Source organism: Zonotrichia leucophrys, unplaced genomic scaffold (genome assembly GCF_028769735.1).
Source record: "Zonotrichia leucophrys gambelii isolate GWCS_2022_RI unplaced genomic scaffold, RI_Zleu_2.0 Scaffold_142_116074, whole genome shotgun sequence".
In the NCBI taxonomy this organism is placed as follows: domain Eukaryota; kingdom Metazoa; phylum Chordata; class Aves; order Passeriformes; family Passerellidae; genus Zonotrichia; species Zonotrichia leucophrys.
The window spans coordinates 37,567-108,174 of NW_026992347.1; the positions used below are offsets into that span (position 1 = coordinate 37,567).

A 70,608-nucleotide genomic window follows, 5' to 3' on the forward strand; every position below is an offset into this window, starting at 1 on the left:
GACAAGGCTGGGTGGGACAAGGTGGGACTTGGGGTTCGCAGGAGTGGTGGGCTTAGGGGTTTGGGAATGCGGGCATGGGTGTCCAGGGCAATGGGGGGGTCCATTGGGAATTGGGGTTTCTGGGAATAGGGCTCCTGATGAGGTGATGTCACTGGTGATGCGGGTGCCATGAGAATAGAGCTCCCCACGGCTGGGGGGACTCAGGGATGGGAGTCCCAGGGCAACGTGGACTCCAGGAATTTGGGGTCATGGGATGGGGATGCTGGGGGAATGGGGGATCCAGTGGAATGGGGGGTCCCAGGATAATCAAGGTGCTGGGGGAAGGATCTTTTCAGGGGATGGAATGAATGGCAGAGGGTTTAATGGGAATGAGGTGCTGGGCCAGGGAGATCCAGGGGAATATCAGTAATGGGGTAGGGGCTGGAGAGAGTAGGGGGACATCAGGAATGGGGGTCCCATGTTTCAATTCCCAGGGAAATGAGGGTGCCAGGGTTGAGCAGTGGCTGGGTGGGCCCTTGGGTGGGCACCTTTCCTAGGTGGCTGAGATTTTTGAGTGACCCAGAGTCCAGCACAGTCCCCACAATGTGCCAGCAGCTTGGGGGTCATCCCAGGTGGATTCCAATGTGCTCTGGATAAGTGTCCCCCCAGTCCCCAATGACTTTTCCCTCTCTTTTTTTCCATTTCCATCATTTCTATCCTCAATTTCACAAGTTTATTCTTTGACTATCCTGGGGAGCATCTGAGCAGGGAAAGGGGCGGGGGAAGCCCAGGGTGGGGGAAGCAGGGGTGAGGAGTTGGCAGGGAGGGCTGGGGAGGCTGCAGGGGATGCAGGTGTTCAGCTCTCCCCCCACAAAGCTTTCACTTCCTCTCTCCTGCAGAGAAGGAAGAGGCCCTTTGACAGGTTTGTCACAAAGTGGGGGGAAGCAGGTTCTCTCCTGGGGGGGCACATCCAGAGGGCTCCTGACCTGGGGGGATCCTGTCCCAGGGGGGAGACATGCTGCCAAGCCACAGGTCCTGTCCTATAGCTTGGCTGCTCCTGGAGGGTCCACACTTCTCCATTCTTGCTTGTCCCCTGCAGGATCTGAGCCAGCAAGAGCAGCTTGGGAATGGAGCCCCGGGCAGGAAGGAGCTCCCAGACTCCTTCTCCTTGAAGCCAGTGGCCATCCAAGGGTGGGGCCCAGCCATGGCCCAGCCCCACTGCACAGGGATGGCCATTGCCCAGCCCTGCTCTGCCCAGCCCCAGGTGGCAGCCAGCACCTGAGGGTCCCCATTGCCCCCTTGGATTTGATTCTGGCAGCTTTAGAGCTGCTGCAGAGGTGAGAATTCTGTGGGTGGAAAAAGGCCTGCCTGTGGTTTGCTGAGCCCTGCAAGAAGCACAAAGGGAGCCCAAGCGGTGGCTCTGCGAGGGCCTTTGATCGTTTTCAGAGCAGGGCTGGCTGGAAACTCCCCCTGTGGGGGCAGCTATGGGGGAACCAGTCTGGAAATGCAGCAATTGATCATTTTTTGCCTTTGCCCAATGGACTGAGAGAGTCCCAGACTGGTGTGCAAATCCACAACAATCTGCTCCACAGCCTCACCTGGACCCTCCTCCTCCTCCCTGCCTTGCTGTGGATGGACAGTGGCCGGATGCCCCGAACCCACCACAGCCGCTCTCTCACTGCCCTCCGCACCTGGATGGGGAGAGAAAATTGAGCAAAGGGTTCCTGAGTTGAGACAAGGACCAGGAGAGATCACTCATCAAATCCTGTCACAGATAAAACCACCTTGGAATTAGAGATATGAATTGAATTTATTGCTGCCAAAATCAGAGCAGGATAAGGATAAGTCAAATAAACCCTTCCATACACCTTCCCCCTGTTATGAAGGAGTATGTAGTCATTTGCTTTCACTATTATATTGGTTTTTCCAAATAATTTTGATATAATACAGGTTGTAGTCACTTTTTAACTGGTTTTGATGCACTACAGTTTTTCAGCCTTTTTACTCTAATCCTTGTGTAGAATATAGAATATATATTTTAGTTTGATAAATATATTATAGTTTATGGTCTCTCAAAATATCAAGATAGAGACAATGTGCTGTGCATTACAACATTAATTGTTGCAGAAGTAGCTAATGCCTTTATTTGTGTAACAAAGTGACAATGGTGAGAATAACTCAGTTAATTTAAAATAGCTGAATGAAATAGCTAATGTTGATTTAATATTCCGGTGAAGTATCTCAACTGTATGAGAAGAACACATTGAAAAGTAGCAAGTGAAAAAGCATCAAAAGAAAAAATTCAAAGAGGAATTTACCACTGACCCTTCAGTTATCAAGAACTGTCAAACAGCAGAACAGGGGGCCCTTGTGAGGACATAAAATATTTAAATTTAATCTGCAGTATGGCATGTACTTTATGAAAATGAATCAAAAGTCAAACCAAGCAAAAGAATTCCCAGAACATGTAAACTGGAAAGAATATTTGAATATGTATAACCCACTTGAGCATGTATTTCACCATTACAATGAAAAGGTATGTAAGGAGAATTGTTGTAGTTAACAGTGTGCCTCTGGCAGTCGCCAAGCACATATCATGCTGTTTATTGTCCCTTTTATTCCTTAATAAACATTTTTAAATTTTAAAGAACTAGCCTTTTTTCTCACACAGTTTGACCAAAACCAGAATTTTGGGTACAATAAGAGGGAAAAACATTTTGCGCTTCCCCAGAACTGGGAGGGGGAATGAAGAACCCTGTGGCCTGCTGTGAGGAAGGAGAAGAGACCCCTGAGGGGAATCAATGCCCCCCAATGCCCCCAGTGTCACAGCACGTCATTGTAGTCACAGGGGTCCCACTGTCCCTCCTGGGATCCCGACAGCTCCACGTTGGTCACTTGTCGATCCCAAAGTGGGGCAGGGCTGGGGGACACCCATGACAGCCCTGAGACAGACACCGGTGGTGCAGACCTGGGTGGGGGTGACACTCATGGGTGATGTGTCCCTGCCCCCCTCATACTGGGTCCTTGAAAACTCAGTGCCCCTGACGTGGGCATTGAGTGCAGCCCCCTCCTCTGGGGGGGTCCTGTGGGGATAAGGGGGGTGCTGGTGGTGTCTGGGGAGATGGGAAAGGGGAGTCCCAGCCAGAGCCCCCCACTCACCTCTCCTGGAGCTTCCTGGCAGCTGCAATGGGAAGGGGAGGGGGTGACTATGGGGACACCGGGACCCCTGAACCTTCCTGGGACCTCGGCAGCTCCAATCACACTCGGGACCCCCAAATCCCCACTGCAGCCCCGATTCCCAATGGATCCCTGATTCCCCCCAGACACTCTGATCACCTCTGAACCTCCCAGAACTTCTGCACCAACACAGGGTCGATAACAGCCCCAGTGCCCCGAACCCTCTGGGTCCCCAGAACCCCAAGCCTGGCAGGGATGGGAGAAGGAACAGGAGGGTCCTGCCGACATTCACAGCCATATCTGGGGACAGAGGGGAACACATTTGGGTCACCCTAAACCATGGGGGTCCTGAACACCCCAACAACCCTGTGTGACTTCACCAGTGACCCAGCGTGAGCCAAGAGTCACCTCCAGGGCCAGCTCAGGGCTGAGTGCATGGAACACGCAGTGCCCATCCTGTCCCAGCTGGTTGGTGGCCACGCACTGGTAGGTGCCCGAATGTCCCGCACTGATGTCCCTGAGCTCCAGGAGGGGACCCCGGGCCACCTCCTGCCCGTTGTGCAGCCAGGTGAAGGTGACAGGGGCTGAGCCAACCTGCACTTTTCAGCGCAGGGTCACGTTGTCACCTGTGTGCACCTGGTGTGCCAGGGGACCAGGGGTGATGGTGGCATTGGTCACTGGCACTGTGGGGACAGAGATAGGGCTGACGTCACAGGGAGGGGCTGGCAGATGGTGTGGAGGGATAGGGACAGGGGAGATGAGTGTGATGGGGGATGTTGGGGATGGGGTCACACCAGGAAGGAATGAGAAGACACAGGGTAGAGGCGGAGGGACCCAAGAAAGGTGTTTGGGGGGGTCATGGACGTGTCCAGGCAGGGGACCCGAGCAGGCTGTGGGGGCTCCCCGTGCCATCCGCGCACTCACTGTGCACCGTGATGTGGAGCCAGGCGCTGCTCTCTGCACAGCTCCCCCCTCGGAGCGCACCTGGCAGCTGTAATTCCCCGAGTGGGAGACCCCCACGGCGGGCACCAGCAGCTGCGGGGACCCCTGCAGGTCCCCCGCCACCCACCCATCCTGGTAGAACACGTGCAGGAGGGGGACTCGGGGCCGCAGGGGGCTGGGGGTGCTGAGGCAGCTGAGAGTCAGGGGGGACCCCACAGTAAGATAAGAGGGACCCTCCAGCACTGGGACCGAGAAGAGCTATGGGAAGGAGAGGGGAGGGAGATTTGTGAGCCTGAATCCCTGGGGAGGGGCTGTGAGGGTGTCAGGGTGGCAGCTGTGGGGTGGTCACCGTGCACTGTCACTGTCACTGTATCTGAGAGCGCCCACGGTGCCACCTCAGAGTCCACCTGGTCCCTCCAGCTGTAACGGCCACTGTGGTTCAGCTGCAGAGGGGACAGGGACAGCTCTGTCCCACTGAGGGACCTCTCCACCTCCTTGTCCCCATGGCAGAATCGCACCCCGGTGACCGACATGTTCTCCCAGCGCCGGCAGCGCAGTGTCACCGTGTCCCCCTCCAGCAGCTCCTGCACCGGCACCTGCAGCACCAACCGAGCTGCGGGACATGGAAGTCTTAGGACACCTGGTGCATTCCATTTTCACAAAGAACCCACGACTTGGAACATATCCATTGCACCAAGGGTTCCTGAATCCAGAACTGGGGTCTATTTGCTCTGAGATGCTCTGGGATGTCCCCGTGTGCCGGGGACAAGCTCTGGTCACACCAGGAGGTGACCCATGGAGCCCACCCAGAGCCCTCGGGGTCCCTGCAGGTGCCAGGCTGGAGACACCCAAATCCCCCTCACCATTTGAGACTGTCATGGGGGGGCTGAGCCCGGTGCCGGGTCTGTCACACATGTAGGTGCCACTCTCAGTGACAGTGAACTGATCGCGTCTCTCCTGCCTCCAGCGTCGCCCGTCCTTGTACCAGATGGTGGCTGTCCCAAAGCCCTGGCAGGTCAGTGTCACCCGGTCCCACAGCGCCGCCGGCCTCCAGGGGGGCTCCACCAGGAGCTGGGTGGTCTGGGCACCTGTGGGTGACAGGGGACACCAGCCTGCCAGGGCCAGTGTGGGGCTGGGGACAGCGGGGTGGGGCCATGGCATCCCCCGAGGACTCATCAGCAAGGCTGAGGGTCTGCGCTGGAAGGGAAAAGGGGCAGGGCTGGGTGAGGGTGGCATCACAGGACATTGGCAGGGAGGGAGTGGGTGTAGGGGCCGTCCATGAATTGTCATAGTGTGGCAAGGACCCCTTGGGGATAGAGACACACCGGCTAGTCCTTGGCAGTTAGCATATGGGGACACAATGGACACCCAGAAATGGAAACTCAGCAGTGGTTGCAATGGTCATCCCCAGCAGCCCCATGATAGTTCCCCAAATCCCTGTCCCCACATTATTGTCTCCTCTCCTGTCCCCACAGCCCTGGTCACCTCATGCTCTGCCTCTGCGGCCTTTCAGGACCTCAGGGAACCTGCAGTCCCCCTGTGCCCCCTCCCCTCCCTATCCCTGGGGTGTCAGGCCCATGCCCGGGGCACTCACCCCACAGGAGCAGCGCCACCTTCCCGGCCATTCCGGTGTCCCCAGCCATGTGCACTGGCTGTCACTCGCTGCTGTGGCTACCGTTCCCCTGACTGGCGGCTCTTCGGATAAAGGGAAAGAAAGCGAAGTCACATCTCGTCTCCAAGTGTAGGTTGCCCTTGCAGGGGGCAGGGTGGGGACCTTGTGGGACATGAGGGTGATGGTGGGACATGGTGGGGCCAGAATTTGGAGTCTAAGGTGGTGTAGGGAGCCAGGGATGGGTGTCCAGAGGAATGGGGTGCCCAGGAATGGGGTCCCATGGGAATGGGGGTCCCAGTGGATGGATGGACTCAGACTTGGGGATCAGCGTGCCAGAAAAATGTGGTCTCCAGAGATTTGTGATCATGGGATGGGGGCCAAGGGGTGGGGGTGAGAGGGGAAAGGGGAACCATGTGAGAGGGGGGTCCTTGGGGAATCAATGTCCCCAAGGGAATGGGGCTCCCAGGGACTGGAATTACCAGGATGGGGTTCTTTGGGGTTGGAGATTGTGAGGAATTGCAGTCCAGGGAAGGCGTCTTAGGGAAGGAGGGACAAAAGGAAATCAGATTCCCATGACTGGGGTCCCAAATGAATAGGAGTGCCAGGAATGGGCAGTGGCTGGGTGGGGGCATGGGGGTCACAGCTCCTTCTCTGGGTGCCTCAGATTTTGGGGTGACCCGTGGCCAAGTGCTGCCCCCTTGGGATGCTCATTTCCTGTGCAGGTATCTCATGGGGGTCCTGGGTAGCTCTGCTTCTGTGCCCTCCCCTGCCCTTGATTGCGCGTGGGCGTACACGGCTCTGGAATCTGGCTATCTGGTGAGAGGTGAAGGCCGGTGCTCTTGCGCAGCTGAAGCTAGCTCTCCTCGGCGTCTTGGCCTCGGGCTGAGCTGGGTGATAGCTCGGAGCAGCGTGGTGTGAGACGAATTAGGAGGCGACTACTTCCTGGGGGTAAACTGTCGGTTTATTACAGAAGGACTAACAAGGAGGGGAACTTCATAGCAAATGGCCCCGAGCAGGGGGCGGGAGAGGGTTTTAAGGGAAAAGGGGGGAAGAAGGCAGGGAAACCCAGCTAACCAATAGTAATACATATTTGGAGGTACGAAACATAACTGATATACTAAAGTAACCAACTATTATAAATCATAGGAGGGGCTCTGGGGCTACAGCCAACCATAACTCCCAGAGAAAAGAAAATTCTCGAAACCTGGGAGGAGAAAAGGAGTGATTGACTGGGCCCAAGGAGGAGACAACTTTCACTTATAAGAGAAACCAGGGGAGGAGCAGTTTCATTTCGGCAACTAAGAACAGCGAGGTTTCTATGGCAACCTAACTGACAGGGTAGCAGCAGGAAGTCCTGGGAAAGGAAGAAACCATTTAATACAGAAAATGGGAGAGCAACTAACAAACTTAAGAACACACCACAGCACTTGATTTTTTCTTTCTTTGTTTCTATTTTTTCCTTATTTTCCTCACTTTTATGCCATGTCTCCTCAACCCCAGTACCTGGCTCAGATATCCCAGGAATCACCTGAGCAGGGAATGCTATGAACAAAAATTCGGTTAATATTTTTTTTGTGAGAAAAAGTTACAAAACGGCAGCCAGATCACTGTCCCGGCCAAAGTTCTGCGTGTTTTGTTATTGTAATCACGGGTCATTGTAGTTAATGGTTGTTTTTGTATTAGTAAAAGCCCTGGCTAGGGCGAGGTAATGGCCCTTCCGGGAGGCTAAGGAGTACTTTTCCCAGAATTGTGAAGACACCTGAGAGGGTGGGGGGGGTTATGCAAAGTGACTCCAGGACCAGCATGCTTTTTGGGACCCCGACTCCAAACGTACAGAGAAAACCCCAAAAACAACGAGCCAATTAAGAGCTGAGAGACTGAAGTGATGTCTGGACATGAGGAGCCGAGTGCTGAGCCTGCAGAGACACTGGAAACCTTCGTTGATCCTCACCCTGTGTTCGAGAGCTCCTGGGCCAGGTCTCGGAGGAAGTGAGACACAGACCAAAACAACATCGGACAGGGACACCACGCCCTAAAGGCTCCCACGAGGACCGGATCCCTGAGCTCTGCCCCTAGCGGAGTCGCCCTGGGAGGCACGACAGGGGACTGCAGCCCTGCCGAGCTGCCCAATCCTGAGCTGATCACTTTTAATAAAGGCATTAAAAAGGAGAAGAAGTCTCCTGGCCCTGTTTATTTCAGGGAACGCATTGGAAGGAGCCAGGGGAGGGGGATAATTGGGAGTAAGGAGAGCAGGGAAGGATGGGGAGGCTGTGGGGGATGGAGGTGTTGGGCTGCGCCCCCACGACACTTTCACTTTCTTTTTCCTGGACAAAAAGGAAGAGGCCATTTGTGCTGAGAGTCAGATGGCAAAGGGAGGCAGTGTCTGTCCTGGGAGGGCACATCCAGGAGGGTCCTGCCCTGTGAGGTCCCTGTTGTGGGGATGACCTGGGGGAAAACAGTCCAGGGAGTGACACATCCTGGCATGGGGGGTCCTGGGGGTGGCAGTTCCAGGAATGTCCCTGCACATTCCTGGCCGGGTGCCTGTCCCAGGGATGGCACATCCTGGAGACCCCTGTCAGTGCAAGGATGGGGCCCAGCCATGGCCCAGCCCCCCTGCACAGGGATGGCCATTGCCCAGCCCTGCTCTGGCCAGCCCCAGGTGGCAGCCAGCACCTGAGGGTCCCCCCTGCCCCCTTGGCTTTGATTCTGGCAGCTTTAGAGCTGCTGCAGAGGTGAGAATTCTGTGGGGGAAAACGGCCTGCCTGTGGTTTGCTGAGCCCTGCAAGAAGCACAAAACCCAAAGGGAGCCCAAGCAGTGGCTCTGTGAGGGCCTTTGATGGTTTTCAGAGCAGCCCTGGCTGGAAACTCCCCATGCAAGGGCAGTTGTGGAGGAACCAGTTCGAAAATGCGACAATGGATCATTTTGTCCCTCTCAGCAAGCGACTGAGAGAGCTCGAGAACAACTGCAAATTCCGCACCAATCTGCTCAACAACCTGACCTGGACCCTCCTTCTTAAACAAAACCTGCAGCCCTTTGGTACCTCCAAGAAAGAATGTTTGGGTTCTGGATGTGCACAGCAGAAGAGAGGGAAAAGTGTGACAATATGGAGCAGGGGCTGCACACGAGGGGCTGGGGAACAGGGGTGTCACAGCAGGAGCAGTGAGTTCCCAAGCAGGAGATTTCAGGGCAGGCTGGAGTAGATTTACCAGGGAATCAGACCCTGAGGCACACCCTGGGTCACCCCCAGCCCGAGGGTCCCATTCACCCAGGACGGTGACATTCAGGACGTCACTCTCGGCAACGCTGTCCCCATTGCTGACCCGGCACCGGTACTGGCCGCTGTCATTCTCCCCAACACCACCAGGCAGGGGCTGGTGCCCAGCGGTGCCCCAAGCCCTCCCGGTGCCAGAAGTACAGGGCACCTGTCCCCGCGGCCACCGCACAGCTCAGCAGCTGGCGGTGCCCGAGTGCCACCTGTACCCCGGGGGGCTACGCCCACAGTGACATCCCGGAGAGAGCAACCCCTGCGGGATGGCGGGAAAGCAGGGGACAGTGAGGGACCCGGGCGTGTCGAGGAGGGGCAGGAGGATACCAATGAGGGAGAGGAGCCACAGAGATGGAGGGGACTTGGAAACAGGGAGATAGAGGGTTCAGAGAAGGGACACCTCGAGAGGGAGGGGGGCGACACTAGGGAGGGTACAGGGATACAGGGAGGGGATGGTGTGACCTGGTGTGGGGACCTCAGAGAGGGGTGGGGGGATGCAAGGAGGAGTGAAGGGACCCGGTGAGAGATGGGGAGACACGGGCCAGGAATGGAAGACCTGGGGAGGGACCCGGGGCAGGAACGGCAGGACACAGAACAGGTGTCGGGAAGGATGGGGGTACAGATGTAGGACTGGGGAACCTGGGGAAAGACCTGAGAAAGAATGGGAGAGCCAGGGAGGGGTCCAGGAAAGGTTGGGGGCCACAGGGAAGTGTCAAGGAGGGCTGGGAGATCCCTGGGCAGTGCTGGGGTTGCCAAGGAGGCTGTGGGGGCTCCCCATACCCATCCCACGCTCAGCAGTGAGCACCATGATGCAGAGCACCCCCCTCAGAGTGCACCTGGCAGCTGTAATTCCCTGAGTGGGAGACCCCCACGGCAGGCACCAGCAGCTGCAGGGACCCCTGTGGGCCCCCCACTACCTGCCCATCGAGGTAGAACACGTGCAGGAGGGGGGCTAGGGGCCGCAGGGGCCTGGGGGTGCTGAGGCACCTGAGAGTCGGGGGGACCCCTCAGTGGGCTCAGGGGGACCCTCCAGCGCCAGCACCGAGAAGAGCTCTGGGAAGGAGAGGGGAGGTGAGGACTGTGACTCTGAGTCTGCTGGGAAGTGGCTTTGGGGGTGTCAGGAGATTGGAGTTCCAGCCGTGGGGGTGCTCAGCTTGCACTGTCACTGTCACTGACACCGACTGTGCCCACAATGACATTTCAGCATCCAGCCAGCCCCTGCAGCTGTAGCGGCCACAGTGGTGTAGCTGCAGAGGGGACAGGGACGGCTCGGCCCCATAGTGGGCCCTCCCCACCTCCTCGTCCTCATGGCAGAATCGCACTTCGGTTCCACCAGCCCCGGCAGTGCAGTGTCACTGTGTCCCCCTCCAGCAGCTCCCGTGCCGGTACCTGCAGCATCAGCCAGTCTGGGTGACATGGGTGTCCTGTCACACTGGGGGTCCCATTTTCATGGGGATTCCCCCACTGGGTCTCACCCAGCGCACCAGGGGTCCCCAATTCCAACACTGGGATCCCCCCAGTCTGGGATGTCCCCAGAGCAGGGGACAGGCTCTGATCACACAGGAGGTGACCCATGGAGTGGAGTCTACCCAGAGCCCTTGGGTTTCCGTGAGTGCCAGCCTGGGGAGACCCAAAGTCCGCTCACTGTCTGGGACTCTCAATGGTGGGCTGCACCTGGTGCCGGGTCTGTCACACATGTAGGTGCTTTTCACGTTCACAGTGAAGTGGTCAGATCCCTCCTGCCCCAAGCGCTGCCCTTCCTTGCACCAGATGGTGTCACCGATGGTCCCCAAGCCCTGGCAGGTCAGTGTCACCCGGTCCCACAGCACTGCCGGCTTCCAGGGAGGCTCCACCAGGAGCAGGTACTCTGGGCACCTGCGGGTGACAGGGGACACCAGCCTGCCAGGGCCAGAGTGGGGCTGGGGAAAGCAGATCCTGTGGGAAAGTGTCTCTGGGTGGTCCCCAAAAGATTTGGAGAGGCAGGGGGACATGTCTGTGTCACAGCCACCAGTGCACTACATCTGTGTGGCACAGACACCTTGGGACCAGGGACACTGAGGCCACCCTGGGCTGAGGCAGAACATGGGGACATGGGTAGACATCCTGGGCATGAGGACACAGCAGACACAGCCCATGCTGGCCCAGGTCACCCCCACCAGCTCCATGATCCCATCCCCATGAGCCCATCCCCATGGCCACATCTTCATCGTTCCTGTCCTGTTCTGTCCCTGCATCCCTGTTCCTTTGTCCCTATGCCCAGAGCTACCTGAGCCCAATGATGCCAGTCCCCACATTCCTGTCCCCACATCCCCATCCCCAAATTCCTGCCCCAGTTTCTGTCCCCAAAGCCACCCTACATCCCCAGTCCCACCCAGGTCCACTGTAGATAACATGGACTGGCACTGCTGGCTTTGGGGACATCAGGGGACCCCACAGTACCCCTGTGTCCCCTCCCCTCCCCATCCCCAGGGTGTCAGGCCCGTGCCCAGGGCACTCACCCCACAGCAGCGCCACCTTCCCAGCCATCCTGGTGTCCCCAGCCGTGTGCACTGGCTGTCACTTGCTGCTGGGGGTGGCTGTCCCCTGGGTGGTGGCTCTTTTGGTAAAGGGGAAGGAAGCGAGGTGACGTCTCATCCTCATGTGTAGGTGGCACCTGGTGGAGGCAGGGTGGCCACAAGCTGGGGACAGGCTGTGGGCAGGGTGGGGACTGGACAAGCTGGGTGTGACACAGTGGGACATAGGGTTCCCAGGAATTAGGGGCTCAGAGGGTTTAGGGATGTGGGGATGGGTGTCTAAGTGTATTGGGAATCTCAGGGCTGGGGTCCCTGGGAATGAGGGTGCTGAGGAGGGGGAGTCACTGGGAATGGGGTTCCCCACTGCTGAGGTGAGACAGAGTAGGGATCCGTCTCCTGAATTAGGTGAAGTGTCTGACAACAGTGAAAAGTCAAACGGCCAAAGCTGAAGGAAAAACTCGCATGCCGAGACAGCAAGGAGACAGAGAAAGAAAAACAGAAAAGACCACGAGGACAATTTGCCCCGACCTAGAAATTCCTTTGATAAAGAAGAACTGGTGCTAAGTGTCATGCAAGATGAATATGTATGAACTTATTGTGAAACTGTATGCATATGCATTTGGAAGGGGGATAAAAGGAGGTCTGAAATCTTCAGGGGTACGCATGCCCTTTTGGGGAGGCTTGCGTCAGTCCGGCGTGCGTCGTAATAAAAGCATACCGGGCTTTACAACTTTTACAAGTTGTGAGGTTTCTTCTTTTCTCCGCAAAACATTTTGGCGAGCCAAGCCAGGAGTTCTCTGTCCCCGCGGGGGCAGGGGGGATAGACGGACCTCCAAGGCGCGCCCCAGGATTTTTTCCTGGTGGGGCTCCGCTTGTCTCAACTTGCCACCTGCGAGGACAGACAACAACCCACTGGCCTGCGGAGGAAGATGGTATGTACTATGGGGCCCCAGGGGGGAGGAAGGAGAGAAAGGGAGTAAATCACCCAGAGACGTCTGGGTTCATGGGTTCAGCTGATAGAGCAGCTGTATTAGAGATGGGGTTCAGCTGATAGAGCAGCTGTATTAGAGACGGGCTTCATCGTTCTGATAGAGCAGACCGCTAGCGGCTTTGGGGGTAAGACGGGTGAACCCGTGTATGTGTGTATTGGGGATTCATAGTTCTGATAGAGCAGAACTGGTGAGCCCGTGTGTGTTTTGTTTGTGTGTGTGTGTGATGTCCGGACACTGTGTTGCTGTATGGTTAATGTGTAGGGCCAGTGCACTGTGTTTGTGATCGTGCAGGTGATAAGTGTATGGTGTATAAAAGAGAGTAAATATACAGTGCCCTACAGTGAGGGGGGGGTCAGTACTCCCCGTGTTTGAAGCAGCCGAGTGAGGCCTGAGGCACCGGCTGCAGCAGGCTGCGGGGGCAGGGAGAGAAGTGCCCTGCGGAGAAGCGAGTGGAGGAATGTCAGTGATGGTATTTATCGTGTTTGAATGTAGTGATTTGTGTAGATTTGGTACATTTTAACCATGAGTATGAGCTCAGAGAGTTCCTTTGCCTTGGACGTTTGGACTTGATCTCTAGACTGTGCGCTGTTATTTTGATTGTGTCCAGGAAAATTGATTTGAGTAAATGCTGAATTATGGTATGCTGTGTTGTGTCGAGGAAAGTGAGCACTTTGAGAAATATGCCCTTTCCCAGTGATTTTGTGTGGTGATTTTCTTCCGCTGCATTGTGGTAATTTGATTCTCAGATTGTATAGTGGTGTTTGTGGAGATTTTAAGATTTTGTTGCAACAAGAGTAGCATTTTACATAGGAGAACTATAGTACGGTGATTTATGTTTAACTTCGATAAAGTGAGTTAAAGGAATTCCAAGAATTCTCCCCCTCATAGTAATTCAAGCCTTGGCTCTAGTGAATTTGAGATAAAGCGGGGGGGGGGAGAGTGCGTGTGTCTGTGGGCATATCAGAGTTTCGGCTGTGACTAGCACAGCCTTTTTGCAAAGCAGCAAAACAAGTGTAAGTAGACACAGTGCTTAATTAGATTGTGCAAGAAGAGAACTAGAAAAGACTGATATTTTGTAAAACAGAGTTTATATAGAAGGGATGAATGAGATGAATTAGTTAATGAGACTTATGAGATTTATGAGACTTCGGCTGGTACTGCAGTAAGTCTTTACTGGAAACAATCCGCTGAAAGGATTTAAACTTCTCTGTAACAAACAGAATAGCCTGCCTTTGTGAGCAATTTCAGGGAGCCTTTGGTACATCAAGAGGCTAGCACGCTGTGTGAGGTGACAGTAGCTGTGCCCTGGGCACAAGGACAGCTCTGGCTGCCCTGTCTCCCCAGGGAACACGGGAATGGCCTGTGGGCAAAAGCTGGATGTGCAGGTATTATTGCAGTGCGGTGTTTATGAGAAACACTGGTATTGCTGTTTTGCTGTTCCAATAAGTGTCAGGGTGCACGCCCCGAGTGTAAATTAGAGGTTTCTGGTCAAACGGATTCAGAACCCAAGGTCTTAGAGCTTGTGTGTGGGAATCACATCTGATACCTGCCACCTGGAGCTGTGTGTATAGGAGGAAAACTGAGAAACTACTGTGAAGGTCTGTAAAAAGGTTTGAATGGAAGCGGGATAGGGCAAGGAGAAATAAATAATGAGAACTGACCAGAGCAAACAGGTTCCTAAATTAGCCCCTTTTGGGAGGGGCTCATTGGGAGGAGGTTGCCAGTAAAAGCAGCTCAGAAAATAAAAAGATTTATAGTGCTTCATTGCTGTTAGTACTGTTTTATAATAGGAAGATAAATGGGATAGTTTTTGTATGCTGAAATGTCTTTTGTTTTAAGAAATCACCCAGACTGACAAAGAGACTGTGAGATCAGACCGCTCTCTGGTCTTGGCCCTTGAAAAGGAAAACAAGGCAAAGAGAAAGCAAATCAAATGTGTTGTTCAGCATGCAGCATAAGATAGCAACGTATGAAATCAGGCAAGGATTATCACGCTGAAATGCGAAGCAATCACAGTTCGCAAAATGAGTACATATGATTTGTTAAAGGCTTCCTCCCAAGGTAAGGGAGGAGGGGTAAAGGTGACCTTCCCAAAAGGGAAGAATTTTTGTCGGCACAAGGGTCATGTGTTCAGTTTTAAATAAAGCTTTAGTACCTGTGGAGAATGTTTATGTTGTAGTGTGGGGAATGAACAACTGGCCAGTCTGAGAAGGCATAATTTTGCAAACCTTTAAAGTAACATGTGTACTATGTGTACCTAAAAGTTTTTGTACAATTCGCTCAATTTGCTAAACATTCTCAAATGAGAAAGGTTACTCTGGAGGCAAATAATATAAAGACGTTAGGCTTAATATTAACAGACATTGAAATTAAGAAAGACATTAGTAAGGAGATATTAGAATAAGTAAATAAGTGTTTTCAAGGGTATGGGCCTCTGCTGCACCAGGGAGAGTGAAAGATGCTCCCCCATGGGATGCTCCCCCATCAAGCTTAATGAAAGAACACAACCAGTGAGAACTGAGTAGTACCCTCAAAAGGAAGGTAAGGAAGGAATCAGTCCAATAACTGATAGTACTGGATTAAGGGCTGTCAATAAGATAACACAGAATTTGTACCCTGTGGTAGCAAATCCATAGACCTTACTAACTTGTTTAACACCTGAGCTAACCTGGTTCACTGTTTTAGGCCTAAGAGATGCCTTCTTTTGCCTCCCTATCCACGAAGACAGCCAGAACATTTTTGCATTCAAACACAAGCTCACATAGTCCATGTGCCTGAAGGCTTCAAAAATTCCCCACTCCGACTGGAGAACAGCTTGCAAAGACCCAGAGTCCCAGGAAGCTCCACAAGAGGAAAGGAGGCTGTTGCAGTACATAGATGATCTTCTAGTAGCCACTCAGACGAGAGAAGCGAGAGAAGCCTGGACGGTAAGCCTTTTGAATTTCCTAGGACTCCAAGGACGCAGAGTCTCAAAGAAAAAGGCACAGGTAGTGAAACAGAAGGTAATCTACCTGGAGTAAGAAGTGAGTGCTGAGCAGCAGACTTTAAGGCAGGGAAGCCCAATGCCAAACCCTGAACCCCAGACAACGAAAGAACTCCAAACCTTCTTAGGCACGGCAGGGTGGTGCCAGGTGTGGGTTCATAATTATGGACTGTTCGCCAGACCCCTCTATGCTCTTATTGCCAATGGGAACTGAGATCTCCAGTGGACAAGAGACACCACACGGGCCTTTCACCAGCTAGAGAGTCCCCCTCATGTCGGCTCCAGCTTTGAAACTTCCAGATGTAAGTAAAGCACTCTTTCTATTTTTCCATGCAAGGAATTGCCCTGGGAATATTGGCTCAAGACTTGGGTCCATACCGGAGGGCAGTTGCTTACTTCTCTAAGCAACTAGATGCAACAGCTGAAGGATGGCCAGGTTGCCTCAGAGCTGTAGCAGCAGTTATGCTGAACATTCAAGAGGCACACAAGTTTACCCTGGGACAAAAATGACTGTGCTAGTGTCCCACACAGTGTCCGCAGTAAGTAAAGGGTGGCCACTGGCTTTCACCAGAGAGGTTTCTGAAATACCAGGCCATCATGGTAGAGCAAGATGATGTAGAGATAGTGGTGACTAATATTGTCAACCCAGCTTCTTTTCTCAGTGGAATCAAGGAGAAGCAGTACACCACGATTGCCTAGAGACCATTGAAGCTGCGTACTCCAGCCGCCCAGACTTAAAGGACACTCTTTGGATGATGCCGAGACCTGGTTCACTGACAAGAAAGCGACATTGCAAAATTCACAGTGACTACCTGCAGAGAGGTAATAGAGTCTGGACCCTTACCAACAGGTACCTCTGCACAGGATGCTGAGATAAATGCATGGACCCATGCCTTAGAAACAGCAAAAGACATTCAGAGTTGTGCATGCACATGGAACCATCTGGAAGGAGAGGGGACTGCTGACCTCACAGGGAAAGAAGAGACAATCCAGCTGCTGGAAGCAGTTCAGCTACCTGGAAAAGCATATTAAGGCACACCAGAGAGTGAGCTTAAAATTGGAGGAAAGAAATGAGCTGGCGGATGGAGAGGCAAAGAAAGCAGCAAAGGGTGAGGTTCAGATTTTCCTCGAAGGTAAGCCATAATACAATAATACTAATCAAAAGAGATGTACAACTGCAAGGGGTGGGCTACCATTGAAAGAGAGCTAGTAATCCCTTCCCATTTTCGTGGTTACTAGTGAAGGAAGGACACTAGAAAACACACTAGGGCCTAAGTACCTAAAGCCTTTTATAGAGTGTGGCTCCTTTCTCGAAATGACCAAGGCTGCGAGTGATACAGAGTGCATTGAAATGAAGTGTTGACTTTGAAGTAGTAATTCCCACAGGCTTTCTAGAACACATCTGATTGAAACAATCGTTGTATCGTTGTCAGGAATTTATATGCCACTATCACTCAGGTGAGCTGCTAATGTGATCCTTGCCTCCAGACTAACCTCAAAATACCCCCTGGGCCAAAACTCGGTCAGACTGGGAGAGGCCATGGGCCTGTACAGCAGTGGCAAATCAACTTTTCAGAACTCCCAAGGAAAGGGGGGTATCAGTATTTACTGGTATTAATAGATACATTTTCAGGGTGGCCAGAAACATTCCCCACCAGAACTGTCAAAGCTCAAGAGGTGACCAGATCATTTTTACAAGAGATAATACCACGCTTCAGAGTTCCAGCCACAATATCCTCAGATAAAGAATCACCTTTCATTTCCAAATAGTGCAACAGATTAGTAGCCATCTAGGCATAGATTAGGAACTTCACACCCCATACTGCCCCCAATCAAGTGGCCAGGTGGAGAGAATGAATCATTTGATTAAGCAGCAAATCATAAGACTGGGGCAAGAAGCTCTTCCACTAGCACTATTGCAAATTCAAACTAAACCTTTTGAGCTAAAGGAATGCTGAATCCTTTTGGAATGCCTTATAGAAGACCATATAGAATACAAGGGTAATGTCCAGAATGTCCACTTACATGGTGGCATTAAGCAAACGGCTCAGAGAAATTGAGAAACATGTGGCTGGAACTCGGAGCAGGGAGTTAGATAGCCTGGGGTTGATGTATATGTTAAGTATCTTACAGAGAAGACTTAGGAACCACAGTGGGAGAGACCACTGCAAGTACCTCTCACCACCTTCACTGCAATCAAAATCAAGGAGCAGAATGCCTGCATCCATCACTCTCGGGTGAAGAAGGCCCAGAAACCCCTTCAGGAGTGACACCAGGAGACAATGAACTGAGACTAAAACTTACTCGGGCAAAATGAGTATATTGCGGTCGGGAGTAGTTCATACTTTAGTGTACAGAATTGTTTTGTATGGAATTATAACTGAAGTTTTAGAACTAGAGAGTACTTCTACCCAAAGCAATGCTGAATAGCCTTGGTCCCTGGCATTTAATCAGTATACTGGATCCATGAGTAAACCTTCTGAGATAAAAGATTTAAACATATCTACTGTAGTAATCCATGAGAATCAGGTATGTGAGGAGTAAGAATAGCAAGAACGAGAACTGTGAACACTTCAAGGAATCTGAGGAGAAGAAATCAAAATAAAGTGCTGGGTCATCAATAGGATGGCTTATGAGAGACCAGATGTAATTAGTGTCTGAACCTGCCCTGGTGTATATGAACACCAGGAAGTCTGTGATAACCTAAGCGAATCAGACTGTTGGTGTAATTTCACCCTGATACAGCCTGTAGAAGTGACCTGCCTTTGAGCTCGAGTTACTGTCAGACTTTCATTTGAATTCAAAGTGGACACTGCACTTTTTACCACAGTGGGGCCTTATACACCCCATACTAGTTCAGACTCTACCCAAACTCCAAACTTGAACCTAACGTAGTAAGGGACTGAACAACAGCTATTATTCAATCCAGAATGGTCTCTCAAACGTGTGGAGTTGATAATGCAAATTAACATCTCAAAAATCCAACCAGCCTGCTCCTCCTTCCTAAATACTTCCTTTGAGGGCTGGAAACATGGTCACAAAAACAGGCATATCTCAGGAGCAGAACAAGAAAGGAAGGAGCCAGCTCTCCTGGTGCCTAAAACCAGGAACACCAAGAATTCAGTTTCCTTAGGTCATTTTCCAAGCTGGTTGGCTGAACCCCCAGGCAATGGCTGGTAAAGGGTGCTGAACTGCAGGTGGTAAATTAACCCAAGCAAGGAAGGTGATTTTCCTTATTTATAGCTGTCCCTTTTCCTACTGAGATTTGGATCAGTGACTGTCCCAGTCTGAGGCGTTGGATTCTGCTTAGAAGAAGTAAAGAGTAGAGGAGAGACCCTCTCAGAGCTCAGCAGCAGGCTGTAGGATTTTGAGCATCACTTTTGTGCTGAGTGTTTCAAGTAGCAGAAACCTGATCCCAGTTTCTTCTGAGGCACTGCAATGAATTTAGGCTTTTCTCTCAAGATTTCCCCTCCATTATCTTCTGCCCTGAACACAGTCCACAGCTTGATCTTAGCTACGGGCAAGGTGGGTGAGGTTTTGTACACCAGGAGAGACATTCCTGCTTGCCACACATCTGAGAAATCAGGTGCTTTGGAGGAAGAGGGAGAGGTTAGATTCCCTGAGGTCTCTACATTTCAGAATAAACATCTGCCTCAAGTATGACCTAAACCTCTGTCAGATGCACTTGTGAAGTGTGTCTGAATTTGTAGTACGAGCCCAGCACATCCCTCTGGCAGGGAGGGATGATCATGGACAGAAAGCAGTTCCTGTTCCCCATAACAAACATCTAACTGGCATATTAGGGACAAGATTATGAGTTTTAAATGGAATTGATTCAGAAATACTGATGAATAAACTGGCTGCTGCAGCAGGTAGCCTAACAAAATTGAAGCAGCCTTTGTAGTAATCTCTATTGGCATTAGGAACTAGCCAGTGACAGATTTCAAAAGTACTGCCAAAGTAAGGAAGTATGAAGAGGCCGGGGACCAAGACCACAAGTTGATAGTAGAAGCACTTAGTATAGTTCAAGATAATGTGTCTTTAGCTTTCAGTTGTATACAAGCACAGTTATGGATACAAGCAACAGCAGCTCTGATCATATAGGAAATGGGTGAAGGTAATTTTCCAGCTGAAATTCGGAAAATTGAGTGAGATAATGCAATTGATTTTGAAAGGGAGTTTCAATCCTGGTGGACTATGGTGAATTTCACCTATGATCCTGTTTCTAATGTGGCCACTGCCTTTGTGCTTACCATATGTAATGCCACTGTTTATGTTATCCATCCCATCATTGCCCTAAGATTAAACCATGAAGAAACAATACTCTATCCTTCAGAGCATAGAGTGTGGGCACGAAAAGATGAATGAAAAGTGGCAGACAGTAAACTTAGAATCCTGCATTACTAGAGAACAAATGAGATTCATTTGTGGAAGCAATACTGCTAATGCCCAGGATGTGTTTGGACACTGAACAGGGTATTTGCCACTTTGAAATTCATCCAGTCACTGACCAGAAAACTGTGCTCGTATATACTGGAAAAGGGCGTATGTTTGAGAACTGCTTGTGCTGCTGTACAAATTGATAGCAATTATGTTATTCTGTTTAGTAGAAACCATTCTAATCTCTGTATTTGTAATTTTGTTAAGATTATTGGGTGTGATTTTTCGTATTTGGTACCAGTAACATCCCACCAGCTGATTACAGCCAATTACACAGTGTATCACAGACTACCACCAACACCTATTGGGGCAAACCTTACATTGGTAAAGCAATTAATTAAGCACCAAGACCTATTAGAAGTCTTGAAAGGAATCCAAGAAAGTGGAAAGAAAACCTTAATTACTGTCCAACATGATACAAAGGAGATAACCAGAGTTCTACAAAGAATAAAATAAAATATAGATCATCAGTGGTGAGATGTGATCTTTGGGTGGTCACCAACTGCAAATGGAATCTTTAATAAGTTGTGCCACCCTATTCTAGTTTTACTAATATTAGTTGGGATAAGCTTAGGATTATCTATTACATTGTTAATTTGGAACTGGAGAATACTACAACGAATGGCTGTACTAACATCTTTATCAAACGTACATAGTGAAGTATTAAAAGACACTTATTGTCATGAGAGTTTCCATTAAGTAAAAGAATTTACTTATTTCCTAGGAAAGGTGGGAATGAGACAGAGTAGGGATCCGTCCTGAATTAGGTGAAGTGTCTGACAACGGTGAAAAGTCAAACGGCCAAAGCTGAAGGAAAAACTCGCATGCCGAGACAGCAAGGAGACAGAGAAAGAAAAACAGAAAAGACCACGAGGACAATTTGCCCCGACCTAGAAATTCCTTTGATAAAGAAGAACTGGTGCTAAGTGTCATGCAAGATGAATATGTATGAACTTATTGTGAAACTGTATGCATATGCATTTGGAAGGGGGATAAAAGGAGGTCTGAAATCTTCAGGGGTACACATGCCCTTTTGGGGAGGCTTGCGTCCGGCGCGCGTCGTAATAAAAGCATACCGGGCTTCACAACTTTTACAAGTTGTGAGGTTTCTTCTTTTCTCCGCAAAACAGAGGGGACTCAGGGATGGGAGTGCCAGAGGAACCTGGACTCCAGGGATTTGGGGTCATGGGATGGGGAAGCTGTGGGAATGGGGGATCCTGTGAGAATGGGGGTCCTGTGAAAATCAAGGTCCTGTGGGAAGGGAATTTTAGGGACGGAATGAGTGGGAGAGGGTTCTTTGGGAATGAGGGCTCCTGGGCCATGGAGAACCTGGGGAATATGAGTACTGGGATACGGCTTCCAGAGAGGGGGAGACATAAGAAATGGGGTACCCATGATTTGATTTTCAGGGGAATGGAGGTGCCAGGGATAGGCAGTGGCTATGTGGGACCACAGGTCCCAGCTCCTTCCCTGGGTGCCTCAGATTTTTGGGTGATCCAGCACAGCCCCCACAACGTACCAGCAGCCTGGGCATCACCCCAGACTGATTCTGAGGGGCTCTGGGTCTATGGACCTGCTGCAGAGGTGAGAATTCTGTGGAGGAAAAATGCCTGCCTGTGGTTTGCTCAGCCATGCAAGAAGCACAAACTCCAAAGGGAGCCCAAGCCGTGGCTCAGCGAGGGCCTTTGATGGTTTTCAGATCAGGGCTGGCTGGAAACCCCCCCCGGCAGGGGCAGCTGTGAGGGAACCAGCCTGGAAATGCAGCAATTGTTCATTTCTTCCTCTTCGTAAGGGACCAAGAGAACCACAAAACAACGACACAACCCAAAACATTCTGGTCAGCAACCTGATCTGGACTCTCCTTCTTAAACAAAACCTGCAGCCTTAGGGAGCCTCATGGAAAGAATGTTTGGGTTCTGGCCCTGTCTGCCAGATAAGAGGGAAAAGTGTTGAAATACCAAGCAGGGGCTCTGCCCACAGCTGTGCTGGGGCTGTGGTGACTGACCCTGTCTGGATTCCAGGTGTTCCCAAAGCTGCTCCATCCCTGTCCTCCCCACCTGAGTGAAAGCCTGAGGGATTGCAGGAATTGGGGTGTAAAGCCACCACAGGTGCTGCTGTGGACCCGAGATGAGTCTGGGGTCAGGCGCTGCCTTCCTTCCATTCAGGACCATGCAGAGAGGTCGCTGGTGTTGAGCAGGGCGTGTGCCTGGCCCCGGGACACTGCTACGCTGCCAGTGGGCACTGGGATCCAACCTGCTGCCTTGGCGGCTTCTGCCCGCTGACGGTGGTATGCCAGGAGCGATTGGTGCCTGTGAGTTTGCAAAAGGAGCGATTTCCCCTCCTCCCTCCCGTCCGAGGCCGCCATGGCCCCTGAGGGGATGGAGCTGGACCGGGACGCCCCCTGCTGGCCGGGAGTGCTCCCTGCAGCGCCCCCTGCTGGCCGCGGTTATAACTGCCACAAAAACCTACAGTGCTGAGCAGGAGGGAACGTTCTGGGTTTGTGCTCTTTGTTCTGTTCTGCTTTATAAATTTCCTAGTAAAGAGCTGATATTCCTTTTCCTACACTGTTGACTGGTATCCCCATAATCTTTGAAAGTAAAAAAGAGTTTTAGGGATGGGTCTTTTTATTCCAGCTCGGTTCCTACTTTCCTTGGCAGATAGTTCTCATTTTAATGAGTTGCCAACTCCTGGGTTTCAGCATGGATGGGACAGACACCCTAAGAGGAGACACGGTCAGGCACTTGGCCACCTCCTGCTCTGCCTTTTAAGCCAATTGGGCCACCAAGGGCCCTCTCCCCAGGTGGCACTTCTGGTCACGCGGCCGCTAAGGAGCTGCCTTTGGCAGAGCATCACACTGTCCCCAGTGTGCCATGGCTGACAGACTGATGGACAGATGGAACCCTATCTCACCAAAAGCAAGCCTGACCCATCTCTTCCACACATAGGTGTTCGAAAATGCCTCCAGACATGAAGCTTTTCCTGTCTCTGACACCCCACCCTGTGCCATGGCCTGATCCTGACTGTCCTGGAAAAAAGGGAGGCTCTGAAATTCCCACAGGGCCTTTGTGTCATCCTCGTGCGGGGAACACAGCAGTTGAGGGGGTTGGGACAGGGGACAAGAGAATCCAGAGCCTTCTGAAGGCCACTTTGTCCCTCAGAGCAAGGAAGGTCCAGGGCCCTGCCAGGTTCCTCTGGTGGAGTAAACATGCTGGGATAATATCTGGGGTTTGTTCCTTTTTGGTGGCTTTCCCTGGAAATCGTTCCTTGTGTGACAATTTGGACTCTGAAACTTGTTGCTGTTGCTGTTGGTTTTATTCTCTCTCATTGCTGTTTCAGGAAATTGTTCTTCTCTCAGTCCTTTGGAATATTTGTGCCTCCACGGGGAGGGAGAGGCACAGTTTTTACTGGCAGCAAACACACGAGTGGGTGGCCATAGGTGGGGACCCCCAGTGTCCCCCAGTTCCCCCAGTGTCACAGCACATTCCCGTAGATGTCACCAGGTTCCCGCGATCGCCCCTGGGGTCTCTGCAGCTCCGCATAGGTCACCTGGGGATCCTGGAGGGTGGTGGCACAGGGGGACTCTGTGAGAGACACGGGCTGTGGGATCTGGGTGGGGTGACACTCGTGGGTGACGTGTCCCTCTGCGTGTGTCCCACCCGTACTCACCCCCTGCCCTCTTGGTGACCACGACGTGGGTGTACAGCACTTCCACCTCCTCTGGGGGGGTTGGGGGATCTGGAGGGGTCCTGAGGGAATAAAGGGGATGTGGGGGAGGGAATGGGAGGTTTTGGGGGATGGGTTGAAAGGGGACAGTGTGGTTTGAGCCCCCACCTACCTTTCCTGGTGGTTCCTGGCAGCTGCAGAGGAAAGAGGAGAGGGGTGACTGTGGGTGCTAGGGCCCTGAACCCCCTGAATGATTCCTGAACCTCCACTGGGCCCTTAATTTCCCACAGGACCCGCAAGCATCTCTGAAGGCCCCCAGAATTCATGAACCTCCCCAGTGCTCCTGACCAACTCAGCCTCAAGCCAGGCAGGGACAGAGATCCCTGGAATGCTCCCAGGGCCCCTGAAAGTACCCCCAAAATCCCTGTAGGGCCCTCCAGCACCTTCCAAACCCTATAGGTACTCCAGCCAACGTTACAATTCCAGGGCTGTGGTTGCTTCCCTATCGCTCCCCAATTCTGGGGGCCTCTAAATTTCCCTGGGACCCCCTTCCCGTCATTTTCACCCACCCACACTGTGCCACCGGTGCCAGGCCACAATGACACCCACTAGCAGGAGCAGGAACAAAAGGGCCCCACCAACCCCTGTGGCCACTGCAAGAAACAGAGCGGAAACATCAGGATCATCCATCTTACAGGGGGCCTGGCACTCCCTGGTGACCGTGTGGGACCCCACCTGTGACCCAGGGGGAGTGTCCTGGTTTAGGGCAAATTTGTTAAAGAATCTGCAAAGGAGGGCCCCTCCAGAAAGCAAAACCCACACGGCCCCTCCCCCCAACCGGTTCGGGTAAAAATTCCTTGGAGAGAGGTGGAAAGAACCTGTTTATTTGACTGGCCCAGCATCCCCCAGTACAGAAAATGAACAATACCCGATGACACCGCTCTGAGAAAGATGACAAAATCAGAAAGTCTCTTTCGGGGGTGGTTGCTCTGTTCTCAGTCCCTCCAGCGCTGGGGCAGCTGCTGCAGCCAAACCTTCAGTGTTCCCGGGTCCCAGTCCGGAGCAGGTTTGAGATGGTCACAGAAACAGGAGAGGAGAAACAGTCCAGGAAGGAATGTGGACTGTTTAGCTAGAACTAGCTAATAAGCAGAGGCAAAAGCAGAGCAGAAGCAAGAGCAGAAAAGGGAGCAAGCAAAGCAGCAAGCTGAAGCAAGAAGTGAAGAACAGCCCTATGTACTACTGCTCGTCTGTGTGTCCCTGATAAGAGAAACCCAAACAAAATTTCCACTCTTCAGAGCCGGTCTTAAAGGCACAGAACACATGAATGGGATACAAGCATCATAACGTCACTCCAGGACATTCCACCCCTTCTCCCCATATCATTCTTACCCCACAATCAGATCTCCCTGAGGTACACATCGTGTTGTTCCATCTCTTTGCATTATCCACCACGTGCAACCTGGTCCCTGAGCAAAGACACCCCCATGAATGGGTTTGTCTGTACTCGAGTCAGAATTGATCCACACAGTCTTCCTTAACAAACCTCTGATATGTACCACTGGGACTTTGTCTCCTTCTATTACATTCAGGGACTCAGACTGGGCAGGACCTGCTCGGTTGGTGGAACCTCGGGTGTTAATTAACCAGGTGGCTTTTGCCAGATGCTGCTCCCAGTTCTTGAAAGATCCCCCACCCAAAGCTTTCAACTGGTTTTTTAGTAGTCCATTTTACCTCTCTACTTTTCCTGCAGCTGGTGCATGGTAGGGGATATGGTACACCCACTCAATGCCATGTTCCCTAGCTCAGGTGTTGATAAGACTGTTCTTGAAATGAGTCCCGTTGTCTGACTCGATCCTCTCAGGGGTGCCATGTCTCCACAGAACTTGCTTTTCCAGGCCCAGGATGGTGTTCCGGGCTGTAGCATGAGACACAGGGTAGGTTTCCAGCCATCCAGTTGTGGCTTCCACCATGGTCAGCACGTAGCGCTTGCCCTGGCGTGACTGGGGCAGTGTGATGTAGTCAATCTGCCAGGCCTCCCCATACTTGTACTTGGACCACCGCCCACCATACCACAGGGGCTTCACTCGCTTGGCCTGCTTGATGGCAGCACACGTCTCAGTCATGGATAACCTGAGAAATACTGTCCATGGTTAGATCCACCCCTCGGTCTTGTGCCCATTTATAGGTGGCATCTCTGCCCTGGTGGCCTGAGGCATCATGGGCCCATCCAGCTAGGAATAACTCTCCCTTATGTTCCCAATCTAGATCTATTTTGGACACCCCTATCTTTGCAGCTTGGTCTACCTGCTCATTGTTTTGGTGCTCCTCATTGGCCCTACTCTTGGGTAGATGGGCATCTACATGGCGGACTTTCACAGGTAGCCTCCCTACCCTGGTAGCAATGTCTTTTCACTCATCAGCAGCCCAAATTGGTTTCCCTCTACGTTGCCAGTTAGTCTTTTTCCACCTCTCTAGCCATCCCCACAGAGCATTGGCTACTATCCATGAATCAGTGTAGAGGTAGAGCTTTGGCCACTTCTCTCTCTCAGCAATGTCTAGGGCCAGTTGAACAGCTTTGAGTTCCGCTAGTTGGCTTGATCCACCTTCTCCTTCGGTAGCTTGTGCAACCTGTCGTGTGGGGCTCCATACGGCTGCTTTCCACTTCCGGTTCATCCCTACGATGCGACAGGAACCGTCAGTGAAAAGAGCCTAGCGTATTTCCTCTGGGAGGTGTTGGTTATAGGGAGGAGCCTCTTCAGCACGTGTCACTGGTTCTTGTTCCTCTTCATCTGTGACACCAAAATTCTCACTTTCGGGCCAATTTGTAATGACCTCCAAAATCCCAGGGCGATTCAGTTTACCTATATGGGCGCGCTGAGTGATGAGAGCAATCCACTTGCTCCATGTAGCACCGGAGGCATGGTGAGTGGAAGGAACCTTGCCTTTGAACATCCACCCCAGCACTGGTAGTTGGGGTGCCAGGAGGAGTTGTGCTTCAGTGCCTATTACCTCCAAAGCAGCCTGGACTCCTTCACAGGCAGCCAGGATTTCTTTCTCTGTTAGAGTATAGTTGGCTTCAGACCCTCTGTAGCTTCGACTCCAAAATCCCAGTGGTCGACCCCAAGTCTCCTCAGGCACCTTCTGCCAAAGGCTCCAAGAAAAGCCATGGTTCTCGGCTGCAGAGTAGAGCATGTTCTTTACCTCTGGTCCTGACCTGACTGGGCCAAGGGCTACTGCATGAGCAATCTCCTGCTTGATCTGGACAAAGGCCTGTTGCTGCTCAGGGCCTCACTGGAAATTGTTCTTCTTGCGGGTGATCAGGTAAAGAGGGCTCACGATCTGACTGTACTCAGGAATATGCATCCTCCAAATACCTATTGCACCCAAGAAAGCTTGTGTCTCTTTCTTATTGGTGGGTGGAGACATTGCTGTGATCTTGTTGATGACATCTGTAGGAATCTGACACCATCCATCTTGCCACTTCACTCCCAGGAACTGAATCTCACGAGCTGGTCCCTTTACTTTACTCTTTTTAATGGCAAAACCAGCTCCCAGGAGGATCTGGATGATTTCCTTCCCTTTCTCAAACACTTCTGCAGCTGTGTTCCCCCACACAATGATGTCATCAATATACTGCAGATGTTCTGGAGCCTCTCCCCTTTTCCAGTGCAGCCTGGATCAGTCCATGGCAGATGGTGGGGCTGTGCTTCCACCCCTGGGGCAGTCGGTTCCAGGTGTACTGCACTCCCCTCCATGTGAAGGCAAACTGAGGCCTGCATTCTGCTGCCAGAGGAATGGAGAAAAATGCATTGGCAATGTCTATAGTGGCATACCACTTTGCTGCCTTGGACTCAAGCTCATACTGGAGCTCTAATATGTCCGGCACAGCAGCACTCAGTGGTGGAGTCACTTCATTCAGTGCACGATAGTCCAGTCAATCTCCATTCTCCTTCAGATTTTCGCACAGGCCAAATGGGGCTGTTGAAGGGTGAGTGGGTCTTGCTGACCACCCCTTGGCTCTCCAGCTCTCGGATCATCTTATGGATGGGGATCACAGCATCTCGAGTGGTCCTATACTGTCGTCGATGCACTATGGAAGTGGCAATTGGCACTCGTTGCTCTTCTCCCGTCAGGCATCCTACTGCAGATGGGTTCTCAGACAACCCAGGCAAAGTGTTCAATTGCTGGATGCCCTCTGTCTCTACAGCAGCTATTCCAAATGCCCATCTGAGTCCTTTTGGGTCTTTAAAGTACCCACTTTGAAGGTAGTCTATGCCCAAAATACATGGGGCCTCTGGGCCAGTCACAATAGGATGCTTCTTCCACTCATTTCCCATTAGGCTCACATCAGCTTCAACCAAAGTGAAATCCTGGAATCCCCCTGTCACACCGGCAATAGAAGCAGACTCTGTCCCTACATATCTTGATGGGATTAATGTGCATTGCTCACCAGTATCGACCAAAGCTTTGTACTCTTGTGGTTCCGATGTGCTAAGCCAACGAATCCACACAGACCAGAAAACATGATTTTCCCTGGCCTCTACCTGGCTAGAGGCCAGGCCCCTCTAAGCCTGGTTATCCGTCTTTCCCTGGGTGTATGTTTTGGATGTTCCTTCGAGGGGATCAGACATGTCATCATCATCATACCTGGCCATTCGGCTACGGGCAACTGGAGCTGCTTTCCTCCTGGTGGCTTCCTTCAGTTCACGCACCCGTCATGCCAGAACAGCAGTAGGTTTCCTATCCCACCTTCTCATGTTTTCCCCACAATCACGCAGGTAAAACCACAGCTCAGCTCGTGGGGTGTATCTTCTCTCACCATCTGGGAAACGTCAGCCTTGGATACCGGAACCTTGGATCTGTACTGCTGAAATTTGGAGAAGGTCTTCTTTAATCTCCTCTCTAAGCTTCTTATGGTTCTCCTCTATCTTATCCTCTAAGTTCTGCAGACGTGTTTCTACTGCTCCGATTCTGGCATGTGTCGGGCCATGTACAGCATCGGCATATGCTTGGAACTTCCTTGCCATGTCAAGCACAGTCTCACCCCTTTCATCCCTCTTCATGATGGCTAAGGCAGAAGCATATTCTTGTGGCCCAAGTCGTACGAGTTTTCGCCACATCACAGACGTGCATGGTACTAAGTCTGGGTTCCTGGTTGTTACATCATCTGAGAAGATGATCTCTGCCACGGCCACTTCTCTCAGGCATTGGATCCCTTGCTCTATTGTCTTCCACTGAGTTTGCTGCATATAGAGATCGTCTGCACACAGGTATCTTTCTGCTACACTTCTTAGGACCCGTTCCCAGAGTCTGTGAGAGCTAGCCCCCGTCATCATTCCTTGGTCTATGACAGGATCCTGTGACAGGGATCCCAAATGCCTGGCTTCAGTGCCATCCAGAATTGTAGCCTCGCCTGCAGCATCCAGAGATGGACCAGCCAACTAATTATGGATTCATCAGACCTTCGAGTGTAATCCTTCTGTAGGCCATGAAGGTCCTTCAGGGAAAAGGACTCAATATTGGCATCTGATCTTGCACCTGCTGCTTTGACTCCTGATTTTACGTCAGGAGGCACTGAGGTTCCTTCTCCTTCATCATCATCATCATCATCGTCCGCTGGTCGATTGGTCTTGTCCTTGCATTTCCCACTTCTAGTGCTGGTAGCAACAGCCATGGGTTTAGATGCTGGCTTCGAGCCTGGAGTGTTAGCTGCAGCCTGAGTCACCGGTACAGTTGCTGATTTATCTCCCTGCCCCCCTGCCTCTGTCTGCTGCCCGACACTATCTAGCAGTGTGCTATAAGCATATGCCAGGGCCCAGCTCACTGCAATGACCTTCCTCTCCTTAGGCTCATCCTGGTACTTCTCTTTCAGATATTTCCCCACCTCAGCTGCGTTCTGAATTTGTTCATGGGGAAAATCACACACTATAGGGTCAGAGAATTCCTTCAGGATTTGGCCCATATCCTCCCATTTCCCACACCACTTAGGATTTTCCACCATGGGGTTTACTCCTGAGTCAGGGATCTCATCAGCCCATCTAGAAATCTCAGCCCTCATTCTAGAGAAGCAGCAGGCTGTATAGAGGAAGGTTACCAGATTGAATACCAGGGAGATGGTTTCTTTAACATTGAGGGGAAACTGAACATCCTTCACTAGTGATGCAACTGATTCGTAGGAGAAGGAGGAAAGCAGAGGCTGAAAAACCTCATTCCCTCCTGCTCCTCCTGTGACAAACTGGATGCATAACCATATCCATGAATCATTCCTACCTGGAGCAGACCCTAACATGTTTATAAACTTCTTGCCCATTATTGCCACCAAGCCCAGCAGGATAGCTACTCTGGTCACTGCCCCTCTGATGTAAAAACTATGTATTAGGGGCAATACTAAAGCTATTTCTGGATAAGAAAATAAACCTAGGGACCAGAGAGGTATTAAAATCTCAAAAAATTCTAGGGACCAGAAATGCATGCAAACCTTCACCCCAACAGACATTGTGAATGCAAAAAGCATGGCTATTAGCTGATTTAAATGAACACAGAGTAATAGCAACCAGAATGCAGTCAAAACAGGGTTTTTCCACTCTCTCGCACCACGTTTGGGCGCCAAATAATTTGTCCTGGTTTAAGGCAAATTTGTTAAAGAACCTGCAAAGGAGGGCCCCTCCAGAAAGCGAAATCCACACGGCCCCTCCCCCCAACCAGTTCGGGTAAAAATTCCTTGGAGAGAGGTGGAAAGAACCTGTTTATTTGACTGGCCCAGCATCCCCCAGCACACAAAATTAACACTACCAGATGACACTGCTCTGAGAAAGATGACAAAATCAGAAAGTCTCTTTCAGGGGTGGTTGTTCTGTTCTCAGTCCCTCCAGCGCTGGGGCAGCTGCTGCAGCCGAGCGGTGTTCCCGGGTCCCAGTCCGGAGCAGGTTTGAGATGGTCACAGAAACAGGAGAGGAAAAACAGTCCAGGAAGGAATGTGGACTGTTTAGCTAGAACTAGCTAATAAGCAGAGGCAAAAGCAGAGCAGAAGCAAGAGCAGAAAAGGGAGCAAGCAAAGCAGCAAGCTGAAGCAAGAAGTGAAGAACAGCCCTATGTACTACTGCTCGTCTGTGTGTCCCTGATAGGAGAAACCCAAACAAAACTTCCACACTTCAGAGCTGGTCTTAAAGGCACAGAAGAGATGAATGGGGATACAAGCATCATAACGTCACCCCAGGACATTTTAATACCTTTCTTAAAGCTTGGCTGTTTTGAATTCAAAGATGGAAAATGATAGAATATAGGAGACACATGTAAGTCAGGTAAAGGATGCAGAAAGTTTAAGATATAAATGGCTTTGTCTAATCTCACTTGAGGCGATTCCCTTTGCATTCCCCATTTTTGTTTTTGTACCTAGCACTTCAACACACCATGATCACGTCCAATAATTGCGTGGCCTGTTGAGGCATGAGCAATACCAGTGGAATGATCAACACCCCAGGCACAAAAAACCACCTGGAATTTCTTTGAAACATATGCCGGGCCGTTATCCATCTTTACATGTGATGGAACGACTAAGATGGAAAATGTGTGGCAAAAATGATGAATAACATCCCGAGATGTTTCACCTGCCAACGTTGAGGCAACCATGGCATAAGAAAAGGTGTCAATTGTAACATGAACATATTTTGACAGCCAAATTCAGGCATTTTTGTAACATCTGTTTGCCATTCTTGCAAAGAGAGTAATCCTCTAGGATTAGTACTGTAATATTGTGAAACATGAGATGTACGACGATGAGGGCAAGAAGAAATAATTGACTTTGCTTCACTATGTGATAATTTAAATTGCTGCTGTAGTGCCTGAGCACCCTGATGAAAAATTTGGTGAGATAGAACAGCTTGCTATAACACATTAGGCACCATTTTTACTGCTGAGGCAGCCACAAGGGAATCCACATAGGCATTACCTTCAACAAACAATCCAGGTAGCAATTTATGGCTACAAATATGCATAATAAAATAAGAATGCTTTTAATTATGAATAACAGTCCACAATTTCAACAACATAACAAATAATGGTTTCTCCTTTACATTATACAACACAGCTTGATCCAACTGTATTACTAAATTAGCATCATGAACAGAATCAGTAACTATATTTACGGAACTAGGAAATAAGGTAAAGGCTAAGAGTATGGCACAAAGTTCAATTAATTGAGGAGACTCTTGTTGAACCATTACTTCATATTCCTAGTGGTCATCTATCTTCCAGGCTACAGCAGCTTTTCTAGTTCTTCCTGATCCATCTGTAAAAACTGTCACGGCTTCCCCTGGCACAGAAGAGCAAAGTTGTTTGCCCTGAAAAGGAATCCTCTTAGTGAAATTCAAAATAGGATGAGAAGGTGTGCTGGTTTGACGGGGAAATGGGAATTCTGGGATGCTGTAGTCAAACCAATGGGTGGTCAGATTTTAATATTGGCACCTGATGTAGCCAGTGAGGTTTGGACACACCTCTGAGAACACACAGGAGTTAAAAACCAGAGCTGCGGTCCTGGGAAGCTCTCTTGAGACTTTGAGGGAAAGAAGTCAGATCTCCCTCTCTCGTCCAGCTGCTGCTGCTGGGCGGGGGAGAGGCAGCCATGTGGTAGGCCTGGGCCTGGACAGAGATGGGGGGGTGAAGGTACCCTTGAGGATGGAAGGGTGGAGGAGCACCAAGAGACATCGGGCAGCCATTCCCCCTCCCGCAGGAGAGAGAGGGAGAGCCGCAGCTGAATTTGATAGCGGCCAGCCCAGAAGGAGAAGAGGGGGGAGCGCGGCGAGAAGGCACCCAGCAGGGCAGTGTGGGAGTTCTGGAGCTCTAAGACAAGCAGAGACTGAAATTTTTAACCTTTTTCTTACATGATTGAGACCTTGCAAATGCTGATCCTCCTGAAGCTGAATGAGAAGAGAGATAAGAGATGAGATAACAAGGAATTAGCCATGAAGAAAGTAGAGAAGACCCTTGAGTGAGGGGAGAGATGATAGAGTAGCCTTTTGGCTGGACATTTCTTGTGTAGCCATAGACTGAACCATTTTTCTTTTTCCTGTGACACAGAGACTGCATTTAGGGGGAGGCAGTTCCTCAGAACCAGGAGGGTTCAGTGTGGGTACCCCTCAGCCTCAGGGGGTGGAAAAACTAGAGGGGACAGATGTCCTGAAGGAAAGATTGTGCCTTTTTTAGAGTGAAACAAGGCATCCTTGAAAGACAACTCTAGAAGCAGCTCTGGTCCATGCACAGTAGTGAAAGCACTAAGCATAGAAGGAAGGTGTCACAATAGCAAAGAACTTTCCGAGCAGTGCTGAGTGACATAGAAGCACACGAAGTTTCAATGTGTTTCCAGGAGAAGCCTATAGTGCAAGAAGGACTTCTCTCCTCTTCATGAACTGAATATTGAGTATTCTAAAGAGTGGTGCCAGATTGACACCAGAGAGAAGGTATTCTCATAGAGGCACTAGCATTGTGCCAGAGTCTAACCATGACAGAAGGTAAATGATATACTATTTGACCTGTAAAGGAAGATAAAGCAGATTGTAGCTCATGATTGTTTTGAAAACACCACTCAAAATACCATTGTTGTACTGGTATGACAATAGTTACAGGATCACGGCTAAGGTGTCATGGCAGCGTCTGCGACCTTTGATAATGATGTCTGCAAAAAGCTTATACAGACCTGGAGCTGTTTTTCAGGACCTGAAAGATAAAAATATCCACTCCAAAATATGCAATTTTTCTTCCCTTTTATCATTCTGTTGACACAACAATCTGCATGATGTTTCATCATCTCTCAAAATAAAGAATTGCACACCAACAGAAACATCTATCCTTGTAACAAGTCCAGATGTCAAGGCCAATTCAACTTCTACAGCCTTTTTTGCTGCAGTGGTCAAATGTCTCTCATCGGTAGAGGAAGTTATCCCTGATAGTAAGTCATAGAGAGGTTGTAGTTGGTGATTAGTTATCCCCAAGTATGGCCTAAGTCAACCTATTGCAACAACCAATTTCTGTACATCAGCAGCGGTTTTAATTTCAATGTCCAATTTTACAGGTTAAGGCACAATTTGTGTATTGGTGACTATCAACCCCAAATATTTCCAAGGCATCTGTCTTTGAACTTCCTCTGGGGCGATAACCAAACCAACTAGAGTGTACACATTGTCCAGCAGTTTGAGGGCATTGGGTCTTCACATGCCCTAATTCTTCACAAGCAGAATATCTGGGTGAGGACTTCATGACTTTGCCAAAGCAGCCATTTTATGCTCAACCGAACCAACCTTTGAGCAAGCAACTACAAGATCAGACAGCAAGGGATCTCCCGGTAAAGAATCAATATTTCCTCTGCAATCATAGTTCATATTTTCCTGTGCTAGCTGTCTGCATAAAATTTACCTCAACTTATCATCTACTTACTTCTGAAGGGCTGCAGCAACCCTCTCCAAAAACTGCAGAAAAAGTTCCTTCACCCCTTGCTGGATGGTAATATACCTTGGTTTAGGAGCTGCCATCTCCATTGTTTTAAGTAAGGCACTCATACCCAGCTGCTGGGCCTGTGCCAGAACCAGGGGGTCCCATCTTGCCTGCAAATCCAGATTAGAGAATGGTCCATTGCCCAGCAAGGCATCAACTCCCACAGCATGACGTGGATCGTGCGGAGGTAACTGCATATTGTCCTATGCTACTCTTTCAACCATTTGTTTCCAGGTAGCTTGAGACACTTGAAACACACCATACTGCACTGGCTGAAACAGAATCCTAGCCAGGTGAAAAATATCATAAGGGGCGAGTACATCAGCGTATGGAACGTGAATCACTTGCATCACCTGTGAAGAGTTAACACCATACTGATCTACTTTTGACTGAAAGTCCTGTACAACCCTCCATGCAAAAACCTGATGACTGTCTTGTTGTCCTGAATTAGGAGCAGCTTTGGAAACAGGAAAAGCCACAGGGCCACCAGAAGCAGCAGCAGCAGCAGCCATCTCCATCCTTTTAGGTGGACTTATTTTCTCTAACAAATTCCAATCTCCCACTTCAGCTGCTTTCATTCTCACATGCTCCCAAAATTGTAAAGAGTGTAGAGGAGTCACAGCCACCTGGCAGGGAGGCAGAGCCCAAGAAACAGCTGGCCTGGATCTGCTACGAGGTCTAACAAATTCCTGCGTCTTTTTAGGTGTACTTTTAACTGGCAGTTCATTGTCAGAACTATTACTAGACAAAGAAGGATGCAATGGTAAAGATTGCATTTTTCAACCAGTTCAGGAGGGAGGAGGGGGACAGATAGCGCACCAGGGGATTGAGCAGAGGCAGATGACTCGAAGGAGGGCAGAGAAGGGGTGGGTGGCTCAAGGGAAAGCAGGGGCTGGAGCAGCTGACCGAGGGAAGGGTGAGGGGGGAGCAGATGGCCCAGGGGGAGACAAAAGGGCCAATGACCCAGCCTGTTTTTCACTTCACTTCTGTAACTTCATTTTCGCTTACTGCTGTGCAGACGTAAGATACTTTGGTTTTGTACTCAGTTCAATTAACGGCTGAGCAGGCAAACTATACACAGGTTTAATGTGGTCTTCTGGAGATAAATACCAAGAAACAGTCTTAGCCTGCCGCTTGATTCTCACAATAGCAAACCCTGGGGGAACCTCCACTGCAGCTGCAGCAGCCTCCTCAGGGGGAGATACATTGACAGGCTCAGCCTCATCTTCCACCTGTTCCTCTACTTCAGTTTCTTGCTTTAATTCCTGCTCCTCCAGTTCCTCCTCCCTATCTTGTTCTGCTTTGCATTCCTTCAATGCCTCATACAACAGTCTCTAGGTAGTAGCCAAATCGACAACCGTCTTATTCCCCTTAGATATCACTTCCCATAGTCTCTTCCAAACCTTTTCCCATGCCCAGACACTGAAGGCATTGTCAGCATCAGCTTCAAAGTCCTGTGATTTACACCATATCAGTAAGCTACAAAGAGCATAATCAGAAGCTTGAACATTTTTCCTTTTCAATAAAGTTTTCCACGTGGACAAAATAGTCCTTTCCTTGTTTGATAAATTATGTCCCATTATTTTTCCCGATTATTCACCTCGAATCAGATGTCTGAATTAGGTCTGGACCTCTGCAGCATCCTTGTTGCCTTCACTCATTTTTAGGGTACGCTTCAACTTTTTTCTCTCTTTTTTCTTTCCGTTTTTTACAGTCCAGTTGCAATCATAGGGGGCGGGCACCAGATGTGGCTATAGACTGCGACACAGAGAAAAACGCCACAACTCCATCAGAAGGGTGTGAAAGAGAGATTTATTGGAGCAACGTGTTGCTTTTATAGTTTATTAAGATATTTACATTTACTTAAGAGACACATTCAGTGCCCATAGGTCATAAGAGAGAAACAAAGTTCTCAGTGGGTGACCAAGGAGCTACATCATTCTGTGAGCCCGCTAGAGTCTGTATCTCTTGTCTTTCTCTCCTTCATCATGTCTCCATGATGACAACCATTGTGTCTTCCTCAAGAGAGATATAGGAGTTTCCTTATAATCAGGAAGACTTTGCTGGTTCACAAGAACAGCAGAGAATGTCTTTCCTACACTAAACTATAAAATATTTTTCCCATTAAAATATATTTTCTACACTGAGATTAGGGTAAAAAGGCTGACAATTTTTAGTGTATCAAAAACAGTTAAAAAGTGACTAGAAAGTGTATTATATCAAAATAATTTGCCAAAACCAATAAAATAGTGAAAGCCAATGACTACATAGTCCTTCATAACAGAGAAAAGGTGTATTAGAGGATTTATTTGACTTCTTCTTATCCTGCTCTGATTTTCTCAGCAATAAATTCAATTCATATCTCTAAATCATAAGCAGTTTTACCCGTGACAGGATTTGATGAGTGATCTCTCCTGGTCCTTGTCTCAACCCAGGAACCCGTTGCTCAATTTTCTCTCCCCATCCAGGTGTGGAGAGCAGTGAGACAGCGGCTGTGGTGCGTTCAGGGCATCCGGCCACTGTCCATCCATGGAATGGCAGGGAGGAGGAGGAGGGTCCAGATCAGGTTGTTGAGCAGATCTTTTTGGGGTTTGCAGTTATTCTTGGGCTCTCTCAGTGTCTTGGGGACAGGGACAAAAGTATATATTGCTGCATTTCTGGACTGGTTCCCCCACAGCTGCCCCTGCAGCAGCAGTTTGCAGCCAGCCCTGCTCTGAAAACCATCAAAGGCCCTCACAGAGCCACTGCTTGGGCTCGTTTTGGGTTTTGTGCTTCTTGCAGAGCTGAGAAAACCACAGGCAGGCCTTTTTCCACCCACAGAAATCTCACCTCTGCAGCAGCTCTAAAGCTGCCAGAATGAAAGCCAAGAAGGCAGGGGGGAATCTCACGTCCTGTCTTCCACCTGGGGCTGGGCAGAGCAGGGCTGGGCAATGGCCATCCCTGTGCAGTGGGGCTGGGCCATGGCTGGGCCCCACCCTTGGATGGCCACTGGCTTCAAGGAGCAGGAGTTTGGGAGCTCCTTCCTGCTCAGGGTTCCATTCCCCAGCTGCTCTTGCTGGCTCAGATCCTGCAGGGGATGAGCAAGAATGGAGAAGTCTGGAGCCCCCCGGAGCTGCCATGCACCAGGACAGGAGCCCCTTGTCCAGCATGTGTCCCCCCTGGATAGGATCTCCCCAGGACAGGTACCCCCTGGTTGTGCCCTCCCAGGACAGAATCTGCCCTCCCCCGTGTGACACTCAGCGCAAACGGCCTCTTCCTTCTTCTGTGCAGGAAAGAGAACATGTTGGGGGGGCAGTGTCAGACACCTCCATCCCCCACAGCCTCCCCAGCCCTCTCTGCAGACCCCTCAACCCTGATTCCCCCACGCTGGGCTTCCCTCAATCTGTTCCCTGCTCAGGTGCCCCCCAGGATCATGAAGGGAATAACTGGGGTCTTGTGAAATTGAGAGGCAAAATAATGGAAATGGAAATAAAGAGGGGAAAAAGCCCTTGGGGGCTGGGGGAACACAGACCCAGACCCTGTCAGAATCTCCCTGCGATGACCCTCCCAAACCACAAGCACCCTGGGGGGACTTTGCTGAGCCCTGGGTCACCCCAAAATCTGGTCCAGCCAGGGAAGGAGCTTTGACCCACAGGCTCACCAAGCCACTGCCCATTTCTGGCACCCTCATTCCCCAGGGATCCCAATCATGGGACCCTGATTCCTTCCATCCTCCCTCCCCTGGGCCTCCCATCCTTGTACTCCCATTCCCCAGGACCTCCATAGCCCAGCACCCCATTCTCAAGGAACCCTCTCCAGTTCATTCCAAACCCTGAAATGCCCCTTTCCCCAGGACCTTGATTCTCTCAGGAACCCCTATTCACACGGGATCCCTCATTTCCCCAGCATCCCTATCTCATGACGCCAGATCCCTGGAGCCCACGTTCTCCTGGCACTCCATCCCTGAGTCCCCCCAGCCCTGACGATCCCCATTCCCATGGCCGCCCCATGCCCAGCGATTCCTCCTCATCAGCACCCCCATTCCCAGGGACCCCCCATTCCCATGGACAGTCATGTCCATGTCCTCCAAAGGCCCTGAGCCCCCCAATCCTGGGAACCCCATGTCCCACTGTGTCCCAGCCAGCCTTGTCGCCATCCTGTCCCCGCCCTGCTCACAGCCTGTGCCCAGCTTGCGGCCATCCTGCCCCCACCAAGGGCCACCTACGCATGGGGATGCGACCTGATTTTGCTTCCTTCCCCTGTGGCCGAAGAGCCAGCACCCAGGGGACAGCCACCCCCTGCAGCGAGTGACAGGCAGTGCACATGGCGGGGGACAACGGGATGGCCGGGAAGGTGGCGCTGCTCCTGTGGGGTGAGTGCCCTGGGAACAGGCCTGACACCCCAGGGATGGGGAGGGGAGGGGGCACAGGGGGGCTGTGGGGTCCCCTGATGTCCTCAATGCCAGCAGAGCCAAAGCATGGGGTCTGCTGGGGTCGTGGAGTGGTCATGGGGACAGGAGAAGGGGGACAGGAACATGGGGACAAAAATGGCGGGAGAAGGGTTTGGGGAGGCATCATGGGGCTGGTGGGGGTGACCTGTGCCAGCACACGGTGGCCGTGGCATCCTCAGTTCAGAGGTGTCCACAGTGTCCCTATGTCCTGCCTGAGCCAGGGATGGCTGCAGTGTCCCTGTCCCCAAAGAGTCCATGTCATACAAGGACAGGTGGCGACAGCCCCCCACCCCCCATATGCCTGTGCCTCTGTCTCCGCGGTGACACCCCCACTGAGCCGTGTCCCTTCTCCCTTCCAGCCCAGACCCTTGGCCTCACTGGTGAGTCCTTGGGGGATGCCATCTCCCCACCCTGCTGTCCCCAGTCCCACACTGGGCCTGGCAGGCTGGTGTCCCCTGTCACCCAGAGCTGCCCAGACCACTCAGCTCCTCGTGGAGCCTCCCTGGAGGCCGGCGGTGCTATGGGACCGGGTGACACTGACCTGCAAGGGCTCGGGGACCACCGGTGCCACCACCTGGTACAAGGACAGGAAGCAATGGGGGCAGGTGGGATGCGACCACCTCAATGTCACCGAGACTGGCACCTACACATGTGACAGGCCTGGCACTGGGTGCAGCCCCGCCGTGAGAGTTGTAGATGGTAAGGGGGAATCTTAAATCATCACGGTGGCCCTCGATAGGTCTGGGTGGGCTCCATTTTGTGGATGGCCTCACAGCCCCGGCATGGCGAGAGCCTGTGCCCTGCACACAGGAAAATCCCATTGCACCCCTGTGCACCTCTGTCATGGTTTGACCAGGAAGGAGTGGGAATTCTGGGAAGCTGTGGTCAAACCAATGAAGGTTTTGGGTTTCATACTGACACCTGGTGTAGCCAGTGGGGTTTGGACACACCTCCGAGAATACACAGGGGTTAAAAGCAGGGCACTGCCCTGGCACTTCCTCTTTTGGACATCGCGGCGAGGAGTTCAGATCTCTCTCCCCCGCCCAGCCTGTTGCTGCTGGGCGGGGGAGGGGCCGGCCATGCGGTAGCGGTAGGCCCGGGGCCTGGACAGAGATGGGGTTGAGGGGGCTTCGGGGGGGCTTCGAGGATGGAAGGGTGGAAGATCCCAGAGAGTCAGCCCTCGAGCAGCCAGCCCCCCCCCCCCCCCCCCCCCCCCCAGGAGAGCAGCCAGCCGGGAGGAGAAGGAGGGAGACTGCCCGGCCGCAGCAGCAGCAGGTGTGGGAGTATCATCGTTCTAAGATAGACAGAGACTGAAACTTTTAACCCTTTCTTGCATGATTGGGGCCTTACAAAAATGCTAATCCTCCTCGAAGCTGAATAAGAAGGGAGATGAGAGATGAGATGACTTGGCCCGGAGATTGTGGAGATGATTGGATGGGGAGAGATGATTTGGAGTGGCCTTTTGGCTGGACTTTTCTTGTAGCCATGGACTCAGTTGTTCCTGTGACACAGACTGCATTTAGGGGGAGGCAGTGCCTCAAAACCAGGAGGGTTCATTTGTGAGGACCCCCCGGCCCCAGGGGGTTGGAAAAATATGGGGGGGACAGTTGTCCCAAAAGCAGAGACTGTGCCTTTTTGGAGTGAGACAAGGCATCCTTGAAAGACCACCCTAAAAGCAGCTCTGATCCATGTCTCGGTGGTGAGAGCACTGGGCATGGAAGGAACATGTCACAAGCGGCAAAAGGACTTTTTTTTTTCCCCCCGGGCGGTGCCGAAGTGACAAGGAAACATCCGGGATTTCAGTGTGTTTCCAGGAGAAGCCTATGGAACAAGAAGGACTCCTTTCCTCTTCATGAACTGCAGTTTGAGTATACTAACGTGTGGGGCCAAGGCTGGGCAGTTGTTTTGAGAGAATGTATTGGATTGGGAAAGTCAGGTGGTGGGGAGGAGGAAAATGGTTTTTTTGTAAGGTTTTCAATTCTTTTTTCTTCTTTTTCCTTATAGTCTCTCCCTATTTCCCTGTAGTTTAAGTAATAAAGTGGTCTTTATGTTTAAGTTAGAGCCTGTTTTGCTTATTCCTGGTCACATCTCACAGCAGACACCAGGGTGAGGCATTTTCATGGGGGGCACTGGCTCTGTGCCAGGCTCAAACCATGACAACCTCAGTGCACCTAGATGTCCTCGGTGCCGTGGGGACCCACCTAGGATCTCTCTCAAGCCCCTCAGTGAGATGGTATTCTCCTGTCCTACAGACGAGCTCGTGCTGCAGGTGCCAGCATGGGCACTGCTGGAGGGGGAAATGGTTACACTGCGCTGCTGGGGCCGGTGGAACAGCCCAGTACCCAGGATGCGATTTTACCAGGACGAGAAGGAGCTGACAGAGTCCCTCAGAGGGACCGAGCTGTACCTGTCACCCCTGCAGCGGCACCACAGCGGCCGCTACTGCTGCGAGGGCTTTCTGAGGTCCTGGCCGTCACGGTCAGCAGCAGTGACAGTGACAGTGCATGGTGAGCACCCCCATGGCTGGAGCTCCAATCTCCTCACACTCCCAAAGACACTTCCCAGTGCACTCAGAGTGACAGTACTCACTTCCCCTCTCCTTCCCTGACCTCTTCCCTGTGCAAGTGCTGGAGGATCCCCCCAAACCCACTCTGTGGTTCCCCCTGACTCTCAGCTGCCTCAGCACCTCCAGCCCCCTGTGGCCCCGAGCCCCCCTCCTGCACGTGTTCTACCGGGACAGGCGGGTGCTGGGGGGCCTACAGGGGTCCCCACATCTGCTGGCGCCTGCCGTGGTCTCCCACTTGTGGAATTACAGCTGCCAGGTGCGCTCTGAGGGTGGGGGCCGTGCGGAAGAGCAGCGCACGGCTCCGCATCATGGTGCGCAGTGAGTGTGGGGTGGGCACGGGGAGCCCCCACAGCCTCCTTGAGTGCCCTGGTTGGGGACCTCCATGTCCTCCAGACACATTGTTGGGTCCCCTCGCCTCTGCCCAGTTTCCTGTCACCCCTCTGTGGTGTGACTCCATTCCTGACATCCCCCACCACAACCATCGCCCCCATCCCTATCCCCTCACATCAGCTGCCAGCCCCTCGCTGTGGCCTCAGCCCTGTCTGTGTCCCCGCAGTGCCCGTGGACAATGCCACCATCACACCCCGTGTCCTGGAGGTGACACCGCGGGACATAGGGACACACAGGGACACAGGTGGGGTCACACAGAGTCACCAGGGAGTGCAGGACCCCTGGGGTGATGGGCGACCCAAATGTGTTCCCCTCTGTCTCTTGCAGTGGCCGCAGGGGTCGGTGGGGGCCTTTTGTTCCTGCTGCTGCTCCTGCTCCTGCTCCTGCTCCTGCTCCTGCTCGTGGGTGTCATTGTGGCCTGGTACCAGTGGCACCACCTGGGTAGGTGAAAATGGGGGGACAGAGGTCCTGGAGATCAGTGGGAAGGCCACCAGAGAAGGGGGGCCCTAGGGGGCACCTACAGCCCCTGGCTTGGGAGGGGCTGAGCCCCTGTGACCATGGGTCAGAGCCCTGGCAGGTGTTGGAGGGTCATGCAGGGATGTTGGGGTTCTATCAGGGGTCACCCTCCCTGCCGGGCCCGGTGTTCTGGGGACTCAGTGTGTTGGTGCAAGTGAGGTGGGTCAGGGATACTGGGGGGGCATCAGAGATACTGGGGGGGCATCAGGGATACTGGGGAGGCCTGGGGAAAATTGTGTGTCTGGTGGTGGTTCAGCATTGCCAAGGGTGAATGGGGCCCCTGGGTCTCCAAAGTCACCCCTCCAGTTTTCCTTTGCAGATGCCAGGAAGCACCAGGAAAGGTGAGTGCAGCCTCCATCCATGATAAACCTTTTACCCAAACCACCAGCACCTCCCATGCCCTTCCACACACCCCCTTATTCCCACAGGGCCCCCCCAGACCCCCTGGCACTCCTGGTGGAGGATCCTCAGGCAACGTACATGGAGCTGCAAAGGCAACCGTGGGAACCCAGAGACATCTATGAGCATCTTCACCAAAAGTTGTGATGCTCTGGGAAGCGGAAGGCACTGGATGACATTGGGGGGTGCTCCATCCATGGCTCCCATGATTGCCCATCCTTCCAAGGGAGGTGGTCATGGGTCAGGGGGAGGCTACACAGGGCACCCTATGCTCCCCATTTCCTCTCCCAGTACCCCCAAGGGCTCCCCAATTCCTTTCCTTGTACCTGCAGGGGCTCCCCAGCCCCATCCAAGTGCCCAAGTACCCTCAGGGACTGCCCCATTCTCTCCCCACAGTGCTTGCAGTGCACCCAGGGCTTCCCCCTTCTCCCTCCCACTACTCCTGTCCCATCCTGCTGTAAAAGGGGGAGATGGGGAGGATTCTTGCTGAAAGGTTTCTCAGATGAAAATGAAGCACAAACGTGGCAATATTATATCTGAGAACTGTTTATTGGTAAAGGAGGGTAAGTGTTCTTACTGAATGTGGAGAGAAGGGAGTAGAAAAGGAAAAGGATATAGAGAGAAACAGAAGACAGGGACAGCGTTGCCGCAAGAAGCCCGGGTGCTCTGTGGGCATCAGCTGGGCAGATGGAGTGTGTGTGCTGCAAGCCAGGGCGAGCCCACATGGCTTTTGTGAGTGGCTGGGCGTGATTTCCAAGGACGGCACCTGCGTGTCCCTGGCATGGGCGAGCGATGGCTGCAGGCTGGCTGCTGCGGGCTGGCTGCTGTGGGCTGGTGCTGCGGCACTGGTGGCTCTGGGCTGGCTGCCGCGGGCTGGGGCTGCGGTGGGCAGGTGCAGCCAGCTCGGTGCTGTGGGCATCATGGGAAACGCGGCAGAGGCAGCGGGTGGGTGCAGGCAGCATCTGCTGCATCGGGGCAGCAATGAAGGAATGTCCAGGACAAGCAGGAATGAGCTGCCTCGGGGAAGCAGAGAAACAGGGAAGAATGGATGCAGGCAGGGAAGAAGGACCACCGGGAGGAAAAGGCGAGTGGGGGTAGTATCAGTGAAATTTTTGCTCAACGTGTGGGAGGAATGATGCATCTGACTCCATCTTATCAGAAGGCTAATTAATTACTTTATTATACTATAATATTTTATATTATATTACATTACATCTAAACTGAATGTGCCAAGCACTCAACTGCACTCCACTGCACACAATCTCATGACTGTCAGCCAACAGTCCCAACACACACACACACACCTGGATTCAATGGATTTAACTGGTCAGTGAATCAAAACTCTCACACCAGAATCCAATTACCAATTCCCTTCAGGTAAACAATCTTCCACAATGCATTCTACTTGTCAACAACACAGGAGCAGTAAATGAGATAAAAATTGTTTGGATCATTCTTTGCTTCTCTCACTGCTTCTCCCAGGTTCAGAGAATGTGCATCCCACAGGGAATGAGGGCCAAACTGACCCTCGGAGCGAGGCCCTGATCCCTCCAAGAAACCCAAAGCAAAATGCTCCTGTTGTGTCACAGTTTGCTGCTTTTATTTGCAAAGGCTCCTCTCACAGCCCGATTTCCCTGGCACTTTTCCCCAGACATTTTTCCCAGGCATCTGTCCCACCAGCCAGTGGGGGTCACTCACGGCCCGATCACTGATGCTTTCTCTCCCCTGATTCTCTGTTGTGTGAAGCCTCCCCAGGGACAGGGTTCCAAGCACATGTACAACCCACAGAGTCATTTTCCAGCTCATGTGTAACATATGTTGAGATATAAATCCAAATCAGATTTGTTCCTCTTAACCCCCATGTGCTTAGTAGCTCTGCAATCCCTCTCCCACTGCTCCCACTAAGGTGGCTTACTGGTACCCATCGCAGTTCCAAGGGGCACAGGACCTGGTTCCCTGCTCCTGGGAGAAAAATGCAGCTCTTTGGTTAAACTGGCAGAAATGGTGCTTCTTTGTCAGCTCTGTCAAGGAAGCTGAACAAGGTGGGAACCTCCATTGGGATGGAAAATACCACCCCCTTCTCTCTGAACTAGTATGAAATTACAGGGCTTTTAGGAAAAGATGTGGGAACAGGAATACAGTTCTTTACTGGTAAATATTGACAGAAACAAGTTAATGGAAGTTGACTTTTGCTGGATATTATATGAATTGATATTACATTATTGATTTTAGTGTTGATTAAATATTGCAATGTTGTTCAGATAGTGAAAAGTATTTTGGAGAGGCTGATGTTGTTGGAGTGGTAATCCAAGGGTGGGGCCCAGCCCTGGCCCAGCCCCACTGCACAGGGATGGCCATTGCCCCGCCCTGCTCTGCCCAGCCCCAGGTGGCAGCCAGCACCTGAGGGTCCCTCCTTGCCTTCTTGGTTTTCATTCTGGCAGCTTTAGAGCTGCTGCAGAGGTGAGAATTCTGTGGGTGGAACAAGGCCTGCCTGTGGTTTGCTCAGCCCTGCAAGAAGCGCAAAACCCAAAACGAGCCCAAGCAGTGGCTTTGTGAGGCCTTTGATGGTTTTCAGAGCAGGGCTGGCTGGAAATCGCCTCCTGCAGGGGCAGCTGTGAGAGAACCAGTTCTGAAATGCAGCAATTGATCATTTTGTCCCTTGCAGCAAGGGTCTGAGATAGCCCCAAAAGCCTTGCATATCCCGCAACATTCTGCTCAACAACCTGATCAGTTCCCTCCTCCTTCCTGCTTCAAACATGAAGCCCTTTAGAATGGCAAGGGAAATGGGTCCAGTGTCCCCTGGCACTGGGAGGAGCCAGGGAAGCCATGGGTGTACTGGGAGCACTGGGAGGGAGAAAGGGCAGCACTGGGTGCCCTGTGCAGCCCCCCTGACTTGCGGCCATCACCCCAGGCAGGATGGGTCACCACAGAAGCCGTGGGATGGGGACTCCCAGTGTGCCCCAGTGTCACAGCACCTTCCCATGGATCTCACTGGTGTCCTGCCGTCGCCCATGTGGTCCTGGCAGCTCTGCGTGGGTCACCTGGGGGTCCATGGGGGGGACAGTAAGAGACACCTGGCTTGGGGTGAGATCCATGGGTGACATGTCCGTGTCCCCACCCATCCCCCATACTCACACCCTGACCCCCCATGTCCAGCCCCTCCCCCACCTCCAGGGGATAAGGGGGTTCTGGGGGGCCCTGATGGGATAAGGGGGGGTCTGAGGGGTGTCTGGGGAGGGGTCAGGCAGAGTCATGGCTGAAGCTCCCCACTCACCTGTCCGGGGATTTCCTGAGAGCTGCAAGAAAAAGAGGATGGGGTGATCATGAGATCCCCTGGGCCCCAACCTCACCTGGGACCTTTAAATACCCACTGGACTCCTGAGCCCCCACCAGACACTGATTTCTACTGGACTGCCAGGCCCATGCACCCCAAAGCACCCCTGAGGAGCCCCAGAACACCTGAGCCACCCAGGTACTCCAACCCCCTCCCTAGGAACCCTGAACCCCTGAGCACCCCTCAAGCCTCAAGGAACCCCAAAAATGGAATGCAGGGAAGGAATGGATCCAAACTGCTTCAGGATCCCTGAAGAGATCTCAACATCCCTGCACAACTCTCCAACAGCTCCCGAAAAGCCCCCAGGAGATCCCAGTGACACCCCAGTATTCCACAAGGGCCTTCCTGGGAAAGCCCAGGACCCTCCAAAATGTCCCCAAACCTGTGAGCACCCCAAGCAAAGGTCACTGGGGGCTCAGCTTCTTCCAGCTCAGGGGCTTTGGGTGATGCCCCAACAGCCCCCCCCCAGTGTGTGGGGCTTCCCCCCAATTCCTGTAGGACCTTGTCCACCCCCCCCCCCTTGTTACCCACCCCGGCGGTGCCACCAGTGACAGCACCCGATGACAGCCAGGAGCAGGCGCAGGAACAGGAGGGTCCTGCTGACATTCACAGCCACTGCTGGGGACAGAGGGGACACATTGGGGTCACCCTGAACTACAGGGGCCCCAAACCCCCCAGCAACCACGTGTGACCCCACCTGTGACCCAGGGTGAGCCAGGTGTCACCTCCAGGGCCAGCTCTGGGCTGAGTGCCCGGATCACGTGGTGCCCGTCCTGTCCCAGCTGGTTTGTGGCCATGCACTGGTAGGTGCCCGAATGTCCCACATTGATGTCCCTGAGCTCTAGGAGGGGACCCCAGGCCACCTCCTGCCCATTATGCTGCCAGGTGAAGGTGACAGGGGCTGAGTCCACCTGCCCTGAGCAGCACAGGGTCACGTTGTCACCTGCATGCACCTGGTGTTACAGGGGACCATGGTTGATGGTGGCATTGGCCACAGGCACTGCAGGGACACATCAGGGCTGGCACTGGGCAAGGTGGGATGTGGGTGCCATGAGTGGGGTCACCCCCCAGCCCGAGGGTCCTGCTCACCCAGGACGGTGACATTCAGGGGGTCACTCTCGGCCACACTGTCCCCGTTGCTGACCTGGCACCGGTACTGGCCGCTGTCATTATCCCCAATGTGGCGCCGCTCCAGCTGTGGGCCAGTGCCCAGCAGTGCCCTCAAGCCCTCCCGGTGCCAGGAGAAGCACAGGGGACCTGTCCCCATGGCTACTGTGCCGCTCAGCACCAGGCTGTCCCCGAGTGCCACATGTCCCCTGGGGGGCTGCACTGACAGGGACGCCCCCGAGGGTGGGACCTCTGTGGGGGGACTCAGGAGCGACTGGGGACCCAGAAGGGGTGGGGGACACAGGAGGGGAAAGAGGGGGATTGGAGGGGAGAGGAGAGAATCCCAGTGAGCAGAAGGGGACCCTGGGAGGCAGGTTGGGACCTGGGACAATGACAAGACCTCGTGGGAAGGGGCAGAGACCCAGGCAGGGATGGGGAACCAGACGAGAGGCTTAGGAGACCCATGCGGGAAAGCAAGAGGGACTTGGGAAATTTTGGGTGATCCAGGGAGGCATAAAGGGAGGGATGAAGGATTCAGGCAGTGCTGGGGAAACCCTTGGAGGATGTTGGGCTTCCCTGTCCCCATTCATGCACTCACTGTGCACTGTCACTGTCACCCTGTTTGACACGCTCCACTGTGACACCACCCAGTCCCCGCAGTGGTAGCGGCCGCTGTGGTGCTGCTGCAGGAAGGACACGGACAGCTCGGTCCTATCATGGAGCCCCTCCAGTTTCTTTCCATCATGGAAGAAGAACACCATGGTGACCATGCTGTTCCCCCAGCCCCAGCAGTGCAGTGTCACCCTGTCCCCCTCCAGCAGTGCCCCCGCAGGCACCTGCAGCACCAGCTGGTCTGGAGGGCAGAGGGGTCTTGTCACACTCGATGGCACCCGGACACCCGTTTGGTGACATCCAGCACACCATGGGTCCTCATTTCCTACATGGTTTTCCCCACTCTGGGATGCTCTGGGATGTCCCCAGAGCTGGGGACAGGCTCTGGTCACACAGGAGGTGAACCATGGAACAGAGCCCAGCCAGAGCCCTCGGGGTCCCCGCAAGTGCCAGCCTGGGGACACTCAAACCCTCCTCACAGTTTGAGACTGCCATGGGGGGGGTGCACTCGGTGCCCGGTCTGTCACACGTGTAGGTGCCACTCACGGTGACAGTAAAGTTGTCACGTCCCTGCTGCCACTAGTGCTGCCTGTCCTTGTACCAGGTGGTGGCACCAGCGATTCCCGAGCCCTGGCAGGTCAGTGTCACCCAGTCCCACAGCACCGCCAGCCTCCAGGGGGGCTCCACAAGGATCTGGGTGGTCTGGGCACCTGTGGGTGACAGGGGACACCAGCCTGCCAGGGCCAGCGTGGGGCTGGGGACAGCGGGGTGGGGACATGGCATCCCCAAGGACTCACCAGTGAGGCCGACGGTCTGGGCTGGAAGGGAGAAGGGACAGGGCTGGGTGAGGGTGACACCGCAGAGACAGCAGCATGGGGTCATGCAGTGTGGGGCTGTTCCCAAAATGTCTCAGTGGAGGCAATGGTGTGGCACAGATGTCTCAAGGACAGGGATACAGCAGCCAACATTTGCTCAGGCATGGAGACGCTGTGCTGGCACAGGTCACCCCTGCCAGCCCCACAGCCACATCCCCATGGCCCTGTGCCCATGGTCCATTTCTGATGGCACCTGTCCCCATAGTCCATCAACATGGTGTTTGTCCCATTGTCCCTGTCCCTGCATTCCTGTGTTCCTGTCCCTCTCCCCAAAGCTTTCATAACTCTGGTCACACTTGGCTCCATGCCTTCCTGGCATTGGGGACCTCAGGGGACCCCACAGTCCCCCTGTGCCCCTCTCCCCTCCCCATCCCCAGGGCGTCAGGCCCCTCCCCAGGACACTCACCCCACAGGAGCAGCGCCACCTTCCCGGCCATCCCGGTGTCCCCAGCCATGTGCACTGGCTGTCACTCACTGCCAAGGGTGGCTGTCCCCTGGGTGGTGGCTCTTTGGCAAAAGTGGAAGGAAGCGAGGTCAGGTCTCACCCTCATGCATATGTGTCACCTAGTGGGATCAGGATGGCCACAAGCTGGGCACAGGCTGTGAGCAGGGTGGGGACAGGATGGGACAAGGCTGGCTGGGACACAGTGGGACATGGGGTTCCCAGGAGTGAGGAGCTCAGGGGGGTTTGGGGATGTGGGAATGGGTGTCCACGGGAATGGGGGGTCCCAAGGCTGGGTTCCTTGGGAATGGGGAACTGAGGAGGGGAAGTCACTGGGAATGGGGCTTCCCACGGCTGAGGGGACTCAGGGATGGGAGTGCCAGAGGAACGTGGGCTCCAGGGATTTAGGGTCATGGGATGGGGATGCTGTGGGAATGGGGGATCCTGCGGGAATGGGGGTCCTGTGAAAATCAAGGTCCTGTGGGAAGGGAATTTTAGGGATGGAATGAACAGAAGAGGGTTCCTTGGGAATGAGGGGTCCTGGGCCATGGAGATCCTGGGGAATGTGAGTACTGGGATATGGGTTCCAGTGTGCGGGAGACATAAGAAATGGGGTACCCATGATTTGATTTCCATGGGAATGGAGGTGCCAGGGATGGGCAGTGGCCGGGTGGGCACACAGGTCCCACCTTTTTGCCTGGGTGCCTCAGATTTTTGGGTGACCCAGGGCCCAGCACAGCCCCCTCAATGTGCAAGCAGCCTGGGCATCACCCCAGACAGATCCTAAGGGGCTCTGGGTGTGTGGAGCTGCTGCAGAGGTGAGAATTCTGTGGAGGAAAAATGCCTGCCTGTGGTTTGCTCAGCCGTGCAAGAAGCACAATCTCCAAAGGGAGCCCAAGCAGTGGCTGTGCAAGGGCCTTTGATGGTTTTCAGATCAGGGCTGGCTGGAAACCCCCCCCGGCAGGGGCAGCTGTGAGGGAACCAGCCCGGAAATGCAGCAATTGATCATTTGTTCCTCTTTGTAAGGGACAGAGTGAACCGCAAAACTACGACACAATCCACAACATTCTGCTCAGCAACCTGACCTGGACCCTCCTTCTTGAACAAAACCTGCAGCCTTCTGGAACCTCATTGAAAGAATGTTTGGGTTTGGGATATGTCTGCCAGACAAGAGGGAAAGGTGTGGAAATACTGAGCAGGGGCTCTGCCCACAGCTGTGCTGCGGCTGCAGGGAGTGACTCTGTGTGGATTCCAGGTGTCCCTAAAGCTGCTCCATCCCTGTCCTCCTCACCTGAGTGAAAGCCTGAGAGTTTGCAGGAATTGTTGTGTAAAGCCACCAGAGGTGCTGCTGTAGACCCGAGAAATGCCTGGGGTCAGGCGCTGCATTTCTTCCATTCGCGACCATGGATAGTGGTCGTGGGTGTTGTGCAGGGTGTGTGCCTGGCCCCAGGACACTGCTACGCTGCCAGTGGGCACTGGTATCCAACCTGCTGCCTTGCTGGCTTCTGCCCGCTGCCGGTGGTGGTGCCTAGAGCGATTGGTGCCCGTGAGTTTGCAAAAGGAGCGATTTCCCCTCCTCCCTCCCGTCTGCCATGGCCCCTGAGGGGATGGAGCTGGACCGGGACGCCCCCTGCTGGCCGGGAGTGCTCCCTGCAGCGCCCCCGGTGGCCGCGGTTACAACTGCCACAAAAACCAACCGAGCTGAGCAGGAGGGAAAGTTCTGGGTTTGTGTTGTTTGTTCTCTTCTGGTTTATAAATTTCCCTGTAAAGAGCTCATATTCCTTTCCTACACTGTTGCCTGGTATCCCCATAATCTTTGAAATTTAAGGAGTGTTTTAGGGATGGGTCTTTTTATTCCCGCTAGGTTCCTACTTTCCTTGGCTGATATTTCTCATGTGAATGAGTTGCCAGCTCCTGGGATTCAGCGTGGATGGGACAGAAACCCTAAGAGCAGACACGGTCAGGTACTTGCCCACCTCATGCTCTGCCTTTTAAGCCAAGTGGGCCAACATGGGCTCTCTCCCCAGTTGGCTCTTCTGGTCACCCAGCCACTCAGGAGCTGGCTTTGGCAGAGTGTCACACTGTCCCCAGAGTGCCATGGCTGAGAGACAGATGGACAGATGGAGTCCTATCTCACCAAAAACAAGCCTGACCCATATCTTCCACACGTAGGTGTTCGAAAATGCCTCCAGACATGAAGCTTTTCCTGTCTCTGACAACCCACCCTGTGCCATGGCCTGATCCTAACTGTCCTGGAAAAGGGGGAGGATCTGAAATTCCCACAGGGCCTTTGTGTCATCCTCGTGAGAGGACACGGCAGAGGAGGGGTTTGGGACCGGGGAGAAGAGAATCCAGAGCCTCCTGAATGCCACAATGGCCATCAGAGCAAGGAAGGTCCATGGCCCTGCCAGGTTCCTTAGGTGGTGGAAACAAGCTGGGAAAATATCTGGGGTTTGTTCCTTTTTAGGTGCTTTCCCTGGAATCGTACTTTGTGTGACCATTTGGAGTCTGAACCTTGTTGCTGTTGCTGTTGGTTTTATTCACTCTTGTTGCTGTTTCAGGAAATTGTTCTTCTCTCAGCCCTTTTGGATTTTTGTGTCTCCATGGGTAGGGAGAGGCACAGTTTTTAGTGGCAGCACATACACGAGTGGGTGCCCATGGGTGGGGACACCCAGTGGCCCCCAGTTCACCCCAGTGTCACAGCACATTCCCGTAGATGTCACCAGGTTCCTGTGGTCGCTTCTGGGGTCCCCACAGCTCTGCGTAGGTCACCCTGGAATCCTGGAGGGTGGTGGCACGGGGGGACGCTGCGAGAGACATGGGCTGTGGGACCTGGGTGGGGTGACACTCGTGGGTGACGTGTCCCTCTGCATGTGTCCACCCTGTACTCACCCCCTGCCCTCTTGGTGACCATGACATGGGTGTACAGCACCTCCCCCGCCTCTGGGGGGGGCGGGGATCCGGGGGGCCCTGAGGAAATAAAGGGGATGTGGGGGAGGGAATGGGAGGGCTTGGGGGTTCGGGTAAAATGAGACAGTGTTGTTGGAGCCCCCCACTCACCTTTCCTGGTTCTTCCTGGCAGCTGCAAAGGAAAGAATAAAGGGTGACTGTGGGGTCCCAGGGCCCTGAACCCTCTCAGGATTCCTGAACCCCTACTGGACCCTCAATTCCCCTCAGGATCCCCAAGCATCTCTGAAGCCCCCCAGAATTAATGAACATCCCCAGTGCCCTCGACCAACTCAGCCTCAAGAACCCGAAGCCCAGCAGGGACAGAGACACCCAGATGCCCCCAGGGCTCCTGAAAGAACCCTCAACATTCCTGCACGACCCTCCAGGGCCTCCCCAAACCCTTCAGGACCCCCAGACATGGTCAGAGTTCTGGGGTTGTGGGTGCTGCCCTATTGCTCCCCAACTCTGGGGGCCTCTACAGATCCCTGAGACCCCCGTCCTCCCATTGTCACCCACCCACAGGGTGCCACCGGTGCCAGGTCACAATGGCACCCACAAGGAGGAGCAGGAACAAAAGGGCCCCATCGACCCCTGTGGCCACTGCAAGAAACAAATGGGGACACATCAGGATCACCCATTAGCCCAGGAGACTGGCACTCCCTGGTGACCCTGTGTGACCCCACCTGTGGCCCAGGGTAAGCCAGGTGTCACCTCCAGGGTCAGCTCTGGGCTGAGTGCCCGGAACACGCGGTGCCCGTCCTGTCCCAGCTGGTTTGTGGCCATGCACTGGTAGGTGCCCGAATGTCCCGCATCAACAGACCCAAGCTCCAGCAGGGGACCCCAGGCCATCTCCTGCCCGTTGTGCAGCCAGGTGAAGGTGACAGGGGCTGAGCCCACCTGCACCGAGCAGCACAGGGTCACGTTGTCACCTGCACGCAGCTGGTGTGACAGGGGACCATGGGTGATGGTGGCATTGGACACGGGCACTGTGGGGACACAGACAGGGGTGGCACTGGGCAAGGTGGGATGGGGGTGCCGTGAGTGGGGTCACCCCAGCCCGAGGGTCCCGCTCACCCAGGACGGTGACATTCAGGGGGTCACTCTCGGCCACACTGTCCCCGTCGCTGACCTGGCAACAGTATTGGCCGCTGTCATTGTCCCCAGCGTGGCGCAGCTCCAGGCAGGGGCTGGTGCCCTGCAGTGCTCCTTGAGCCCTCTCGGTGCCAGGAGGACAGGGGCCCTGTCCCTGTGGCCACCTCACAGCTCAGCATCAGGCTGTCCCCGAGTGCCACCTGTCCCCCGGGGGGCTGCACTGACAGGGAACCCCCCAAGACTGGGACCCCTGTGGATGGACACAGAAGGGATTGAGGACCCAGGAAGGGTGGGAGACATGGAAGGGGAAAGAGGGGATTTTAAGGGCACAGACAGGATCCCAGTGAGCAGAAGGGGACCCTGGGAGGCATGTTGGGACCTAGGGACATTGGTGAGACCCCATGGAAAGGTGCAGAGACCCAGGCAGGGATGGGGAACTGCAAGAGAGACTGAGGAGACTCAGGGAATAATTTGAGGTTTATAGATAGGCCGGAGGACCCATGGAAGGAAGGGAGAGCAGAGGGTGGAGCATGGACCTTGGAAAGGGTGGGGAATCCAGGGAGGGATGGGGAGGACAAAGAGAGGGATGATGGATCAGGAGGGGGAACTGGGCAGTCATGGGGGAAACCAAAAGGGACTTGCAAAATTTTGGGTGACCCAGGGAGGAGAAAAGGGAGGGATGAAGGATTCAGGCAGTGATAGGAAATCCTTGGAGGATGTCGAGCTTCCCTGTCCCCATTGTAGCACTCACTGTGTACTGTCACTGTAACCCTCTTTGACACCCTCTGCTTTGACACCACTTTGTTCACCCGGCCCTCACAGTGGTAGTTGCCTCTGTGGTGCTGCTGCAGAGGGGACAGGGACAGCTCGGTGCCATCATGGAGCCCCCGCAGTTTCTTCCCCTCACGGTAAAATGACACCGAGGTGACCGTGTTGCTCCAGCAGCTCCGGCAGCGCAGTGTCACCGTTTCCCCCTCCAGCAGTGTCCGTGCGTGCACCTGCAGCACCAGCCTGTCTAGGGGACAGAGGGATCCTGTCGTCCCTGATGGCACTGAGACCCCCAATTGGGTGCACCAGGGGCCCCCAGTTCCAACAAAGGGTTCCCCCACACTGGGATGTTATGGGATGTCCCCAGAGCAGGGGACAGGCTCTGGCCACACAGGAGGTGACCCATGGAGTGGAGCCCACCCAGAGCCCTTGGAGACCCTGCAGGTGCCAACCTGGGGACACCTGAAGCCTCCTCACCATCTAAGACTCTCAGAGCAGGGCTACGCCCGGTGCCGGGTCTGTCACACTTGTACGTGCCACTCTCGGTGACAGTGAGGCGGTCAGGTCCCTGCTGCCCCCAGCGCCGTCCATCCTTGTACCAGGTGGTGGCACTGGCGGTCCCTGAGCCCTGGCAGGTCAGTGTCACCCGGTCCCACAGCACCGCCGGCCTCCAGGGGGGCTCTACGAGAAGCTGGGTAGTCTGGGCACCTGTGGGTGACAGGGGACACCAGCCTGCCAGAGCCAGTGTGGGGCTGGGGACAGCAGGGTAGGGACATGGCATCCCCCGAGGACTCACCAGCGAGGCCGAGGGTCTGGGCTGGAAGGGAGAAGGGACAGGGCTGAGTGGCGGTGGCACTGCAGGGACAGCAGCATGGGAGCAAGGGGTGTGGGTGTTGTCCCCAAACTGTCCCTCTGGGGACAGCAGTTCTTGTAGGAAAGTGTGTCTGGGTGGTCCCCAAAAGATTTGGAGTGGCAGGGGGACATGTCTGTGTCACAGCAACCCGTGCACCACATCCCTGTGGCACAGACACCTTGGGACCATGGACACTGAGGCCACCCTGGACTGAGGCATATCATGGGGACATGGGTAGACATCCCGGGCATGAGGACACCACAGACACAGCCCATGCTGGCCCAGGTCATCCCCACCAGCTCATGATCCCATCCCTATGATCCCATCCCCATGGCCACATCCTCACCATTCTTGTGCCCCTTCTGTCCCTGCATCCCAGTTCCCTTCCCCAATCCCCAGAGGTCCCTGAGCCCAAATGTGCCAGTCCCCACATTCCTGTCCCCACATCCCCATCCCCAAATTCCTGACCACTCTTCCTGTCCACAAAGCCACCCTACATCCCCAGTTCCACCAAGGTCCACTGTGGGTAACATGGTCTGGCACTGCTGGCACTGGGGACCTCAGGGGACCTCACAGCCCCCCTGTGACCCCTCTCTATCCCCAGGTATCAGGCTCGTGCCCGGGGCACTCACCCCACGGGAGCAGCGCCACCTTCCCGGCCATCCTGGTGTCTCCAGCCATGTGCACTGGCTGTCACTCGCTGCTGTGGCCACCGCTCCCCTGATTGGCAGCTCTTTGGATGAATGGGAAGGAAGCGAGGTCATGTCTGTCCCCATGTGTAGGTGGCCCTTGGTGGGGGCAGGGTGCCAACGAGCTGGGGACAGGCTGGGGACAAGGCTGCATAGTCTGGGGACGTGGTGGGGGATGGTGTTGCCAGGACTGGGAGACTCAGGGGATGTGGGGAACCAAGGATGGGTGTCCAGGAGAATGGGGGTCAAGGGGAATTGGGGTCTCCATGTCTGGGGACATTCAGGGATGGGGGTGCTGTGGGAACATGGTCCCCAGAGATTTGTGGTCATGGCATGTGGGTGTGGGTGCCAGGGTTGGGGGTGCAGGGGGAAAAAGTGGACCCTCGGGAATAGGGGTTCTGGGGGAGACAGCAGCCCATGGGATGGGATCAAGGCAATGGTGGTGCTGGGCAATGGCAGTCCTGGGAATGGGGTCCCCAAGGAGGAGAGACCAAGGCAATGGGGGTCTCATGGTTGGGTTCCCAGGGGAATGGGGATGTCAGGGATGGGGAATGGCTGGGTGGGCACAGAGGTCACAGATGCTTCCCTGGCTTCCTCAGATTGTGGGGTGTCTCAGAGCCCAGCACAGCCCCCACCCTGGGGCACCCCAGGGCTGTCCTGGGATGCTCTGGAGCTCTGACCCACTCACCCCTGGGTCAGGTCTTCCAGTTTTGTGGCTCAGCCATCCCAGGCAACACCTGATGCCCTATCAGTTCAGAAAAAATTACGCATCTGTAGAATAAAAACAAAAATCTTTCCCACAAAAATTTTTTCCCTAATACAGAACAAACTCAGCGAAAATCAAACTGACAAGGAATAAAATGTTCAGGTTTATAGCATTCTTTTAGAAGTTGCTCACCCAACAAGTCACTCACAGTAAAAACACAAAAAAAATCACAGTGAAATGAGTCTTTTTGGTTCCCTTTAGGAGTCCATTGGTGCATTCCCCAGCAGCGTTTGCTTGTGGATAACAGAGAGTGTGGAATCTCCCTGAGTGTCCAACAGCTCCATGGGATTGTTCCCTGTCTGCTGGGCAGCAACCCAGCCCTGAAGGAAGCCTTTTCTTGGTCCATATTTAGGAACTCTCCCCATTTTGCTCATTCCACCCCTGAAACTTGATTGACTTCCCATGGAGGAAGGGCAGAAGCTCTGTCCATCCTTGGGACAGTGCACAGGAATCTGTGGAATGCCCGTGTGTGCCTCAGGGTCTGATTCCCTGATAAATCCACTCCAGCCTGCCCTGAATTCTCCTGCCTGGGCCACTCCCTGCTCCTGCTGTGACACCCCTGTTCCCCAGACCCTCCTGTGTGCAGCCCTTGCTCAGTATTTCCACACTTTCCCCTCTTTTCTCGTGTGCACATCCAGAATCCAAACATTCTTTCCATGGGGTTCCAAAGGGCTGCAGGTTTTGTTTAGGAAAAAGGTCCAGGTCAGGTTGTTGAGCAGATTGTTGTTGTCCTTGCAGTAGTTTTGTGGTTTTCTCAGTCTGTTGGGCAAAAGGAAAAAATGATCAATTTCTGCATTTCTGGACTGGTTCCCTCTCGCTGCCCCTGCAGAGGGGGATTTCTAGCCAGCCCTGCTTTGAAAACCATGAAAGGCCCTCACAGAGCCACTGCTTGGGCCCCCTTTGGGTTTTGTGCTTTTTGCAGGGCTGAGCAAAACACAGGCAGGCCTTTTTCCACCACAGAATTCTCACCTCTGCAGCAGCTCTAAGGCTGAGAGAATCAAAGCCAAGGGGGCAGGGGGGACCCTCAGGTGCTGGCTGCCACCTGGGGCTGGCCAGAGCAGGGCTGGGCAATGGCCATCCCGGTGCAGTGGGGCTGGGCCATGGCTGGGCCCCAGCCTTGCATTGACAGGGGTCCTCAGGACGTGCCACCCCTGGGACAGAACCCCACCCCCTCCCCCCCCCTTTCCCATCTGACTCTCAGCAAAAACGGCCTCTCCTTCTTGTCTAGGAGAAAGAAAGTGTTGAGGGGGCACAGCCCAACACTTGAATCCCCCACAGCCTCCCACCCTTCGCTGCACCTCCTGCTCCCCATTATCCCCCTGGCCTCAGTTGCCCCAACCCCTTCCCTGCTCATGTGCTCCCTGGGATTGCTGAGTCAGGAACCAGGGCTGAGGGGACATGGCACAAAAGTTAGGAAAATAGGGAAAAAAGAGAAATAAGGACACAAAGAAGTCAAGGGCAGGGGAGGGCACAGAGGCCAAGCTACCAAGGATCCCCATGCCGAGCAAATGAGCAACCCAGGAGGGCAGTGTTGGGCCCTGGGTCACCCCAAAATCTCAGGCACCCCGGGAGGGAGCTGAGACCCCTGGCCCCACAAGCCACTGCCCATCTCTGGGACCTCCATTCCCCCGGAAATCAAATCATGGTACCCCCATACCTTATATCCTCCAATCCCTGGGACTCTCATCCCAGTACTGACATTCCCCAGGATCTCCATGGCCCAGGGCCCCCATTCCCAAGGAACCCTCTCCTGTTCATTCCATCCCCTGAAATCCTCCTTCCCCCAGAACCTTGATTGTCTCAGGAACCTCCATTCCCACAGGATCCATCATTCCCCCACCACCCCCATCCCATGACCCCAAATCCCTGGAGCCCACGCTCCCCTGGGATTCCCATCCTTGAGTCCCCCCAGCCCTGGGCATCCACATTACCATGGACCCTATCTCTTGGATCTCCCATTCCCCTGGACACCCATTCTGGGCCCCCAAACACACTGAGCCTCCCACTCCATGTCCCATTGTGTCCCCCCCAGCCTTGTCCCCAGCTTGTGCCCACCTTGTGGCCACCCTGCCCCCACAGTAGGGCCACCTATGCATGAGGTCAAGACATGACCTCGCTTCCTTCCCCATTGGCCACAGAGCCGCAAGCCAGGGGAGCGGTGGCCACAACAGTGAGTGACAGCCAGTGCACATGGCTGGGGACACCGGGATGGCCGGGAAGGTGGCGCTGCTCCCGTGGGGTGAGTGCCCTGGGCATGGACATGACACCCCGGGGATGGGGAGGCGGCACAGGGGGGCTGTGAGGTCCCCTGAGGTCCCCAAAGCCAGCAGTGCCAGTCTGTGCTACCCATAGTAGATCTTGGTGTTACTGGGATGTAGGGTGGCTTTGGGGACAGGAAGAGGAGTCAGGAATTTGGGGATGGGAATTTTGGGACAGGAATGTTGGGACTGGAACCTTTGGGCTCAGGTAGCTCTGGGGATAGGGACAAGAGAACTGAGATGCCAGGACTGAAAGCGACAAGAACGGTGAGGATGTGGCCATGGGAATGGGATCATGGGGATGGGATCATGAGCTGGTGGGGGTGACCTTGGCCAACATGGGATGTGTCCATGGTGTCCTCACTGGACACATCCCATTGGGGTGTGCAGTGTCCCCATGTTCAGCCTCAGCCCAGGGTGGCCTTGGTGTCCCTGTACCCAAGGTGTCTGTGCCACAGGGATGTGGTGCACGGGTGGCTGTGACACAGACATGTCCCCCTACCTCTCCAGATCTTTTGGGGTCACCCAGACATATTTTCTAACAAGAAGTGCTGACCTCATGGGGGCAGTTGGGGCAGCCCCCACACCCTGTACTGCTGGTACTGCTGGTGCTGCTGTTCCTGCAGTGCCACCCCCACTGAGCCAAGCCCCTTCTTCATTCCAGCCCAGACCCTCGGCCTCACTTTTGAGTCCTCAGGGGATGCCATGTCCCCACCCCACTGTCCCCAGCCCCACACTGGCCCTGGCAGGCTGGTGTCCCCTGTCATCCACAGGTGCCCAGACTACCCAGCTCCTGGTGGAGCCTCCCTGGATGCCAGCGGTGCTGTGGGATTGGGTGACACTGACCTGCCAGGGCTCAGGGACTGCAGGTGCCACCACCTGGTACAAGGACAGGCAGCGCTCGGGCAGCAGGGGTGTGACTGTCTCAATGTCACTGGGAGTGTCACCTACATGTGTGACAGACCCAGCACCGGGCGCAGCCCTCCCATGACAGTCTTAGATGGTGAGGGGAGATCTTAAATGACGAGGGTGGCCCCTGACAGGCCTTGGTGGGCTCCACTCCATGGGTAGCATCACAGCCCTTGTGTGGGAAGAACCTGTGCCCTGCCCATAGGGACATCCCAGTGCACCCAGATGTTCCCAAGGTCATAGGAACCCACCTAGGACCTTTCTTGAGACCCTAGGTGAGATGGAATCCTCTTGTCCCTCAGATTTGATGGTACTGCAGGTGCCAGCACAGGAACTGCTGGAGAGGGACACGGTGACCGTGCACTGTCCTTGCGGCCATTGGAACCACACAGTCACCAAGGTGCCATTTTTCTGGGATGAGAAAGATCTGGGGGGGTCCCTCAGAGGAACTGGGCCCTCTGTCCCCCATGCAGCTGAACCACAGCAACAGCTACAGCTACAGGGGCTTGGTGGGGTCCTGACAGTCATCATCAGCACCAGTGATAGCGACAGCGCATAGTGAGCATCCCCACAGCTTGAACTCCAATCTCCTGACACCCCCAAAGCCCCTTCCCAGTGGACTCAGAGTCACAGTCCTCACCTACCCTCTCCTTCCCTGAGCTCTTCTCAGTGCGGGTGCTGGAGGGTCCCTCCAAGCCCACCCTGGGGTCCCCTCTGACTCTCAGCTGCCTCAGCACCCCCAGCCCCTCTCCTCTAGGTGTTCTACAGGGACGGGCAGGTGGTGGGGGGCCTGCGGGGCGGGCCGTGAAGAAGAGCAGCACCCGGCTCTGCATCATGGTGTGCAGTGAGTGTGGGGATGGGCACAGTGAGCGCCTGAAACCTCTCTGGGTCCTTGCCTGGACACCTGCACGTCCCATAAACAGCTTTCTTGTGTCCCCCCACCTATGTCCTGTGTTCCTTCACCCCTCCGTGGTGTGACCCCATTCCCGACATTCCCCATCACACCCATCCCCCCTTTCTCTATCCCCCCACACCAGGCACCAGCTCCTCCCTGTGGCCTCAGCCCTGTCTGTGTCCCCACAGTGCCCGTGGCCAATGCCACCATCACCACCGGTCCCCTGGCACACCAGCTGCGTGCAGGTGACAACGTGACCCTGCACTGCTCGGTGCAGGTGGGCTCAACCCCTGTCACCTTCACCTGGCTGCACAATGGGCAGGAGCTGGCCCGGGGTCCCCTCCTGGAGCTCAGGGACATCGATGTGGGACATTCGGGCACCTACCAGAGCGTGGCCACCAATGAGGCGGATGGGCACCACATGTTCCAGACAACCAGTCCAGTGCTGGCACTGGAGGTGATATCAAAGGGGCATGGTGACACGGGTGGGGTCATACAGGGTTACCAGGGAGTGCAGGACCCCTGGGGTGATGAGTGATCCTGATGTGTCTCTCTCTGTTTCTTGCAGTGGCTGCAGGGGTTGGTTGGTTCCTTTTCTTCCTGCTCCTGCTCGTGGGTGTCATTGTGACCTGGCACAAGTGGCACCGTGTGCGTGGGTGACAGTGGGGGGACGGGGGTCTTATGGAGCTGAAGAGGCCCCCGGAATTGGGGAGCGATAGGAAAGCACTAAGAGTCCCAGAATTGTGATCTTGTCTGGGGGTTCTGTAGAGTTTGGGGAGGTGCTGGAGTATCCTTCAGGGATGTTGGGGATTCTTTCAGGGGGCCTGGGGAGTGTTTGGGGGTTCTCTATCCCTGCTGGGCTTTGGGTTCTTGAGGCTGAGTTGGTTGGGGGTACTGGGGAACCTAATGGATTCTGGGGGGCTTCAGGGATGCTTTCAGGGCCCATGGAGGTTCAGGAATCCTGAGAGGGGTCAGGGCCCTGGGACCCCACAGTCACCCCTCCCCTCTTTCCTCTGCAGCTGCCAGGAAGAACCAGGAAAGGTGAGTGGGGGGCTCAAACCACACTCTCCCCTTTTACCCCAACCCCCAAGACCTCCCATTCCCTCCCCCACATCCCCTTAATTCCCGCAGGGCCCCCACAGATCCCCTGGATCCACCAGAGGACGTGGAGATGCTGTACACCCACGTCATGGTCACCAAGAGGGCAGGGGGTGAGTACAGGGGAGACATGCAGAGGGACACGTCACCCATGAGTGTCACCCCACCCAGATCCCACAGCCCGTGTCTCTTGCAGCGTCCCCCCGTGCTACCACCCTCCAGGATCCCCAGGTGACCTACGTGGAGCTGCGGGGACACCAGGGGCGACCGTGGGAACCCGGTGACATCTACGGGAATGTGCTGTGACACTGGGGGGAACTGGGGGGCACTGGGTGTCCCCACCCATGGGCACCCACTCGTGTGTGTGCTGCCACTAAAAACTGACCCTCTCCCTCCCTGTGGAGGGAGCAAGATTCCAATTGGCTGAGAGAAGAACAATTTCCTGAAAGAGCAACAAGAGAGAATAAAACCAACAGCAACAAGATTCAGAGTCCAAATGGTCACAGAATAAACAATTTCCAGGAGAAGCCCGCAGAACATGACAAACCCCACATATTTCCCCCCAGCATGTTTCCTTCACCAGAGGAAGGTGGCAAGGCCCTGAAACGTCTGTGCTGTGATGGCCAAAGCAGCCTTCAGGAGGCTCTAGATTCTCTTGTCGCTTGGTGGATGGGTCAGGCCTTACTTTTGCTGAGACAAGACCCTGTCAGTGCATGAGTCTGTCAGCCATGGCACACTGGGGAGACTGTCACATTCTGCCAAAGCCAGCTCCTGAGTGGCTGGGTGACCAGAATTGCCACCTGGGGAGAGGAAGATTGCTGGCCAAACTGGCTTAAAAGGCAGAGCAGGAGGTGGCCAAGTCCCTGATCGTGTCTTCATTTGGGGTGTCTGTCCCATTCACACTGCAATTCAGGAGTTGGCATCTCATTTATGAGAAATATCTTTCAAGGAAAGGGGGAGCGTTCCTGGAAAGGAGATCCATGTCTAAAACATTTTATTAATTTCAAAAATGATGGGGCTTCCAGGCAAATGTGCAGGAAAAGGAATAACAGCTTTTTAGGAGGAAATTTATAAATCAGAATGGAACAAACAACACAAACCCAGAACTTCCCTCTCGCTCAGCGCTGTTGGTTTTTGTGGCAGTTATAACCGCGGCCAGCAGGGGACGCTGCAGGGAGCACTCCTGGCCAGCAGGGGGCGCGCCGGTCCAGCTCCATCCCCTCAGGGGCCATGGCGGCCTTGGATGGGAGGGAGGAGGGGAAATCGCTCCTTTTGCAAACTCATGGGCACCAATCGGTCCCGGCACCACTACCGGCAGCGGGCAGAAGGTGCAAGGCAGCAGGTTGGATCCCAGTGCCCACTGGCAGCGCAGCAGTGTCCCGGGGCCAGGCACATACCCTGCACAACACCAGCGACCTCTCTGCATGATCCTGAATGGAAGGAAGGCAGTGCCTGACCCCAGGCAGGTCTTGGGTCCACAGCAGCACCTTTGGTGTCTTTACACCACAATTCCTGCAAACCCTCAGCCTTTCACTCACGTGAGGAGGACAGGGATGGAGCAGCTTTGGGGACAGCTGGAATGCAGACAGGGTCACTCCCCACAGCCCCACCACGGCCACGGGCAGAGCCACAGCCCCACCACGGCCGCGGGCAGAGCCACTGACTGATATTTCCACACTGTTCTCTCTATTTTTGTGGACAAAGTAGGAATCCAAGCATTCTTTCCATGAGGTTCCTCAAGGCCTGGCCTCAAGGGCACCTGCAGAAGAGAAGCCTGAGGGAGACCACGGGTCAGCAAGTCCTGTGGTCTGGCCTCGAGCTCAGCTGCAGGAACAAGGCTTCAGAAAAGCTCCGGGTGGGACGCGAACGAGCGCGCTGTGCGGGGGCTCCTCACGGCACCGCTCTGTCCCGTCCTGTCCCGTCGCGTGCTCTGAGCACTGTGGCGTGCTCTTGTCACTGCCAGCTCCTATGTCACCAGGTGTCACAGAGGGCCCTTGGACACCCGGTTCCATGTCACAATGACTGTGCGGCACCGTGTCACCGAGGGCCCTTGCACACGCTGCCGCCTGCCTTGGGGCCAGGCCCAGCCTACCTACCCAAAGTGGCCCAGGCTGGAAGGAATGGCTGGCCCCAGGAGTCTAAGCCAGGCCGACAGGATCTTTAGGAAGGGCTCAGAGCATCAGCAAACGCTGCCATGCTCTGTGGGCTCAGGGCAGCAGAAGGAGCCCCCAGGGCTGCCGACGCAGCCGTTCTGGGAAGGGCACGGGGCCTTGCAGGGAAGCTGGCACGGCCTCCTTGGGACACGTCCCGGCTGGTGGCCGTCCTAAACCCGCCGGTGTGACACGCACAAGGAACGTGTGGGCCCGGGCACGAACGCTGCTCTGAGGCCTGGGGCCCGGGGAGCGCTGGCATCAGCAGGTGTGGCAGAGTCCCTGCCCAAGCAGACCTGCCACACCCCGAGCCCTGGCAGTGCTGGTGCCTGACTCCTGCCCCAGAGACCTACTCTGTGCCAGAGACCTACTCCCCCCAGTGCCCCCGGGGGGCTTCTGTGCCAGAAGGAGCCAAAGCCCACGTGCATGGGGGGCTGTGCCTCTTTCCTGCAGGCGCTGATGGCAGGAGCACCTGGAGCAACTGCTGGCACACTTGGTCTCTGTCAGATGATGTTGCTCCATCCTGGAATGATTTTTTTTATCGTGGAAGGCATTGGCAGTAGCACCAGAGCACCATCCATTGCTGAGTTTCCCAGGGCAATTAGATTGCAAAGTTAACAGTCTGAAATTTCCTTGTGCTTTTCTCACTCTCTTTCCCACATTCTGGAAAAAACGGAATCTGCCCAGCCTCTGCTCTTCTCAACTTCCATTGCTGTATGTCTTGCTCTGGCAGTTCATGTCCAAAAAAACCTGTGTCCCGGCTGAGCACAGCAATGAGCGGCCACAAAGTGGCAAGTTCCCCAGTGAACATCAAGGCAGAGACGTGGAAGTGTGGAGGATAAGGACAACTCTGGGAGGAGAAGCTCTTCTGTGTCTCTGATGATGGTGCCCACACCCTGAAGCAGCAGCCAAGAGAAGCGCTGGAAGCAGACGGGCACAGTTTTGGGCAGTACAATATGAAAAGTTATGAAACCATTAGCCAGAATGAAAAGGAGGGCTGCTGTTGATTTTATTCTCTCTCTGTATTGCTCTTTCAGGAAATTTTTCTTCTCTGAACCCTTTGGGATTTTTGTCCCTCCATGGGGAGGGAGAGAGGCAGTTTTCAGTGGAAGCCCACTCACAAGTGTGTTCCCATGGGTGGAGACCCCCATTGCCCCCTAGTTCCCCCCAGTGTCACAGCACATTCCCGTAGATGTCACTGGGTTCCTGTGGTCGCCCCTGATGTCCCTGCAGCTCCGCGTAGGTCACCTGGGGATCCTGGAGTGTGTTGGGACGAGGGGTCACTGCGAGAGACACGGGTTGTGGGATCTGGGTGGGGTGACACTCGTGGGTGACGTGTCCCTCTGTGTGTGTCCCACCCGTACTCACCCCCTGCCCTCTTGGTGACCACGACGTGGGTGTACAGCACCTCCCCCTCCTCTGGGGGGGGCCGGGGGATCCGTGGGGGCCCTGAGGGAATAAAGTGGATGTGGGGGAGGGAATGGGAGGTCTTGGGGGTTGGGGTAAAAGGGGAGAGTGTGGTTGGAGCCCCCCATTCACCTTTCTTGGCACTTTCTGGCAGCTACAGAGGAAAGAGGGGAGGGGTGACTGCGGGGTCCCTGAGGCCCTGAACCCTCTCAATATTCCTGAGCCCCCAGGGGAGCCTAACATTTCCACAGGACCCCCAAGCATCTCTGGAGCACCCCAGAATTCATTAACATCCCCAGTGCGCGGATCCAAATCAGCCTCAAGAACCCAAACCCAGCAGGGACCCAGACCCTCCAAACGCCCCCAGGCCCCATAAAGAACCTCTAACATTCCTGCAGGACACTCCAGCACCTCCCCAAACCTTACAGGACTCCAAGAGAACGTCACAATTCTGGGGCTATGGGTGCTGCCCTATCGCTCCCCAATTCTGGGGGCCTCTACAGCTCTCTGAGACCCCTGTCCCCCCATTGTCACCCACACAGTGCCACCGGTGCCAGGCCACAATGACACCCACGAGCAGGAGCAGGAACAAAAGGGCCCCACTGAACCCTGTGGCCACTGCAAGAAACAGAGGGGGACACATCAGGGTCACCCATCACCCCAGGGGTCCTGCACTCCCTGGTAACCTTTTGTGACCCAGGGTGAGCCAGGTGTCACCTCCAGGGTCAGCTCTGGGCTGGGTGCCCGGAACACGCGGTGCCCGTCCTGTCCCAGCTGGTTGGTGGCCATGCACTGGTAGGTGCCCGAATGTCCCACATTGATGGCCCTGAGCTCCAGGAGGGGACCCTTGGCCACCTCCTGCCCGTTGTGCAGCCAGGTGAAGGAGACAGGGGCTGAGCCCACCTGCACCGAGCAGCGCAGGGTCACGGGGTCACCTGCACACACCTGGTGTGACAGGGGACCGGGGGTGATGGTGGCATTGTCCACAGGTGCTGTGGGGACACAGACAGGGCTGGCACTGAGCAAGGTGGGATGGGGGTGTCATGGATGGGGTCACCCCCAGCCCAAGGGTCCTGCTGTTTTGTGGAGAAAAGAAGAAACCTCGCAACTTTAAAAAAGTTGTCACTCTCCTCAAAAAGACATGCATACCTCTGAGAACTTCAGGTCTCTTTTTATCCCCCTCTCAAATACATATGCATAGAGTTTCACAATAGATTCATACATATTCATTTTTATGGGTTTCTTGTGACTTTTTCCACTAGTTCCTTTTTATCTGAAAGAATTCCGAGGTCAGGTTGACTTGCCCTTACAGCAGTCCCTGTCTCTCTCTATCATCTTCTGTCTCCTCCCGTTTATCTCTGTCCTTTGCTGAAGTAAAGTCACTGAGCTTAGGCCATGCAGCCTGGCTAAATAACTACGATTTCTAACCACAGGCTCAACTCAAAAATGTACATTTCACCTAAATTAAAATGGATTTCTATCCGGCAAAATTTTCACTTTGCTTCACTGCTCACCCAGGACTGTGACATTCAGGGCGTCACTCTCAGCCACGCTGTCCCCGTTGCTAACCCAGCACCGGTATTGGCCTCTGTCATTGTCCCCAACGTGGTGCATCTCCAGGTGGCGGTTGGTGTCCAGCGGTGCCCCCAAGCCCTCCTGGTGCCAGGAGAAGCACAGGGGACCTGTCCCCACTGCCACTGTGCAGCTCAGCACCAGGCGGTCCTCCAGTGCCACCTGTCCTCTGGGGGGCTGCACTGACAGGGACACCCCCGAAAGCGGGACCCCTGTGGGGGGACACAGGAGGTATTGGGGACCCAGGAGAGGTGGGGGGACATGGGAGAGGAAAGAGGGGGATTGGAGGGGAGTAGAGAAGATCTCAGTGAGCAGAAGGGGACCCTGGGAGGCGTGTTGGGACCTGGGGACAATGGCGAGATCCCGTGGAAAGGTGTAGAGACCCAGGCAGGGAGGGGGAATCAGACAAGAGACTGAGGAGACTCAGGGAATGATGTGGGATTTAGAAAGGGGCAGGAGGAGTCAGGGAGGGAAGGGAGAGCAGAGGGTGGAGTAGGGACCTTGGAAGAGGTGGGGATTCCAGGGAGGGCTGGGGAGGACAAAGAGAGGGATGAGGGATCTGCAGGGGGAACTGGGCAGTCGTGGGGGAAACCAAGAGGGATATGGGCAATTTTGTGTGACCCAGGGAGTAGTAAAGGGAGGGATGAAGGATTCAGGCAGTGGTGAGAAAACCTTTGGAGGATGTCGGGCTTCCCTGTCCCCATCCCTGCACTCACTGCGCACTGTCACTGTCATCAGCTTCGACTCCTTCCACTGTGACACCACCTGGCCCCTGCAGCTGTAGTGGCCACTGTAGTGCAGCTGCAGAGGTGACAGGGACATCTCTGTCCCATTGTGGAGCCCCTCCAGTTTCTTCCAATCATGGTAGAAGGACACGTCAGTGAGCAGTTTGTTCTGCCAGCCCCAGCAGCGCAGTGTCATCATGTCCCGCTCCTGCAGTGCCCATGCTGGCACCTGCAGCACCACCAGGTCTGGGGGACAGAGGGGTCCTGTCACACCAGGGGTGTCAGGAGGGTGGTGACGGCACCGGGAGGCACCAAGAGCCACCCAATGTGAGAGAGAGAAGTCTTCTTGCAGAGGGATGCTCTGGGATGTCCCCATATGCAGAGGATGGGCTCTTGTCACACACGAGGTGACCCATGGAGCAGAGCACAACCACAGCCCTTGGGGTCCCTGCAGGTGCCAGGCTGGGGACACTCAACCCCCCTCACCATCTAAGACTCTCATGGGGATGCTGAGCCCAGTGCCGGGTCTGTCACACGTGTAGGTGCCACTCAGGGTGACAGTGAGGCGGCCACATCCCTGCTGCCCCCAGCGCTGCCCATCCTTGTACCAGGTGGTGGCACTGGCAGTCCCCGAGCCCTGGCAGGTCAGTGTCACCCGGTCCCACAGCACCGCCAGCCTCTGGAGGGCTCTACAAGGAGCTGGGTGGTCTGGGCACCTGTGGGTGACAGGGGACACCAGCCTGCCAGGGCCACTGTGGGGCTGGGGACAGCAGGGTGGGGCCATGGCATCCCCTGAGGACTCACCAGCGAGGCTGAGGGTCTGGGCTGGAAGGGAGAAGGGACAGGGCTCTGTGGGGGCGGCACTGTGGGAACAGAGGCCCAGGGATAGGTGGTGTGGGGGCTGTGCCCAAAGTGTCCTTGTGTGACATGGACCCCTTGGGGACAGACACACCTTGGCTAGCTTTTGCTCAGGCAGGACATGGGGATTCTGTGGACACCCCTGAACTGGGGGCACCACGGCCACCCCGTGCTGGCACAGGTCACCCCCACCAGCCCCATGTTGCCTCCCCTAGTCCCTGTCCCCCTGTTATTGTCCCCATATACCTGTCCCCCTTCCCCTGTCCCCACAGCCACCCCATGGCTCTTGTCACCTCATGCACTGACTCTGCTGGCCTTGGGGACCTCAAAGGACCCCACAGCCCCCCTGTGCCCCCTCCCGTCCCTATCCCTGGGGTGTCAAGCCCATGCCCGGGGCACTCACCCCACAGGAGCAGTGCCACCTTCCCGGCCATCCCAGTGTCCCCAGCCATGTGCACTGGCTGTCACTCAGTGCTGGGGGTGGCTGTCCCCTCGGTGGTGGCTCTTTGGATGAAGGGGAAGAAGGCGAGGTCAGGTCTTTTCCTTATGTGTTGGTGGCCTTTGGTGGGGGCAGGGTGGCCACAAGCACAGGATCATGGGGATGTGGCCTTGGAGACAGGCTGACGGAAGTGTGGGAACAGCCTGGGGACAAGGCTGGGTTGGACACAGCAGGACATGGGGTTCCCATGTGTGGGGGACTTGGTGAGTTTAGGGACCTGGGGATGGATGGATGTCCAGGGGAATGGGGGTCCCAGAAATGGGGTCCCTTGAACTGGGGGTCCTGATAGGGCGGAGTCACCAGGGATGGGTGGGCTATGGGAATGGGGATGCCCAGAGCTGGGGGGGACTCAGGGATGGGAGTCCCAGGGGAGCGTGGGCTCCAGGGATTGGGGGTCAGGGGATGGGGATGCTATGGGAATGGATGTCCCTGTGGGAATGGGGGTCCTGGGAGAATCAAGGTCCTGGAGAAAGGCAGATTTCAGGAGATGGAATAAACAGGAGAGGGCTCCTTGGGAATGGTGTCCTAGGCCATGGAGATCCTGGGGAATGTCAGTACTGGGATGGGGATACCAGGCAAGGTGAGGAATGGTGATCCCATGATTTGATTTCAAGGGCAATAGGAGTGCCAGGGATGGGCAGTGGCTTGGTGAGCCCATTGGTCAAAGCTCCTTCCCTGGGTGGCTCAGATTTTGGGGTGACCCACGGTCCAGCAAAGTCCCCCTCAGGGTGCTTGTGGTTTGGGAGCGTCACCCCAGGTACGTTCAAAGAAGGTCTGGGTCTGTGTCCCCATAGACCCCAGGGGCTTTTCTCCTCTTTATTTCCATTTCCATCATTTTACCCCTCAATTTCACAAACATCAGTTTCGTGCCTTGATGAACCTCGGGAGGCCCTGAGCACGGAACGAGTTGGAGGGAAGCCCACTGTGGGGGAAGCAGGGGTGAGGGGTCTGCAGAGAGGGCTGGGGAGGCTGTGGGAGATGGGGGTGTCCAGCTTTTACCCCCACAACACTTTCTCTCTCCTGCAGAAGAAGGAAGAGGCCGTTTGACACCTTTCTCACACAGGGGGCAGGTTCTGACCTGGAGCGGCAAATACAGGGGGCTCCTGCCCTGTGAGGATCCTGTCCCAGGGGGGACACATGCTGGACAAGGAGGTCCTGTCCTGGGAGATGGCAGCTCCTGGTGTTTCCAGACTTCTCCATTCTTGCTTATCCCCTGCTGGATCTGAGCCAGCAAGAGCAGCTGGGGAATGGAGCCCCAGGCAGGAAGGAGCTCCCAAACTCCTGCTCCTTGAAGCCAGTGGCCATCCAAGGGTGGGACCCAGCCATGGTCCAGCCCCACTGCACAGGGATGGCCATTGACCAGCCCTACTCTGGCCAGCCCCAGGTGGCAGCCAGGACCTGAGGGTCCCCCCTGCCCCCTTGGCTTTGATTCTGGCAGCTTTAGAGCTGCTGCAAAGGTGAGAATTCTGTGGGTGGAAACAGTCCTGGCCTGTGGTTTGCTCAGCTCTGCAAGAAGCACAAAACCCAAAGGGAGCCCAAGCAGTGGCTCTGCGAGGGCCTTTGATGGTTTTCAGAGCAGGGCTGGCTGGAAACCCCCCTGCAGGGGCAGCTGAGAGGGAGCCAGTCCGGAAATGCAGCAGTTAATAATTTTGTGCCTATGCCCAAGGGACTGAGAAAACCACAAAACTACTGCAAAGACCACAACAATCTGCTCAACAACCTGACTGAAACGCTTTTTCTTGAAGAAAAGCTGCAGACTTCTGGAACCTCATGGAAAAAATATTTGGGTTCAGGCTGTGGCCCCAAAATAAGAGGGAAAAGTGTGGAAATATTGAGCAGGGGCTGCACATGAGGGACTGGGGAACAAGGGTTTCACAGCAGGAGAAGGGAGTGCCAAGGCAGGGGAATTCAGGGCAGGCTGGAGTGGATTTACCAGGGAATCAAACCCTGAGGCACACATGGGCATTTCCACAGATTCCTGTGCACTGTTCCAAGGATGGACAGAGCTTCCTCCCTTCCTCCATGGGAAGTCAATCAAGTTTCAGCGTGAGAATAAGCAAAATGGGGAGAGTTCCTAAAAATGGCCCAAGTAAAGGCTTCTTTAGGGGCTGGGTTGCTGCCCAGCAGGCAGGGAACAATCCCAGGGAGCTGTTGGACACTCAGGGAGATTCCACATTCTCTGTTATCCACAAGCAAATGATGCTGTGGGATGCACCAATGGACTGCTAAAAGGAACGTAAAAGTCTAATTTCATTGGGATTTGTTTGTGTTTTTATTGTGAGGAACTTCTTGAGAAAGCAATGGATTCTATAAAGGAGAGCAATTTATACCTTGTCAGTTTGGTTTTCACTGAGTTTGTTCTTTTTTGGGAAAATAATGGTGTGGGAAAGATTTTTGC

The 70,608-nt window shown here is 54.1% G+C and overlaps 3 protein-coding genes and 1 pseudogene across 3 annotated transcripts in view; 1 reads left to right on the plus strand and 3 right to left on the minus strand.

Annotated features, from left to right (window-relative positions):
* Positions 1-45,622: 45,622 nt before the first annotated feature.
* LOC135460978 (Fc receptor-like protein 5) lies at positions 45,623-48,717 on the minus strand (annotated as a pseudogene).
* A 2,702-nt stretch (positions 48,718-51,419) lies between these two features.
* On the minus strand, positions 51,420-55,047 carry LOC135460979 (Fc receptor-like protein 2). Its single transcript, XM_064737958.1, is given in 9 exon segments — positions 51,420-51,529; positions 51,615-51,692; positions 52,355-52,657; positions 52,746-52,878; positions 52,880-53,013; positions 53,515-53,778; positions 54,009-54,239; positions 54,328-54,348; positions 55,017-55,047. Coding segments are annotated over 9 exon segments (1,305 nt in total).
* A 9,275-nt stretch (positions 55,048-64,322) lies between these two features.
* On the minus strand, positions 64,323-68,145 carry LOC135460980 (low affinity immunoglobulin gamma Fc region receptor III-B-like). Its single transcript, XM_064737959.1, is given in 9 exon segments — positions 64,323-64,432; positions 64,518-64,598; positions 65,216-65,548; positions 66,071-66,340; positions 66,845-67,099; positions 67,340-67,525; positions 67,528-67,569; positions 67,658-67,678; positions 68,115-68,145. Coding segments are annotated over 9 exon segments (1,329 nt in total).
* A 597-nt stretch (positions 68,146-68,742) lies between these two features.
* Positions 68,743-70,608, plus strand: part of LOC135460981 (low affinity immunoglobulin gamma Fc region receptor II-like) — a gene marked incomplete at its 3' end in the record, with an annotated part of 5,554 nt that continues 3,688 nt past the window's right edge. Inside the window, 1 exon segment of the mRNA XM_064737960.1 lies at positions 68,743-68,790. Within this exon segment, the coding sequence (XP_064594030.1) occupies positions 68,743-68,790 (48 nt within the window).